Here is a 56,644-nt window from a genome sequence, read left to right as displayed (position 1 = left end):
TTAATAATTGAAAAAGTAGTTGTTTGCTTTGAATCTAATTATCTGATAGATTACTCAATTGGAGAAAGACTAAAACAGCGATTTTTGGATTTTATTAAAGTTAAAAAGGGTAGTGCGAAGAGGGGATTGCTGGCTTCGAAAGGGACGGATGTTTGTCCCTACCTGACTTTGCCCATATGTCGGTTAATCCTTTACTTCAACTAATCTCTGCAAATCGGGCCCACCCGGTTTTAGTGATGAATGATTGGACCGAACCGCTTTTTGTTTTTAAAAAATGCCATCCGAATAGTTGAACCGGTCAATCGATTAGAATAGAAAATTTCAAAATTTGTGTTCTGAGAAATATTTCAAAATTTGAAAATTTGACTCTGTCAACTTGATTGTCCTAAATCCATAGTATCTCGACTGAATCAATCAATTTTTAAAGAAGTAATTTGATTTGCAATATAAAAAGGGTTTTGTAATCAAAATGCACAGTTAATCGGAATCGTATATAACTCATTCACTTAAAAATATCAAGACTTCCATGTTTTTTTTTTTTATGTCCATTTCAAAATGGTCTTGATAATCTGACTCACTTTTCTATATTTTCTTTGAATTCTCCCTTTACATCACAATATAAAATCATAAATATATGTCTTTGTGCAACTGAAAGAAAAGGATCTACGATTATGAGTTCAAAGTGAGTCAAATTATCACGACTCATTTCAAAATACTTTTTGGCAGAATATCTATTAAAGACACTAAGGGCCTGTTTGGATACCAGGAGCAGAACTACTGTTCCAAAGAATAGGAGTTGAAGTACTTTGTGGAGGAGCTGGAAAAATAATTCTGTGCAGAAATGGCGTTTGGCAATTAACTCTGTGAAGTACTGGCAGAAGTACTTTTGTGCTGGAAGTCTGTTTGGAAACCATACTGACTTCTCATGACTTTTAGAAAAAAAGATCAGAATACCCTTATATTATATCAGTTACTGTTTTTTGTTTTTTAGTGTCATAATATGCCTTCAAACTATACTGTTTTTGACATTTTAACTATAAATTTTAATATAATATAATATAATAAATATTAATATAATGTGTTTAAATCCATTATACTAAAAAAAAATTTAAAAAAATTGACAGACTGTCTTTTAGTGTCATAATATGCATTCAAACTATATTGTTTTTGACATTTTAACTATAAATATTAATATAATATAATAATATTTTAAATATTAAATATTAATATAATGTGTTTAATTATAAATATTAATATAATATAATATAATATTTTAACTATTAAATATTAATATAATGTGTTTAAATTCATTATACTCAAAATTTTTAAAAAAATTTAAATATTAATAAAGGTTTCTTTCGTTTGATTTAAGGGCAAATGAATTAGGAATATTTTCACAAAAAATTAATAAAGTTAAGGGTATTTTGGTAAAACAAACCGTTAGATTTTGACTCCCCGCAAGATAAGTTTTGAGAAATAGGTTTTTTCGACTTCTTCACAAAAAGTAATTTCTTGCTCTTGCGCGGAGTAACTCTTCGAAGGAATTGTTCATCCAAACAACTTCTAACTCTCCGCAAGAGTCAGAAGTAGCCAAGGAGTCCTATCCAAACGCCTACTAAAGTGCTTAATTCAAACAATATTCAAGAATTTTCTTCAATTTAGGATGTATGGTTTGGGTTCCTTTTGCCCCTATTAAAAAAAATGTAAAGTTTGGGTATATATAGACTTAAAAACCTTAATTTCGGCATTTCCCTAAAAACAATGTTTGTCTCCCTCAAATTGATAGGTTGGTGGATGAGACTATTGGAAAATCACACCCTTCTCTCTTTATGTGCAACTTATTGGAGATATTCAATCTCCACTTAGAATATAAAATGCAAATAAATTATAAAGAAATTGAAAACATAATAATACAAAGTAAACATTGTGGCATCCAATGTATAACGTTACCTCGAGATCAATAACAAACATCAAATGTGATTGCATCGAGATACGAGTCAACGATACATTTTGATGAAACCATACATTTAATCTACCTTGGATGGCATTAATCAAGGGCAATCATAAGATTATACTTCCATTGAAATCGTTTTCTCAGAACACATTACTAGAGCACTTCGTCTCACCTCAGTTATATTTGTAGTTATGTGCACATGTGCCACCCGATTTAAAAGGGATTTTTTTTTTTTTTTTTTTAAAGGAATCGTCTCCATTGGATTACACGTGACATTTTTAAGGAGGTGTTTCAAATTTTTATAAAATGTAAGGGGCATGAAATTAATTCAAAGCACCATGTGTCTTGTAAGGAGTAGGTACCTTCAACATTTAAAACGGGCAACCCGCTTCAAAGTCGGGCTCCAACTTAAAGTCAGTCTCTGCTAACACGTTGATAGGTCCAATCGATTCTCAAACATGTAATATGGTGGTGTTCATGGTGATAAAATTTCACATACAACCCTGACAACATGCATACCTCCCAAATTTTGCCAATATTCGATATACCCCCCTTTTTAAAAGGGTAACATGCCTCGGCCCCTTGACCTAGGTTCTCTGTTGAGACTAATGCAAATGTCCCAAGTGCCCTCATCTTCATATTTTCAACCAAAACCATTCATCATGAAGTTGGATTTTTAACCTCATTTTAAATCTTATGATTGTATCTTCTTCAACCTTCAAGAACTAGACATAATTTTTCGTGAAATGGAGAAAGATGGATTTTTGGATAGAAAAATTATGTGTTTCACCACGACATTGAAGACAATGGGTTGAAGAAAAGGTTGAACAGTTTACAAACAGTTCATCTAAGCGTCTACTTGGTTGAAGATGTTATTGATATTTAGGTTGAACTCCTTTTCAGTCTTAAGATTCTATCTTGTGTATCCTTCAAATCTCAATAACAAGACATGATTTCGAAGGTGTAGAATGATAGAATTTGGAGAGGAAAAATCAAGGATTTTCAAAAAGACATTGAATACAATGGATTCCAAACAAGTTTAATTTGGGTAAAAAAAAATTAAAGAGGGTATGTTTGAGTGCAACATAGAAAATAAGCTAACATAGCGTAGATTTCACTTTTCCACTTATACCCGTGAAAAAATGAAATCCACCCAAAATCGCACTGCTAAATCAAAGTCCTAACCCTTTCTTCTTCTTCTTCTTCTTCCCCACCAAGCCACCCTCACCACCAGTCACACACACACACACACTCTCTCTCTCTCTCTCTCTCTCTCTCTCTCTCAAAGCTATCATATCTCTCATAGACTTCTTTTCAAAAATCTTCTATGTAACTAACCACCTACTTTAATGCAGACTGGGCTGGATGTCCCGATGATCTCTCCAGATGCAGGTTTAGGTCCTACCCTAATATCTTCGAGCTCTCATAAAATCTCAGAACAATGGGTGAAAACTGAGATTCAGCACAAGTAACCCATAAAGTAAATTGAAATCAGAACCATCACTCGGGAACTTGGGTTTAAAGAACTTGTGGGAGCTGCTCCATAAGGTCCAAAACCAAAGGGAGTTGGATGTAACTAGAATCATGAATTGTGACCAAACCAAGAAACCTCCCTAATAAATTTACTAACCGAAAGTTCTTTTCATAGATGGGAAATAAAAAAAGAAAATTATTCAAAGAAAGACGACTGAAATTAGTCAAGTGAAACATAATCAATCTGAAAAATACAGAGATAAAACCACCATCAAGAAATCTGCATACCACTCAATGGTCTGGACCTAAGAAACTGCTCTTTGTTATGCAGTCTGAAAGCTATCAAGAAGATGGTATGTAAAGCTTTCCAAAGCCTCTTAATTTTCTTTTGGCGAAAGGGCATCTTAGCCCAGCTTCCCCATCAAGAAAAATCCGCACTTCTTAATAGCCTTACATGCACAAACCCTCCAAACACTTTTGGCACAAACCTGAAAACCACTTCTGGCCATTTTATATTATGAAAATGAGAATGCGTTACATAGTTTAACCACAGATAACAGAACAAGAGACTATTAACCAAATGAACACCAATCAAGCAGATTTGTTTTTTAGTCTGAATTGTTTTTGGAGTCTAAACATACCATAAGGGCGACGCACAGATGTACTAACATTATCAAGCAAAGGCAGGACTGACATTAGACTAGAGGTGGATATTGCTTGGCTTGCTGCCTCACCCTTCTTTTGTACTCAACGGGTTCCTACAAATATCAATAACATAATTTTTCAGCAGTAATGTTTTCTACATTATCATAATTTAAGAGAGAGAGAGAGAAGAGGAAGAATACCTGGATAAAGAGATGGTATCCGTCTGTCTGAGCAGGATCTGCGGGGTTTGGCTGGTCCAGCAAATCTTGTATGCCCACAAGAATTTGCTTCACGGTAATGGCTGGTCTCCACCCCTACAAATAATATAAAAACGTGCCAACTGTTGGGCTTATTGGATCCTTTTTTCCGTTTAAAAATGAATACATGACCGTCACAAAAAGCTGTCAAGCTTAAGCATGCATAGTGATGATGGTTGGATACTTACACTGTCCTCATTGAGGATGGACAAGCATACAGTTCCAGATGGGTAGACGTTGGGGTGGAAAAAACCTTGAGGAAACTTGCACTTAGGTGGCTTGCTAGGGTAGTCTTCGCTGAAGTGGAGTGTTAGTGGGAAATAGCCACCCTCCCAGTCAGTCTGCAACATTGAATATAACAAACTTGTTGATGCCATTCAGATACCTGAATGAAGATATACATATACTACTCTTTCTTTCCTTTTTCTTCATTAATTTTCTATAGAATGATCACTTTTGGATGCAAAATTGTAGAAGTAGACTACTCGTAGGAGGATCAACCAACCATATATTCCCAATCAATGGACCAAATAAATAAAAAATATTCACATTGATAGTCCATAATTCACAATTTGTAAGGTGTGAGACTCCCTATGTCATCAACGAATTAGTAGTTCATGCTGGGAAACCGAATCGAATTAAGCTCAAGTATACAGTTAAGTCAAATCTCAAATATATGAACAAATTCGTGTGAACCTTTTTTCATTCAATATAACAGGGCTCCTCCCTTTTGCTGGAAATCCCAAGAAAAACCCATTAACAAGCTGTCCATTGAAGATGTGGTGACGAGTTTGGGTGTGAAACACGGTAATAAAAGCTTCTAGATGCCAACATGTTCTCAGAAAATGGAAAATAGTAAGGCCCAACAAAACCTCTTTCATTTTCCCAATAGAATGGGTAAAATGACTAAATGAGTATGGTGGTAAAGGCCATTTAAATTAGTTTGTAAAAACAGAGAACCACGTTTGAATTCTTACATAAGGATGGCATTCCAAATAAAGTGAGTCTTGTAATTGTGAAACAAATTAAAAAGACAGAATCACGTCATGGGCTTAGCACTTAGGATTGAGTACATACGAGGGGCAATATGGGTATAGGCATCTAGTGATAGGCGAAGGCACCTGAATGCTTATGAGTGGAATATAGATGTTATGGGAAATTTGAGTTTGAGAGATTCCATGTTCCTACCATGAGAAAATTTGGTAGTCTGGCCTCATGGCAAGCCCTATCAGAATTGAATTTCTAGTTGTAATTTTTTGATAAAAACACATCAGATCATATGCTCATAAAAGTATGATCATACTTTTATGAGAAATATGACTTTAAGGTTATCAATAAACAATAAATAAGATCAGTTGATCATAATAATACCTGTGAAAATGTTTATCGAATTTATATATGAATGCACAATGATCAAGGAATTTGATCTGCATAAACTTTCAAACTTTCAAACTTGAAGGAAATGGAAGAACAAAAAAAAAAGGGAAATCAAACAATGAAACACCAAAAATCAGATAGCTCAATCCCCTACCCCTATATAAACAAGTAGGTGGGTGGAAGTTACAAAAGAGTACCAGCTAGGGGCAGCCTAGCAATAACACATGTGACTTACGACATGAATAATACACTACTTTGATAATACCACACTTAGTTTCTTATGAAGCCCTGAAATCTAGAAATACCGTTGTCTCATCTGCATCTGCTTGTTTTCTAAGTTGTAAACAGTGAAAATTTTGACCAAAACGACTACCAAGAGAATGGTGCGGCCAGGAAGCATCGTTGAGAGCATGTTGCAACTAAGAAGCACTATCAAGAGCATATTGCAACAACTAAGGTGCAACTAGAAACTCCTGTGGTTTGTAATTGCTTCATTTCCTCAATCTTCCTTATAAGTTTTGGGAAGACTTGCATATCTTGCATCATGTGACTGTTCTGAGTTCTCACTTGAATTGCATCTTTTCAGACAGATAACTCCTGAGTCACTTTGCACCTATAAAATAAAGTGCCCTTGGTCCCAATCCAACAAAGAGCAGCTCAAGGGTGGGCACTAATAACAATATTGACTTCAATTATCCATCACATACACAACTGATGACAAGTCTCACTTGAATTGCATCTTTTCAGACAGATAACTCCTGAGTCACTTTGCACCTATAAAATAAAGTGCCCTTGGTCCCAATCCAACAAAGAGGAGCTCAAGGGTGGGCACTAATAACAATATTGACTTCAATTATCCATCACATACACAACTGATGACAAGACGTCAATTCTTGTAGCATGATAAAAACTCTGAAAAAATTCTACCTCATAAAGTGGAAAATCATTTGCTCCTCAAAGAAAACAGGAGATCAAGGCTCCAAAATAACCAACTTGGTTAACTTTTTTTTTTAATAGGTCAACTTGGTTTACTTTGCGCTTCTTGGATAGAGGTTGTAGCATTTGGGAGAAGAGAGAGGTTCCTTGTGAAAGAGAATAATCCAAGAAACGAATGGTTCTGATAAAATGGGCTCAAATAATTGTGTTGTAAGGTGTTAATTTCGTTGTGAAGTGTGGAAAGGAATCATGAAAGTCCTTAATGAGTTCTAAAAAATGGATATCCTTCAAAGTTGGGAATGGCAATAAAGTCAGTTTAAAACCAATACAACTTATATAAAAGTTAAATCATTGGCACACCTTTTCGTTGATGGGTAAGCTGGACTTGAACCCATGACCTCAAAGTTGCTTTGCAATGTGTCAAACCAACTGAGCTATGGGTCTAAGCCCAACACTGAAACACTTACATAATGTTTTACGGGAAGTTCGGCAACGCTCTTATAAGATGTTCTTTCCAATACCTCAATGACTCAACTAAATAAAACCAAATTCTATTGATGTTTTTAAACCATAGACTTAATTGTCAAAACCAAATGCTCAAAATTCAAGACCAATAATCCATCCTTATCTGCCCATGCGAGCAAAGTTGAACTCTATCAACCTTCTTTTCCTACAACAAAACAACCTCTATGAGTCTAGAGAATAAAACCAATGTTCAATTGCTATCGATAATTTAAAACAATAGTCTTAATTATAAAACCAGATCATGTTGATGCTTTAAAACCATGGTATGAAACATGAAATACAAAACCAATTGCTGAAATTCAACAGCAATAATCTATTCTTATTTTCCTACGCGAGCAAAGTTGAATTCTATCAACCCTCCCGATCATGTAACACAACCACCTCCACACAATCATTGTAACCAATTTCGGATTTGGCAATTTTTGGTGTGGGTTCAGTTAGGTCAATTCGGATAAGTTTGGGAAAGTTTCATAAAAAATTCAAGAAAACTTTAGATACCATACAAAATGATGTTTATGGGTTTCTTGGCAAAACCCATCATATTGAACCTCCAAAAAAAAATCTTATTTTGTTCTTAATATTTAAAGCTTGAATAAGATAAAATTTTAAGGTTGAAGGGTAAAAGTGTTATCATATTCGAAGATTAATCAATCAATTAAGTTAATTCATTGATTCGCCGATTTAATCAGTTGGTCCCTTATTTGGAGAATTTTGTGAATTTTTGGAAAACTAGAAGAATTTTATGACCATACACGAAATATTGATACAAAAGCACAAACTGCCATACAGAATTACTAGAAACAAAAATGCATTGAAAAAAAAAAACAACAACAATGGGCCACCAATAATGAATGGCAAGATAGAAAAATCGGAAGAAAAAAAGGATTCTCTGTTTAGATGCATGTAATTGGCTAAGCATTTAATTCAAACAAATAAATAAACCAGAATTAGTAATTGGGAACAAACAGAACTGATTATCAAAGAAAAACAGAACAAGGACTAATTCCTAATGCGAAGACAAAGTCAATTTCACAGATTTTTACTAAAGAAAACAAAACCTAACTGTACTGTGATAATAATAAAAAATAATAATAACGAAAATTGAAATTATAAAAGGAAAAAAATTCAAATAAAAGTCGAAAATTGAGGAAAAAGAGACTTACCCCAGGCTTACCAGGGATTGTGCATTGCCACACCATCAAATTAACAGAACCATCTAGAGCAGTCTCTGGTTTCGCGACAAAACCCTAAAAAATAAACAAAAAAACCACAATAAATCTCAGAAACTAAAGATTTTCAAAAGAAAAAAAAATACATTTTTTTGATTAAGGGGAAGAAGAAGAGATTGTACGGACATGAGGATGGTTCTTACGCCAGGCTTTACGTTCTTCAGCGAGACGACCACGAGCGATACCTCCTGACATTCTCTCTCTCTTTCTCTCTCTTTCTTGTGAAGATGGAAGGACAAGAATGCGAAACCCGGCGTCCGTAAAAGTCCTCTTAAATATTCGGTCTTGGAGTTGGAGCCTTTGGAGTCTGGACTCAGGAAGGGATGAAAAAGTAACTATTTCTGGAGCTACAATTCAGGACTCTTCTCAGGGGAAGCGGGATTTTCTTACATTTTCTCATATATACGTATAAAAATTCATGTATAATTACATGGCATTTTATCTTATTAAGAAGATTATCCTCAACTAGAAGGAATTCTTTTAGAGTGGCATTTAGTGATTGTTATTTTAAATAAATTAAGAGTCTTTTTAAAGAAAGAATCTTTTCTTCTATTTAAAGATGGGAACTAAAAATAAATGTCTAACTCCATAAAAAAATAAAAAATAAAATTGTATCCTTCTTGTACTTGATAATTCATGATGTAGCTTGGTTACAACATTTATTGATATATTTGCATTTAAATAATTATAAATGTATTATATTATAAATAAGTTGGTTTGGAGTTAGCACATAAAATGGGTTGGATTTTATTCGATATTCGAGTAATCTGAAATTTGAATTTAATTGATTTGGATTCTCGGAGCATATCTAAATTAAAAAACAGGTCAAATATGATTTGATGTCCCTTGATACAAGTTAGATCCAAGTCGGATACAAAAGCATCCATGTACTTTCTTAGATTTGAATGACATTACTCTGAAAATTATATTTTTAGATTTTTCAAAATAACATTTTATATTGTTTTAATAAAATATGAATATCTAAAAATTAAATGATTATAATAATGATAAAATAGACAAATATATATATATATATATAACAATCAATAAAAAGATAAATCAGAAAAAATGTTAATTGATTTGAATTTACAAAACTTAAATCAAACAATTTGGATAAAGTTGAATCGTATTTAATTTAAGTGAAAGCAAAATGATTCAGTTATATGCTTTTATGTAATAGGATACGAATCAGATCCATAAAAAATTAGAATATCTCAATCAAAAGATCATTTTTATTTAAATATTAAATATTTTAATTATTAAAAATAAATTATTTTTATCGAAATACAAAAATATAGACCATTCATCTCTCATATAATTTGGGACCTTTCATCTCAATAAGAATTTATTTATTTTGGCCAATGGAATTCACAAGGTGTGAAAGTATACAAATGTTAGGGTGTGGGTATGATTTAGACAAAGCTCACATCCACATGGGATCTTTAATGGATAAAACAGCTTGGATTTGACCAGGTCAGCAAGCCCACTATGAATTATAGTGAAGTTTCCTGTAGTGTAGCTCCAGGAAACCTTATGAGATAAATCATATATAATTAAAAAATTAATAACAATAGTCAACTTCACGTTGCGCGTAAGTATCACGCAACCTTGTGCCCACCCATTTGACGGCTGATTGGTGTGACCCCATGGTTTTAGCTTTTAAATTTTAAAACCAGGTATCTTGTCTCGACTCGGCCCATAGAAAAACTGAGTCGGCACATCCGATTTATATCGGTTTGGACGAGTCAACTCGTTTAAGTATGTTAAGTTCATTTAAAGTTGTATAATTTAAATAACTATATTTTAAAAAAAATAAAATTTATAATATTGATTACTGGAGGTTTGCCAAGTCAACTTGAATTAATTTGATGGATGATTCATATTGATCATCCTACAAGATTGCCTCTAAGATTGAGATGATTCAAATAAGGGTATGTTTGATTGCACATGGAAAATAAGGTGGAAAATCAATTTCCATGGAAAATGACATTTTTCAAGTGTTTGATTGCACATGGAAATGGAATTCATTTTCCACCCCATTCAAAAAGTTCACTAAATCATGGATTTCACTTTCCCACCCATATGGGTGGAAAATGAAATCCACCCATGTTTTCCATCATCAATTATTCCCTACCACCACCACCACCATTACACTAACCTTGCCGTCGTCGTCATCGCCGTCGCCGTCGGCTCCGTCTCCGACCACCTTCTCTCTCTCTCTTCTTATTTTTCTTCTTCTCCATCCCCCACCTCCTCCGCCACCACCACCACCAAGTTCTCCCCCCATTTTCCTCACTTACCTTCATCGTCGCCGCCGCCACCGTCGCCCTCGTCGTCGCCACATCCTCCTTCTCCTCTTCTTATTTTTTCTCATATTTTTTCCATGATTTTATCCAAGTGAAATCAAACAATGGAATTTGATTTTCCAACCCTACCTATTTTCCACAACTAATTTTCCATGGATTTCAAATTCCATGGAAAGTGACTTTCCATGCAATCAAACATACCCTAAGTGTTAAAACTATGCATAGCCAAATGAGATTTTGGATTTTGAAAAACACTTTATACAATCTAATTTTAACAAGTCATAATTGAAATCAAGAATCAAGTTCTATAATCTGAACCAAACACCCCCTTCAGGGCGGAGTTACTAAGGAATTGGTGGGTGCAATTGCCCCCACAGAACTTTGAGACACTCTTATATTTTCAACTAATTACATGCCCCGTTTGTACCCACTCACTCACCTCTCTCCTCATTTGCCCTCACACCCTCACCTCTCTCCAATCGTATTTTCCAGTAAAAATAAATTTTCCACCATTCAAGTTCTTCAACCATACAATTAACCATAGTTTGCCCCCACTACAAGAAAATCCTAACCATCATATTTAGGACTACCAATGGGTAGTTTTTCGATTTAGTCCTATCCATCGTGAACTGTTTGGATAGTGTTACTAGACCTATTTAGTTATTAGGTGAAGTCGAGTTAGGGCCAACTAATGTTCATGGAAAGACTTGGGTTGAGAGCTAGGCACATAGGTGGCCCAACATGAAAACTTATACTAAAATTAAAAAAAGTAATGCTGAAGTGACTTGAGGCTGGAATCTTATATCACATTTCATAACATGAAAGTGTATAGGAATCATAGATGCTATTCATCGAGATACGGGTGAAAAACATCTATAGTTCCTATCCACTTTCACTTCAAGAAGTGCGATATGAAATTACAGCTTGAAATAACACCTTACTGACGTGAATGTATGTACAGAACCATAAATGCTTTTCATCGAGATACAAGTAAAAAGCATCTATGGTTTTGTGTGCATCCTCACCATTGTACGAGGCTCAAAAAAAAAAAAAAAAACTTCTATAAATTCAAAAACACTTTGAAATAAGATGAGATCAATTTTCACGAGTTCTGAACTCCCATTAGGTTAAAGTAAATTTTTTTTAACACTATTGGTTTATAAGAAATTTTGTACATAAATGTTTAAAAATCATCATATATTTTCTACAGGTTTCATTTGAGGTTATTTTTTATTACGGCCAAAAGATAAAGAAAGATGATTTAACTCTTCAAAACTTTCTAATTTTCCACATAATCAAATTTATTGCCCACAAAGGTATAAATTTAGCAATAAAACTATTGAAACGTTAGACAGACAAAAGTTTCCCTTACAGACTCTTCAACTTTGAAAAAACATAAATTTGCATATAAGGCCAAAAACTATAAGAAGATATTTCAAGGTATTTGATGGGAAAAATACAAAATGGGGCTGTTCAGAATTGCAACCAACATCATAAACACAAGTTTTTCTTAGATACACAAGTCACAAGCATTATGCCATCAAATTTCCTCTTTTTAAAACACAATGCAATAATCACTAACATGCATAAAATTCAAATCAAAACCCAACGTTCCATTATGATATTTTTTTCAAATAAAAAATTCATCGATAAATGCATCAGATGGAAATAGTAAAACTAGTCTCTCATACTTCTTCTTGTCGAGGCTTCCCTTCATCGTCGAACATCTATAGAAAATCTGAAAAGATTTGAATATTCAACATGAGACATAGCTTGTAAGTGACCACAATCTAAGATTCTCCAATATATAGAAATTTAAAAAACAAAAAAAATTGAAAGACCTCGTGCATTGATTCATTGATTAAGTATAGATTCATGGATCACATGTGACCGAATTTTCCACCAGGTCGTTCGAACTCTCTCTGTCCCCCCTCGAGGACCTTCCTTGAGGTCATTCGGGTTTTTCACCAAAGGGCCAACGCCCTACTTGCTTATACAACTGTACCATGTAATCAAACGCAATATCACACTTCTAGAGTCATTCTTTAGTAAATATATATCAAACAACTATGGAATGGGTTGAGGTACCTACCTTTTTTTTCCTTGCGAATACTTGAGATACTTCTACCACCACAAGCCAAAGGAAAAAAACAAAACAAAACAAAAACTTGTAAAGAAAGATGGATTAGATAGTGGGAGAGAGAGATTATCGATTCTCAAATCCTCGCAAAAGGCAACCTAATTCTCAACTAAAAAGGAAAAGATTCTCAAGGCAACCAACGAGGAAGGAATTTTAAATTTTAAAATAAATAAATGGTGTGATGCATGGAGGGAAAAATATTCTCTTAAGGAGTTAACCCAATCTAAGCCAATTCATAATTTCATATTAATATCATATCAAAATCAGTGTGTTTGTTTCACTTAAAATATATTCTCTTAAGAAACTTATTTACAAGAAAATGATTTCCATGTTATTTGCAAGAAAAGACTAGTTCAACTCAGTGGATGTTGTTGTTGTTGTTTGTTTGTTTGTTTGTTTTTTTTTTCCCCCCTTTAAATACATGAATATAAAATTATAAATGACTTTTAGAATTCAGATGTTTGTGAAGATATAAAATGAGATTTTTTTATTTTAATTTAAAATATTAATTAAAGGATAATTTTGAAGATTACATAGTATAAAAAATGGATATTTTTGTAAATTTGAAAATTAACAGACGTGATTTTAAGATGTGTGATGGCAATTTTTCTTGATTTTTGATCAAAATGACCCTGATTATATTAAATTTCAATTTAAGGTAGAGACATTTTGGTGTCCAATCTAATAAAATAAAAATAAAAACCTTTTGAAACCATGATACGAAGATCATAGACTCACTGGAACTGTATATCAATGCTAGACATCCACTTCTTCAAAAAGTTTAAAATCTTGCCTCGAGGCAATATTTGAATATGGAGAAAAATTGAGATAGTTTCGATTGAAATATTTCGAGACATTCCCAAGAGGAGTCAATGTTTCATGCCAAAGGTGAAATTGAGATATTCCATTGGAATATTATGAAATAAAATCTTGTGTGTACCAAAGATGCCAGAGTCTCACAATTAACCTTGCTTACATTGAAAGTCACATTTATGCTTATAGGTTGGAACTTGGAAACTAGGCTAGTTCGTAAATAGGCCTGAATACTTGAGGTTTGGGTCAGGCCAGGCTTGTATACTCAGCCCAGCCCGACCATTAGATGGACTGGCTTGGTATCGGATGTTTAGGCCCAATATCACTGGACTGGCCCATTGATAGCCCTATCTGAAGCAAACAAGCATAGGGCTTTGGTAGGATTTTCAATGTCATTTTTGTGGTATATAGAACATTGATTAGGTTTTCAAAGGAATTAAGTTGAATTGAAGACCCTTACTTAAATGTTAAATTCAGTAATTTAAATTAGTAGCTTCTCATTGATTAAGGTACTAATAATGCCTCATCATAATCACAAGATTAATATGATTTTTTGTTACATGCAATTAAATAAAAATTTGCTAAAGCATTTGGGACTTTGGGTCTTCGATAGGGACCCGATCGGATAATTTATCAGATTAATTATAGATTTTTCATGCCTCAATAAAAAATTATGTGGAAAATATAAATTAACTTATAAATTTAGACCTTCCCCTCCTTGTTCTGCTGAATATTCGACATACCCGTGTTTCCAAATTGATAAACATACACCTTTTGACCTCGGTCTAGTTTGGAAGACTAATAGAACATGACTCAATGCTCACTTCAACTTCTAGCCAAAAAGATTTATTTTTGTTTTTTTGTTTTGGTCTTCAAGTTTTTGAACCTTTGGGATAAATTATTTTTAACCTACTCAATGTCGTCTTCAACTCATCCTCGTTTTTATTTTTATTTTTTATGACTAGGGTGCTCGGACCAATAGGCCTGACTAGGTAGGGGTGAGGAAATTGGCCTCTTAGAGTATCATATCTCACCCAAATCCCCCGAGTACATGGAATATCCCACAACCCTCATATACTAGGTAAATCTAGATAAATCCGAGAGGGCTTGAACTCAAGACCTCTCCCTTGATTATCTTCAACCCATCTTATTCAACCTCTATAGAAAGCCTACCCATTGTCATCTACTTCCCAAAAAATTTATTTAGTTCTTGAAGTTTGAATGTTGAAGAAGATAGAATCTTAGAGTTGAAAACGATAGGAAAAAAAAATCCTAGAGGTTGAAGATAGTGATTTGAGGGAGAAAAATCAAGAATTTTTTAGGCCAGAGGTTGAAGGTGAGAGTATTTAATTATATAATTTTTTTTTCTTGACCTTCTAGTGTAGAGCAAGATCAAGAGAGTGTATGTCATAGTCTCACAACACATGGGTAGCATAACATTCTCCAAAATGTGGAGGATCATACTGAAATTACACTTGAATATTTTGCTAAATAAGTAAGTTTAGTGATCAATAATTAATAAGTGAAGGCCGATTTTGAACCCAGGTCATGATATCAACACTTACAAATTTTAACCACCTTAACAAGCTAGCACCATCATTTTTATAGTATGTATAAGAAATTTGAATTCGATTTATACCCGATGAAATCATCATTAGATCGTTGGATCCAAATATTGAGATTTAATAACGATCCGATCCAACTTTTATTGGATTGGTTTCAAATTGACCCTTATTGGACCCCAAGTGGACCCATTTGCGGTCCTAGGCCTAGTAACTGTGGTGCACATGTTTTGTGTCCCAATTACTTACAGATAGAAAGTTGAGAAAGCTTTGCTGCCTTGCAATTCTTATCCAAGACAAGAAATAGTGGAGTAACTTTAGAATGACAGAGGCCAGCAATGATAATTGCACCACAAGAATCAATTCTACCTTACTGTAGGCCCTTGCCATGATTTCTAAACTTAAAATGGGTGCACTTGTTTAACAAAACAAAAGGTGAGGCAGATCTTGTGGTTGGACCATTACAGGGACTGAGTTAACTCAATATAATTGTTAGTCGACTCAATTCAATTTTGGTATCAAAAGTTCTAAAACATAGATATAATAACATGATTTTAAAATTCGTTTTGATGTCTCGTCTCATCCATGAACAAGACCGAGTTGTCTCAAACGAGATTTAAAAAAATGCCTTAGAATTAGAACAAACCAAGTCTTTGAGACGAGCTGTCAACTCATCTCATTGGTGGACGATACCGAGACAACTTGGATGACTCGTCTCGGTCTCGGTCTCGGATGAGATTTAAAACCATGTATAATAATGAGGATTAGTCGCATGTGAGGAGATGATATGGAAAAAAAAGAAAGAAAGATTGGTAATCATGATGAAAAGCAAGATGTGGGATAATGTTGAATGTAAAAAGGAGGTTGGCTCATGTGAGGCAAAGGAAGAGGACCACATGGGAAGAAAGCATAAGGAGAAAAGGTGGTGAGAATGAACAAAGTACAAGAAGCACTCCTATGAAAGCCAAAGAAAAAGCATATATAATCATTATTGATTAAAAATATCTTTATTTTCTTCAACATGTTACTAGTGCTCACATGGTCTAGTAACAATTCTAATGGTGATTAAAACAAGAATATCATGTGGGATGTTTTAGTCATATATTGACTTTTTGATATCTTGGTGGTATAATCGCAAGGGGTTGTTGGCCTAGTGGCAAGCCAAGCCAAGCCTTGATAAGCTCCTCACGAAGAGTAGATTAATTGTTTGAAATCCCACGAAGCTATGAATTTCTTAGGACCACCCTATATGGACCCAACTTGTTGCAAGTAAAATTTTTCGAGGGGGCGGTACGTGTGACCATGGGATTAGTCCAATCCCAAGGGTGAGGATACCCACGATATAATATATATATATATATATATATATAGGTCAGGTTCAAGGGCCATATGAGAAAACATATGTAAAAACTTTCGTTTTTCAAAAAAATTTAAAATATGGGTTAGAAATTTTGGATTGAGCTGATTTTTTGTGAGGATGATCTCTATGATGGGAAGATCATCAAAAAAAAAATAAATCAGCTCAATCTGAAACTTCTAACCCCATTAAAAGTGATTTAGAATGTGGACCGTCGATTTTTTACCAATTTTTATCACTAATTTGTAAATCACTTTTGATGGATTTAGAAGTTTCTGATTGAGCTGATTTTTTGTGAGGATGATCTTTTCATCATAGTGACCATCCTTGCAAAAAATCAGCTCAATCCAAAACCTCTAACTCTTATTTTGAAAAACGAAAGTTTTTTCGTATGTTTTCTCATATGGCCCTTGAACTGCCCCCATATATATATATATATATATATGGGTCCCGTTTAGTAACAAACATTTTTCAAAACATGGGTTAGAGGTTTTGGAATGGGCTGATTTTTGGTGAGGATGATCTCTACGGTGAGGAGATCATCCTCACCAAAAATCAGCCCATTCCAAAACTTCTAGCCCCAGTTTACACGTTGAAAAATTGTGGACCGTCCATTTTTTGTAAACCATTTTTGATGGGGTTAGAAGTTTTGGAATGGGCTGATTTTTGGTGATGATGATCTCCTCACCGTAGAGATAATTCTCACCAAAAATCAGCCCATTCCAAAACCTCTAACCCATGTTTTGAAAAATGTTTTGCCAAAATGTTTGTCAAAATGTTTGTTGCCGGACATTTCCCTATATATATATATATATATATATATATATATATATATATGGAGAGTGTTCAGAGTCCCTAAAGAGAGTCAAACATTTTTCAAAACATGAGATCATCCTCACCAAAAATCAGTGTATTCTAAAACTTCTAATCCTAATTTACAAGTTGAAGAATTGAGGACCATCTGATTTTTGTAAATCACTTTTGATGGGGTTAGGAGTTTCTGAATGGGCTAATTTTTGGTTAGGATAATCTCTTCATCATAGAGATCATCTTCACAAAAAATCAGTATGTTCCAAAACTTCTTACCCATACACTATGGGTGACATTCAGAGGCCCTAAAGGAAGTCAACCATTGTGCTAAACATTTTTTCAATATATGGGTAAAATGTATTGGAACGGGCTGACTTTTGATGGGGATGATCTCTTCACTGTAGAGATCATTCTCACAAAAAATCAACACATTTCAAAACTTGTAACCACTATTTTAAAAAAGGTTTGACACAATGTTTGACTCTCTTTAGAGCCTCCGAATGCTTCCCTGTATATATATATATATAAGGTCCCGTTCCCCACCCTAAACTTTACCCTACACTTTAACAAACGTGTTTTGTCCTACATGGGTTAGAAGTTTTGGAATGGGCTGATTTTTGATGAGGATGATCTCTATGGTGAGGAGATCATCCTCATCAAAAATCAGCTCATTCCAAAACTTCCAACCCCATCAAAAATGGTTTACAAAAAATGGACGGTCCATGATTTTTCAACTTGTAAACATGGGGTTAGAAGTTTTGAAATGAGCTGATTTTTGGTGAGGATGATCTTCTAATCATAGAGATCATTCTCACCAAAAATCAGCTTATTCCAAAACTTCTAACCCATGTAGGACAAAACACGTTTGTTCAAGTGTAAGGTAAAGCTTAGGGTGTTGAACATTTCCCACACACACGCGCACGCACACACACACACATTGCGACACACATATAGATAACGTGTTTGTCTTATATGGGCAAAAATGTTTGGAATGGGCTGATTTTTTGTGAGGATGATCTCTTTGATGAGGGGATCATTCTGGCAAAAAATCATCCCATTCCAAAACTTGTAACCCCATCAAAATTGATTTACAAAAATTGGACGGTCTATAATTTTTCAACAAAAATTGGACGGTCTAGAAGTTTCATAATGAGCTGATTTTTGGCAATGATGATCTCCTCACCACAGAGATCATCCTCACAAAAAATCAGCCCATTCCAAATATTTTTGCCCATATAAGACAAAACACGTTGTCTATATGTGTGTTGAAATGGTTGTCGTTTGAACCTGACCCATATATATATATATATATATAGTGTATCTCTTCTAAATTTTTTATCTAATCTCAACACAACTTTACATACAAGCATAACTTTTCATTGATGATGAGATACACCAAATAATATTTTGCATATCTCTTTTATTATATTATATTGGATTGTATCATCAAATTACCCTCCAAAATTGCATGGTTCTTTAAAAAAGCAATATCCAAATGATTAAATGGAATTTCAACCCTTGATCTCAGGAAGCAACTTATTGACGAATTGTTGAAAACGTTTATTGTGCTTATTAGTAGGGGTGTTACTGAGTACCCATTTTACCAAAATCGAAATTGAAATCGAAAACCCCAGTTCCGATTTTCTTTTTTACATATCCAATTAGAGATGAGTATAAAATGGAATCAAAAAATAAAATAGAGACGTAAGGCATGAGTATACGAATTAGGGAGATTTTCAGATATATAAATGAATGAATATTTTTTTATTGAAAGGAAAATAAAATAAGATTAAAACAAAAAAGTTTACGATAATTTTCAATTATGAGCTTTATCGACTTTTTGTTAATCAAGTGTTTGGTAGTATCTTGGGAAAATTCCTGCAAAATTTTGCAACTGTTTGGTTGACAAAGAAAAATGTTTGACAAAAACATGCACTTATTTCCAAAATCACCTTAATTAGTAATTTTAAATTACAAAAAAAAAAAAAAAAAACTCTTATAATAAATTAATTATTTAAATGGAAAATATGATATAGAATTATACATTTTTTGTAAAAATAACCACAAAAAATAAAATCATGCCCCCTACTAGTTACTATATATAAGAAAGAATAAATACCTCCAGAAAATCACATTTGAATGAGCCCACACAAATCCAACGTCTTAATATGATTAGGAAATCAGGTATATGTCCATTTGTGTAAATATTGAAAGATATGGATGATTCAGTAATTTTAGTAAAATACATAACTGTTTGAGTAATTTCCAAAACAGTCAAATCACAATTTTACAGCTAATTAATATAATAAAATGCACAATTTGTCTGTCCAATCGATCTATACTAATTCTCCTTTCTATAATTGGCCTTGTATCACAAAAGCTCAAATCAAAAGTAATCTATAATCATCCCTTAGTTGCTGTCGCAATATAATTGGACAATTTCCAGATCTAATCAATTTTACTTTATAGTAATATTTGAATAAGTCCACCCAAATCCAACATCTCAATCTTAATTTTTTTTTAAAAAAAAAAAGGTAAATTAGACCTCCTTCTCATCCTAGTTTTGGTGACTATTTGATATGACCTCACGTTTTCGATGACATGCACATTGACCATAGTCCTCGATTAGAGATTAATAAAAAGACCAAAATACCCATGTGTCTTCAATCTATTGACAAAAACTTTTTTTTTTTCCTGAAAACTTGTCATCTTTGATATCTTCAATCAACACGGTTAAAATTTTTGATTTATTTGGATACTGAATAATCTCTTTCAACCTCAAGTAGGTAGTTGGGTCACCATCACCAACGATCCCGATGGTGATCCGATCCTTACGGGCTAGGTTTTATATATTGTTAGCATTTGATTCTATGAGGTTAAACATTAGGTTGTTGGGTCAGTCGATCTCCTGTCAAGTGTCGATCGACCCCTGCCATCGATGTCATACTCCAAGCACCTCTCCTTTTTCTCCCTCTATGACATCTCCAGAAACCTACTTGGAACGTGACAATGGCTCCCATGTCTAGGTAATAAGGGGCCTTATGCCTTTGTTAGGTCTCCACTTGGGCCCCCAAACCTTTATCTCAACTTGACCCCCCATATAGTTAGTAGTGCCTAGTTTAATGTTGGCTTGTTAAGTGCCGACTGATGGTATGCCAGTCATTTTCTAATCAGGTAAAAAGTCCTCCAAGAGGCCATATCAACCCTGGCACATAACTATTCTTTTTTTTTTTTTTTTTCCCGAAAGATTATCTAGGTTAAGGCAGACCCAAGCCAACCACCAACCAACTACAACCTCAGGTAAGGCATACCCCTACTATCCTGATCGAGGATAGACAATAGATCAACCGACAACACCAAATGAGAAAAAACATATAAGGTTGTGACACCAATGAGATCGGATACAATCTTAAATTAATAGAAAATGTGACTTTGGACATAATTAAATAGATGGGCAAGATTTATTATGTAGAAAATACAATTTTAAAGCATAAGGTTGTGAGGATGATGTTAGTGGGGAAAAAAAATACAATTTTATCATTCATTGCAAAAGTAATACCTTAAGATATATCTATTTTTATATTTCCATAAGATGGAGCTAGAAATAAATTATTTTTAGAGCCCCGAAGATGAATAACAACATGAACTTGTTGCATAGGTTGGGACATTCTTGAATAATTACTTTCTGATATGAATAATCAATTGTCAAAAGTAGAAAATGTTTTGATGACCTAAATGTGAAAAAAACGAAACAACAAAGAGACAAAAACCGCACACAAGGATTTATGTGGTTTGACAGTATGCCTACGTAAACAAAATAAAATAGAAACAAGAACTATTTTCTCATGAGTTTTACTACTCTAGAGATCTCTATTTATAAAGTCAGGAGCTGTTAAACCACGACTATCTCCCAAAATAGAAAAATCTTAAGAAAATATTATGCGATTACCATTTTCGTAATCCTAAAAAATCTTTGGCGGCCCCTTGCACCCCTGCAATTTTGCGTAGCCCCAACAAGATATAAGACATCTCATACACAACACTAAAATCAGTCAGAATATAAAACATATCAATCATAATCACAAAAAACATGCATGATTCATTTAAATATTAGGAATCCCAAAAGAAAAAAAAAATGGAAACATGTTAAGAGATAGAGAATACAAAATCTACAAATATAAATCCATGTAGATTAATTCATATATTTTTTTTAAAAGAAAGATTGTTACTTGAGTATCAAAGTATCTTTAAAAATTATCATAAAACGAAGAATGTGAGACGGAGAAAATAAGAGATAATTTGTGGTACATATCTTGGAGTTAAAAAAAAAAAACTTCTTAAGGATATTTACCATGACCAATAGATAGGTATATTGTCGTGGTTTGTGGAGCTTGATATGTACTGGTCAATAAGGAGGTATTGTCAATTAAGCCACGTCTTTATGTTGATTGAGCCAACAGCCCCCCTAGTGGGGTTTGGGGGCAAAGCCCACGAAAGAAAATTTTTAAGGGTATTTTCATAATTTTATTAATATTATGTAAAATCTTAGTTATATTTTTTGAGGTATTTATATTTCTCATTATTTGTGAAAGATTATAATATGTAACTGTGAATTTTTTTTCATAATGGAATCGGTGTGATATGTGGACATACCTCAATCTAGAGGAAATCACATAAAATCTCTGTGTTTTTTTTGTGCGATTGCATCTTGTGTTTAATTTTTTCAATTTATTTTCTTGTGTTTAATTAAGCATGTTTTTTTTTTTTTTTTAACATATATATGGGCAATAGTGGTCAATATCTTAGCTTTCCTCGTGAACTAACGATCAAATAACAATCTAATACCTTAAAGGCGAAGCGGGGTCTCCTTGTAGTTTATGTGGTTTGCATCTATGGCATTGTGGTCCACCGGGGAGAATCCAAGGAATTTAGAGTGAGTGGGGAAAACTCTCTCTCTCTGTAAAGGAGAGCGGGGAAGGAAAAGCTGACTAGTAACAGTGTGCAGGCATTTCGCTTAGCTTGCATTCTACCGCATCTCACAGCCAAAGTTTAAAACACAAGGATATGTGGACCTTCCATTAATTAAAGACATGCAATTTTGGTGTTAGAAGGTATTTTCTTCTTTCTCTCTCTTTTTCCAATTTTTTTTTTTTTTTTGAATCGTGATAATCTGATTACCTCATGTGGCAAATTCAATCGACTATCTTGACATGACAAGATACGAATCATAGATTTGTGCTCCTTGATATGCACAATTGACTCTAGTCGAGTTTAAAATAGAAAGTTGTTGTTGGCACCCCAACTTTTACTTATTACATCCTAACTAAAAATGAAGAAAGTAAATAGATGGCTGAGAATTCATAAGCCAACATAACCACTTTCTCTCTCAGTTAATTTTATTTTTATCTGCAAGATTTCTATTTTCTTTGTGAGGACAATAATGACAGTTTTTTTATTCACCCCTAAAATCCGTCTCAATAGCTCACTAGTCCATTGCCTTTGAAAATTCTTCTGGGAGTAAGTCCGCCCCCCCCACCTCCCATTGTGAATTCGCCTCTGAACCCAATCATAATTGTAAACAACTCGTTAGAATGAGTGTTATAATTTTCAATGGGGGTGTGATAAGTAATCTATGAAATTGGGTGTAATAAGTAAAAGTTGGAGTGTCAATATCAGCTCTCTTAAAATATCATACCTATATTTAATCTTGAGTAATGAGGGCCACTGCTACATTCCTTTTTTCGCTATTATTTTATATTTGGACACGTGTCTTCAGTTCCATCAAGACCTGATTGTAATTGTTTTTAAGTTGCGTGACATTAGAAGATGAGACAAGTAACATTTGTTGTCATAGATTTTTCTACCAATTCTTTATGTGGATCTCCAAAATTTTTACTGGAATTTCCTATAAATAAAAGTTAAATTGACATTTTACCTCCAAACAATTCCCTTGTACCTTATTACCTTTTTTGTTGGTTTGCTCTTAAAATGGCAAGTTAAGGTACCATCTTTCAGCTTAATTCGGTCACAAATTTTGGTGCAAGTCATCAAAATTATAATTATAAATATTAAAAAGGGAAGAGCATACCAACCTTTAAATGCCACGTGGCACAATCTCATAGGCAGATTTAGGACTTTTAATGGATCGGGTTTGGATCAAATCGGTAATTAATCATATCAATATGATAAAATTTGAATTAGATCCGAACTAATTTGTATTTGCCATAAATCTGATCAAATTATCAAAATTGAGACGACCCAAATTGTTTTGTTACTTATACATCGATATGAATGAGATAAATAATCAAATTCCATAAAATCAATTCAATTTTTGTCCATTAGACGATAAATCTCATCCAAATTGGATTTCCAGTTCAATCCATCCATCCGTCGACCATCTCAAGAAAATAAGTCCTGATAATCTGACTCTTATTTTCGTACACTCCCTTCACATAACTGTACAAAATCATAAATATATGTCCTTGTGTATCCCAAAGCAAATGATCCACAGTTCTGTGGAGGGAGTGTATAGAAAAGAGAGTCAGATTATCGCGACTCTAAGAAAAATAACTCATTTACGATTGATCCCACAACACCGATGAACCTAAAACCCGAAATTAAATATATTGGTGATTTATAGTTGTTGGTTTAATAACTTCTACTTATGGGGTATGAAGAAGCCTATGATGAACATATTTTATTTTCAATTATTAAAAACATCTAAACATGATAATATTTTGTTGTATCATAATTTTAATCTCGATGAGATTATAGTTTTCTTCTCAGTTCTCTTGACCAAACGTAAAAAAAAAGTTTAATAAGAAGAGAAAGACAATCCAAAGAAGAAGACCGCCTCTCTCGAGTTTTTTTTCCTTGTCTTGTCCACGATTGATATCGAGATGATTTGGGCGATTCATCATCGTATTTGAAACCATGTGCTGAATAGATGTATCAACAACAAAAGGGCTCGATGTGTGCCATGTGGCATTTTAACTTATTTGTGTGTCAATTTTTCTGTCTATTAAAAGGTAGTAAAATTTTTCTCCTGCACACCTATTTTACTAGATCCAAGGAAGAATTTGACTGACAGAAAAATCTCCGAAAACCTAACGGCTCTCGACTCTTTTTCACTGGAGAAATATGTGGGACCCACACCCAGACCAACTAAGGAAAGAGCCTAAAAACCACTAAACCACATGAGTTGGGGCCCACCAGCTGCTTGTTGTTGCGGTAATGGGTGGGCTGTGGGCATCGCTTTCGGCCCCTCTCGCTTTACTTCCCTAACCTCTCGTCACTGTCTCACTGCCGTGGAGTCCCGCCTTTTTTTCTTATTTTTATTTTTCTCTTTTCTTTTGCCCCTCTTACTTACTCATTTTTACAAAATCAACCATTATTTTACGATTATTTACGAAAATACACCTATATTCGAGAGGCTGTGTGAGAAGGTACCACTGTACCATCATCAGCCTCGTGCTTTGTATCTGTCTCCTCAGTTTTAGTCTTATAGAAACCATATCTTCAAGATTCCAAGTCACGTGGTTTGTATTATTTTCATCACTTTATTTATTTTTGTTTTTATTTTTTATTTTTTTAATTTTCTTTCCTCTTGAAAGAAACAACTTATGACTTTCCGCCAAAGTTAACATTGTTTATCTTGAAACTGACAATTGAGAAACCAACTTTCTAAAGCCATTTTTATTTTTATTCATCAAGAAGGAGATCATATGTTTCTTTGATGAAGATGGCAAAAATAAGATTTACATGATAGCCCTTGTAAGAAAAATTAATTATGTATTGAGAAAATTAGGGATTATGCAAGATAATTCTAATTATTTACAAATCCAACAAAATTAAATCAATGAAGATTAGGTATTCCCAATTTTTCAATGCTAATTCTTGAATAAATAATATAATTTAATCGACGAAATAATTGATTTTAAATTGAGATTTGTGTTAGGTATGATTCATTCAAATTCTTTGGTTTGATCAAATATAAATACCAAGAAATGACAATATTGTCTTATTAACAAATATAAATAGTATGATACATTGGCCATGCTTAATAATATGAATGACTCGTTATTTATTCGATTTTTGGATAATTATCATTAGATTCCATAGGAGACGTTTGAGTGGTTCAAGGCATAGCATTGGAAACTATATCCATGACATATATGTTGGGTGGGCCTCGATGAGTACGAATACCTAATTTGAGAATAAAATGGATATTTGACATAAGGACAAATATTATATATATATTTTGTTTGTTTCGAATTGAGAAATTTACAATTACTCAAGTTATGGCATTAAGTATTATCGCGTAATACTTTTATGATACCCAACACATTTTTAGATATCAACCAACAAATTAAATTCACGACACATACATATGAATTTATATGTCTAGAATTAAAGTCGTGGTGAGTAGTATTCATCAAATACTCAAAAAGTAGTGAAACTCTCTCATTTCTAGCTGGTAGACATAGACGTATACTTGGCTGAATCATGTAAATCTTGCATTTAATATTGAATCGTGCTGGAGTAACATTGAAATTGACATTATTTGGGATATTGGTGTGCATAAAACCATATATGCTTCTCACTCATATTTCAATTAAAAAAGCGTCTATAATTCTATAGGCACATCCATGTCAGCAATGTTTAAAACGACGCCAATTTCAAAATTATATTTCATGATTATGTTTCATTACATACATCACTTGATCTTGTGAAATATATTGCAACAAATAAACTTTACCAATTAAGCTCAAGGCATCCATTGGTTCTAGGGAGTAGGAGTAGAAGTCTAAGACTAGAAGAGAGGTTAGTTGGGCTAAAGAGAGGAGTAGAAGAAATCTAGAGCTAGAAGAGAAGTTTGGAGGGGCATTTTGGGAAAGAGTGTTACAAAAGTTTGACCACCAGCAGCCAACGGCACCCGCTCCACCTAAGTCTCTGTGGATGGTGTGCAGTGAAGATGAAGGGAAAATGATAGTGGTTGTTGTTGTTGCTGTTGTCCTTCTTTGCAGTTTTATCTCTTCTTTCTTCTTCTAGTCCTCTCACTCTCTCTCTCTCTATCTCTAAAATCTTACTTTTGACCTCCAAATCACCACCGCCGCTATTCCCCAACCACCCCTTCTCTCTCTATTCTTCTTTCTCTCTCTACAAAGCTTCTCTTTTTTTTTTTCTTTCTTTCTTCTTCTTCATCGTTAATTTTCAGACAATGAGAGTGGTTTTCTAAGCAAACTACTTTCTCTCTCTTCTGTATCCCTCTATCTCTTTATCCATCTTTCTCTCTCTCTTCTGTATCTCTGTCTCTGATTTCTCTTCGCTATCTATGGAGGCAGCTGAGGATTGCTGCGTGAAAGTTGCAGTTCACATCAGACCACTAATCGGTGATGAACGTCTTCAAGGATGTAAAGATTGTGTCACTGTTGTTCCTGGAAAACCTCAGGTACTGTGTTTTTGATCCCACATTTTGTTGATATTTAGATCCGTAGTCTCTGATAGTTTCTGGAATCTAAATTTCTACTTCATTGTGGATGATTTGGTGATAGTTTCTTGTAGATATGTTTTTTTTTTACTTTATTGTGGATGATTTGGTGATTTGTGTGATGGTTTCTAGAAGATCATTTCTTACTTGATTATGGATGAATTGGTGATTTGTAATTTAGTTTTGAGATCTGGATCTGAGCCTCTCTCCTGATTAAGTAACAAATCTTATTCTTCTTCTCGAATTAAAAAACAATTCCCGTTTGATTCGGCCTAAAATCATTCCTAATTTGCTGTAAATTTCATGTTGCTTCTTTGGGAGAATGGATTTGACAAATTTCCTACTTTTTTGCCAACTTTTATATGAATATTTGGTGGTTTTAAATCAATTTATCATTGTTTTTCTGTACAATGTTAGGGATTTATTGACTATGACATGGTTTATTTCATCTTCTCTATTGTTTGTATAACTTCATTTGTAATTTCCGTCCTTAATCGCTCGGTGATCCATTTTTCTACTAATCTTGAGTTCCTGTTGGTTGATTCTCAAAACTGGTCACCATTTCCGTCCAATTTGTGAATTATCACACTGGGTTCTCTGATCGTTTTTAATATCCATTATTTTACTAATTAATTTCCATTTAAAATTTCACCAAAGTTTGCATGAAATTTAGTTTAAAATTGGAGCTTAAATCATTCTTAGAGGGCACCTTCAAATTTATTTGTGAAGGTATAAAAAAAATTGGGAAATTTGAAAAAGAATAGGAACCACTGAAATTGTAAAGTAATATTCAATTTTAGAAAATTTGTTCAATTAACGCTGTTGCTATTTATTTAGGAAAAATGCAGTTGAATGAATTAATCTTGGAACTTTACCACAAAGGAGAGATAGTTATCAGTTAGTGACCTTCTACCAGTCCAAGTAGTTGGTGGCATTCGTTGATCATAACTGAAACTTTAAACTCAATATATTACTGAAATTCTTAATATTACAAACTACAAATACACAACCAACTTACCTAAAAAATCTAATTAGAAGAATAGTGTCAAATTCATCACCAGTTCTATCTTGCAAACCACCCCCAAGAGAGTAGGTGATATTCCATTACAAACTACTAGAAGCCAATTATTGGAGCACATGCATTAATTCGTTTGTCTTTTAAGTTCTAATTTTTCTTTTTGTTGGATATTATTATTAAAGCAGAGGTGCAAGGAACATTTTGGAGATAAAGAATTAATCATGATTGAAGCTGTATGTTTTGGAAAATAAGTGCCTTTTAAAATGGATTGGATCATCTATTCCTGCATGGGTCTCGAGACATTTTTTCTGTTTATAGATTTTCATTCAATTATGAGATAATGGAGCAGTTAAAGCTATTTCATAGTGCGGGTTTGGATAGAGTGAGACGGAGAGATAGGATTGGTTGTTGTTTCGTTCCTTGAAGGAGTTCTTGTTTCTAGCAATGATGGACCCATCAGTGAAGGGATGAATGAGGAGTATGCCTCGGAGTGGTGGGTCTGTTGTAGGGGCTAAGATAGCTATTCCTAATAGTTTCTTCCTTTTTTTTTTTTTAATCCTGCTTCGATGATTAAAACAGTTCTTTGCCAGATATAGGAACACTATAGGATAAACTTGACCTACGTTGGAAAGGGAGTTCAGACTTGCCAAAGATGCTCACTTGGTTTGTTTGAACTGAAACTTTCCCAAAATTTAACCTTGAATAAACATAGAGTATATTTAAAACTTAATCTTCTTGATGTAGTTTTGGAGCCTGTTGTATAGAGGCTTAAATGCTAAATTTGAATGTTAGTAAAAGGTTTAGGATCTGAAAATAGATTTGGCCATTTGGAATATGATACTTCACAAGGACTTTCCTAGAATTAGTAGAAGGTTGGCTAGCTTTTCGTATGGGTTTTTCGGCCTTTGTGATTTGCTGGGAAATTTGGAAGGAGAGAAATCTTAGGACCTTCGAGGGAAAGGAGTCTACGCTTCAAGGAATCTTATTCTCAATCTTGGGATCCATATTTCTTTGGAGCAAGGTTTTTAAGGAATCCAATGGAGTCTTCTTTGATGATTTTGTAACAAAGTGGGGTCGGGTGTGTAGTATCGAGATGTAATCTATTTTTGCTTTTGCTTTACTGTTTCTTTGTAGCATGTTGCATGGTCCTTTCGACCATGCTTCTTAAGAAAAATCTTTCACTTATAAAAACAAAAAATGATACTTCAGCTCTGAAGGTCAACACTTGGTAAGTTGGTAAAGTCTCATGGTAATACTAATGATTTGGGTTCAAAACCCTCCATCGCTTGCCTATCAAAGAAATATGAGACTTTATCTCTTCAAAAAGGAAATATTTGCATGGAAAATAAGACATTTCAAGGCATCCAGCTTATACCATGCCAAATAAAATAATTGAGAAGGAAAATGTGAACTGCTGTTGGTCTTCATATTTATTCAGTATGTTTAAAATTTCTTTGACCAGAAGTTCCTAGTATTAGGAATGTAGTTCGGATGGTGTAATTTCTCGAAAAAAATCATTTTCATTATTATCTTCTATGCGTTGTCTTGAATATATTGGGTTTGGTAACATGAATCCATTTTTTTTTTTTCTGTTAAACTCTTTCTTGAGCCATATCTTTAATCAAGGCATGTATTTAGTATATTTTTGGCATTCCTCTTACCTTTTTACATCCCTCAATAGTGGAATTTCAAATCTTTTGTAGATTTGGTTAAAGAATGTCATTTTTATCTGTTATGCTGTTACTTTATTGGCATTTCTGGTCTCCATATGCTACTTGAATGCGTGAAAATTATATCTTAATTGCTGAAGATTTGGTGTTATGTTGTGGCTATGGTGCAGATACAAATTGGCACACATTCTTTCACTTTTGATCATGTCTATGGAAGTAGTGGTTCTCCATCATCTGGCATCTTTGAAGAATGTATTGCTCCACTTGTTGATGGTTTGTTCCAAGGATATAATGCCACTGTTCTCGCTTATGGTCAGGTGAAGTTTTACAATTTCCTATACAAATCCACTCAAATAAACAAAGATTTGATATCTCATATTGCATGTAGATTCTAGTATTTGACATTTCAATGTGATGCAGACCGGTTCTGGGAAGACATACACGATGGGAACTGGCTATAGAGATGGTTGTCAAACGGGGATTATCCCTCTAGTTATGAATGCTCTATTCAGAAAGATTGGAACTTTGAAGCATGAAGCCGAATTCCAGTTGCATGTTTCCTTCATTGAGGTTGATTGAACTCTTTTGCATTTTTATTCCAATTTTTCTGTGTATACTGCCTTCGATTCTTATAGAAAGTTTGTAACTAGAGGTTTGTATGTGAAGATTCTAAAAGAAGAAGTACGAGACTTGCTGGATCCTTCATCTTTAGGCAAACCAGAGACTGCTAATGGACATGCTGGGAAAGTAACAATCCCTGGAAAACCAGTGATACAAATTCGTGAGACATCCAATGGAGTTATAACGTTGGCTGGATCCACTGAAGTTGGTGTTGGCACTCTAAAAGAAATGGCTGCATGCCTGGAACAAGGATCATTGAACCGAGCAACAGGAAGCACAAACATGAACAACCAGTCCAGGTTAGCACCATTTCTTCTCTTAGCATTTTTTTTTTCCTAGTCAAGCAAGGTTTTTTTATATTATATATACTAGAAGGTTGCATGTGCAAACACACATGTATTTGAAGGGCTTATTTGTAATTTAAAATATTAATTAAAGGGGTACTTTTGAAGATTACATAGTGAAAATGATATTTTTGTAATTTTGAAACCTAACCAATGTGTTTTTGGAGACTTGGGATTCGATTGTTTTTTAGTTTTGACCAAAATGACCTTGATTATATTAAGTTTAAATGTTATGGTGGGGGCATTTTGGAATCCAAATTCTGGTGTTGAACCATTTCTACTCTGCCTTCTCTCGTTATAATAGTAAAGATAAGAAGAAGAAATAAGGGTACAATGTTTGAAGGGGGCATACGCCCATGAGTTACAATAAGTGAATATAAGGAAGATTGAGCAAGTCTCCACACATTGCTCTTCCCACTTGAGAGAGCTAAGTGATTCAAATCTTTCATTTGATCTAGAGTTTGAAGCGTGTCTTGCCAATGCGTCACCCACCATATTCTTCTCAAAAAATATGAAAGATGGTCCGTGACATCTTGTGAACTTTAACACCCTCCTAATTACACTTTTAGACACCAAACTCACATCGACGCTGCTGTATTTTCCTTCACTAGATCTTTTTTCTGTCTTTCCAAATTCTTTATGGTAGCTCCCACATTCTGAAAACCAAGGTGATCAACCAGATTGTTATGGTTGGAACTAAGTAGGATTTGATAATAGATGTACAGCCTCCAAAAGAAGAACAGGGATAACCATGAAAAAAGGGGAAATAAAAAAAAATGATTGTTTAGGAGACTGAAGAGTTTATGAGGTATGTATATTATATGTGTGACAATGTGGTAGGGTATTTGGTTCAGGATAAACAAAGGTTATTTTGTATCTATATCATACAATTTCTATGCTGGGATAGGACCATTTAATTTTAGTACTTAATTCTTACTGTTTAATCTGCAATTCCTACAATGATTTCTTTCCTATTTCCGTTTTTGTAATAGTCGTTCGCATGCCATCTTCACAATCACATTAGAGCAGATGCGTAGACTCGGTCCAGCTTTTCCTGGCGATTGCAGCCCAAATGAGGATATGACTGAAGAATGTCTCTGTGCAAAGCTCCATTTGGTTGATCTTGCTGGATCAGAACGAGCAAAACGAACAGGTTCTGATGGTCTTCGTTTTAAGGAAGGTGGGTAGATTGTATATCACTTAACATACTCATAGGTACTATCTAGACATAAAATAATCTAATGAAGACTGTCATTATTTATTTAAACAGGAGTTCACATTAACAAGGGACTTCTTGCGCTTGGTAATGTTATTAGTGCACTTGGGGATGAGAAAAAGAGGAAAGAAGGTGTGCATGTTCCTTATCGGGACAGTAAACTTACTCGTCTCTTACAGGTTTGATTTACTTTAGTTAAGATTGATGATCACATCTGCCCTCTTGTATAATTATTTAAAATAATGTTGGAAAACTCATAGAGTGAATTCTAAGCTTCCGAGTTTTGCTTGGCTAGGCGAAGAACCCGACTTCAGTCTTTGGACAAGATGAAGCCCAACTTTGACCTCCGCTTGTGTTTATTAAGTTGTATAATTTGTTATATTAACATTATTTTTAGTGCTAAAAAATATTACAGAAATATATGGGTTTTGTGGGCTCAAAAATTATAATTCTTGATTCTAATAGCTAAAACACTATAACACTTAATTATACTAGTTAAATATCAATTAATTTAAACTGTCAATAATGTAACTAAAGACACAAAGTATAAAGAATGGCTAGATAAACTATAGACATGTCTTTATAGAAGATATAGCTCCTGTTAAATGGCTGATAGAGATTCATATTGCTGACCCCTAGATTTGGGATAAGGTGTAGAATATGATGGTCAAACTAGTTTGAAGCATTTCTGGAATATGTACTTTTTATATGATAATTATAACAGCACCAATGAGGAATGCTTTTGCGCATGTTGAAGGCTCAATAAAGGTTTGTGGTAGTTTGAAAAGTGATGTTAATAGTAAGGAAAGATTTGAAGACACATGCCTTGATAGAAAATATAGCTCTAGATAGAGTTGAAAGGCGAAATATGATCCATGTTATCAATGCCAATATTTCGGTTAACTCATAAGTTGGCGACGATGCTCGTCCATGAATATTTCTTAGCCATGTTATTCATGTTAGTGAGTTTTGAGTTGACTATTGAGCCTGGATTTTTTAACTCTTGCATAATTTAACATTTTAGTATCGAGCCTGAATATTGGGCAATCAAGAAACATGTGCACGATTGAGCATGGTAGAGATGAGTATGTTGAGATGGATGATGGGAAAAACTTGGAATGATAGAATTAGAAGTGAATTAATTCGGGAAAATATATGAATAAAAGGTGCCACCTGGGTGAGAAGGTAAAGTATGTGCGTGGTAATACCACATTAACTGGGATCAAAACCTCACTTTCACACTTAAATCTACCAAAAAATGTAGGAGCGGCTACAATAGGTGATAAACTAACGGAAAGTGAATTCAAATGTTTGGGTCATGTGCTATGAAGACTGATTCAGCCCCAATTAGATGGAATGTACACATGGAAGGTTTTAACAGAGCGAGAGGAATACCAAAAAGAACATGGATTGAGTCAGTGAGAGCAAATATGAATACACTAGAATTAACATAAGACATAGACTTGAATTGAATTGAATGGAAGAAGAGAATTCATTCAGATGACCTCAAACTTTTGGGATAAGGATATCCTTGTTCCTTACATACAAAGAAAAAATATGACACAACTTTAACTAGTGTTTACAATGTCAGTTATAATAATATTGAACTGCTTAGAAACTAACTAAATTTTTAAAAATGCTATAATAGGATGTTTCCATTTTTAATGTCATAAGTATCTAAGTTCAATCATATATTTTTGGCAGGATTCACTTGGTGGAAACAGCAGAACGGTTATGATAGGTAATGCATTACTATTTCTATTTAATTTTAATGACTATTTAGTTGAAAGATTGTATTTCTTGTAATTGTGTTGGACAATCAACTATCTCCAAAAACTTGAGTTTGTTATGGTACGCATACACATTTTATTTAGGAAAAAAACATTTAATGCGTTTAAGATCATATTAACGAAATCTTCATATCATAACCATTAGATTTTGGGTCATCGGATTATTTTGATTCACAATTTGGCATGCCTACGTGGTCTAGGCTCCATGTTTGGTGGTGTGTAAAGTGGGGAATCTTTTATGGAGTCCTTGACACCATGTCATTGATGGTGCTTCTCACATCCATCTTTCTTGTGGTTATTAAAAGAGGACTTCTCCATTTGCAGTTCATTTACTTTGATGCAGTTAATTTGGTTCCATTACCTTTTCTAATGGGTAAACAAGAGCACAAGTCCAATTTGTTACTTCATGTTTTTGTAGTCTTGTGGGCTAGTATATTTCCCTTGTTCTTTCATTGTTTATAGTTTTGTTTTTGTTGTAATGAGTTCTATCTTTATCCTAAAAGGACACAAATTCATTAAAACATCATAGGTATGTTCATAATTTGGTGTATCTTATGCACACAATGGTTGATGCCTCAACTATTTTTTGCTTCAGCATTTAGATGCTTCTTGCCTCAACTATGTAGTGTACCAACATATTTCCATTATCAAGGCGATTGAAAGGATATACCCCTGGAATATTTTCATTTACACAATTTTTATTTATTTAATTTTGAACAATATGTGAAAGTCATAATTTGGTATTATATATAAGAGTCATGATAATCTAACACCCCCCTCTGACATACGCCCCATCACAGAACTGTAGATCATTTGCCTCGAGATACATAAGAAAAAGATTTGTGGTTCTGTGTATCCCGAGGCAAATGATCTAAGGTTCTGTGATGGGGGCATATGTCAGAGGGGGGCATCAGAAAATCATTATTCTATATATAATTTTGAATTATATATGAACGCAATAATTTGGTATCAATTACATGCATGTTCTAATTTTGTAATTAAAATGGTATTCTTTAATTAAAATACTAATTTTGTAACTTAGAATAGTAAGAAACCCATTGGTTGTAGGCTCTCTTCGTTTATTATGCCCTCAATTCATTAGGCAAATATACTATGTGATTTGAGTTGTAATCTCTTTCTTGCTTTTCTAACATCTTCCAAACTATGCCCTCTTATAGCGTGCATCAGCCCAGCGGATATCAATGCAGAGGAAACTCTCAACACTCTCAAATATGCCAATCGTGCTCGTAATATTCAGAATAAGCCCATTGTAAGTTTTTTCAGTTTACTATTTCTGTTTTTCCCAATATACTTTTTACAGGGGAGGTTATCTGGTTTTAATTCTCATATACTTCTATAGGTCAACAGAGATCCAATATCCAACGAGATGCAAAGAATGCGTCAGCAACTAGAGTACTTACAGGCAGAACTACTTTGTGCTCGTGGAGGAGGAGCTTCATCTGATGAAGTGCAGGTATCTGAGTTCTATAGACCTGTCTCTGTAGATTCAACTTATTAGTTCTTTGACCTTATGTTTTTTTTTTAGCAGGATGAATTGTATTGGGTTGAAAACATGTCATTTTTCTAACACTTAGGGTGTGTAGGTTCTCAAGGAAAGGATTACTTGGCTTGAGGCTACTAATGAGGACCTATGTAGGGAACTTCATGAGTACCGCAGCAGACGGGCAGTAGTAGAGCAATGTGAAACAGATTCTTCAGTATGTTCATAGAAATTCTCACCCCCTCCCCCACTTCAAATATGATATTTTCTTTGCTTCGTATGTCTCGCTAAAAGTTAGACTTCTTTTGTTCTGGTTTCTTGTTATTCATGATCATGGTTTAAAATATCGCATCGATTGAATGTTTCGGCTTCTGCAAAAACTGATATGGTATCGGCTGATACATTCAATACAAACCGATACATTTTGGTACATACCCAATACATTCCCTAAACATTCAATGTTTCGTATCGATCTTGGCCGATATCGATGCATATCAACTGATACATTCTGATATTTTAAACCATGCTCATGATAGACGATAATTTCATTCATGTGTCTCCATATTGTTCCATTTCTACCTATAAAAAAAACGTTCAATTTCCATTGATCACATCACTAGTTTGAGCTCTTTACGTGAATGCGAATTTTCTCTACATATCTCAGGAAGGTGGTAGCTGTTTTCTGAAGGTCGATGGTTTAAAGAGGGGCTTGCAATACATGGATACTTCTGATTATCAAATGGGTGAAACGATTTCAGGTATGCCACTTGTTTTATGTACTTATTAGTTTTTTCATTTCTTTGAACTTTTAGAGAGCTGCTATTGGCACCCCAACTTTTACTTATTACACTGACTTCTTAAATTATTTTCACACCCTCATTAAAGGTTAAAACACCCCATTCAAACATTACAAAGCATTATAACACATTCAAACAATTTCAGCAGTTGTTTACAATTGGGATTAGGCTCATATAAAATCCTAAATCTAGCAAATAAAAATCTAAACAAAAAAAATTAGAGAGTTTCTATTGGCACCCCAACTTTTACTTATTCTCAACCACTGATTTATTTATTTTTATTTTACTTGGGGTGTAACAAGTAAAAGTTGGGGTGCCAATATATACTCAAATTTAATTGGAAAATTAAAAGAATCTTATTTTTTGTTTGTTAGTTTAGTCCTTTACATGAAGATAATACTTTTGCAAATTTAAGCAGGTGACAATTCCAAGGAAATTGACGAAGAAGTAGCCAAAGAGTGGGAGCATACACTTCTTCAAAATACTATGGACAAAGAGCTCAATGAGTTAAATAAACGCCTGGAGCAGAAAGAGGTGTGGATTACAAGTTTTGCTGAATGAACTTTAATGTGATATATTTGTTTTGATATGCTTAAACGGAAATTTTTTTCAATAACTAACCAGTACATCTTAGTGAACAAAGCATGCTTTAGCCATGTGTTCTTATAATTTTGGGCCAAATTGGACTATTCTTTATGCATAACATTCTAGAATACAAAATTAATCACCATGACCAAGTCAGGAACTCTAAATTCAATGCCGTAATATGAAAATCTAATTTGATTTCTGTAAAAGCAATTATCTGTTCTGCCATTTGCATTTTATGTTGATTTTGATTTAAGGATTTAATTTCTTGTTATTCTTAGATCCTTCTTCATGCAAATTTGATCATTTTGATACCTGTATGATGAGGAGATGAGACAGAACACTTGTATCTCCATTCTTCAGTTTTAAGTTATGCTTCCTGTTTCTGCAGTCAGAGATGAAAATGTTTGGAGGGTTTGACACAATTGCACTTAAGCAGCATTTTGGGAAGAAAATCATGGAACTTGAGGATGAGAAAAGAACTGTGCAGGTTAAATATTAACATTCTTGAATCTCCATTGTTCTTTTTCTATTGTTTTCCTTTTAAAATCTGATGTCATCTTGTATATTGATATACAAATACAACTACAGAAAGAGAGGGACCATCTGTTGGTGGAAGTTGAAAGCCTTGCCGCTACTTCTGATGGGCAAACGCAGAAAATGCAAGATACTCACACCCAGAAATTAAAGGCACTTGAGGCTCAGGTAACAATACCAATTCTCTGAGATGTTCATAATGCCAGAATGATCTTTTTTCAAAATTTTAACATCTTTCATGATTTGTATACTTCAGATTTTGGATCTTAAGAAGAAACAAGAAAGCCAGGTTCAGCTTTTAAAGCAAAAACAAAGAAGTGATGATGCAGCAAAGCGGTTGCAAGATGAAATACAATTTATTAAGGCACAGAAGGTTGGCTTTGATTTTTGGGATTCGACCATTTTTTTCATTTTCATGACTTGAGAATTATAATTTATCATTTGACTTCAGGAAACATTCTGATAATAGTTTCTGAATTTTTAGGTCCAACTTCAACATAAAATAAAACAAGAGGCGGAACAATTTCGACAGTGGAAAGCTTCTCGTGAAAAGGAACTGTTGCAGGTAAACTTATGTAGTACTTTAATTATATAATACAGGTTTCTTTTATGGCATTCCTGAGGTTTACCCAGGTTGATGCACCATGGGAATCCACACTGCGCATCTGAGCTAAATCATTTGTTTATCTTCGAACTCTTTTTTTTCCACTTCTTTTATTATCTACTTACATTTTCTATTAAAGTTGCGAAAACTCTTTCCAAACCTTACTTTTTTAACTTGATTACAAATCCCCCCCCGCTGTGGTCCTAGAATACCATTTATTTTTAAATAAGCGAAATATTCCCATTTGCAACTGCTAGAGGGAGTAGAACAGTCTCTTTAAGTGATTGTTGCTCAAATGTGAATCAAAAAATTTAGAAAGATTGTTATAATGTCCAAAGGTGTTGGGCAGAAAATGTCCAACGTTAAAATGTCGTCACCATAAAGTATTTTAGAAGGATAATTATACTGTCCAACATTGTTGGGTACAAAACAACCAGTACCACTACACATCCAATAGAATTCCATTCATTGGACACAAATTGTCCAGTGCCATTAATGTTCAACAGAAATATCTCTTCAAAAATTATTTCAAAAAGATAATTATAGGGTTCTTGCTCTATTGGAAATTAAAGAAAGATTTGTTCCTGTTCTACTCTATTTATTGATAGAGTAGGGTTCATGACTGCAAATGGGAACGGAGAGGAGAAAACGAAGATCAAAGGGTTCAGGTTTTGTTTAAGGAGTAAGAGAGAATAGGAAGGGAAGGGTTTTGTTAAATCACTTGCTAATGGGTGGTATTTCAGTCATTTAAGAATAAATGGTTTTGTGGGGCCACACCGAGGGAGTGTTTGTTGCTAAGTTGAAAAAATAAGTTTTGAGAGAGTTTCTATTCTATGGACAAACAAGCCAGAGGAACTCCCGTACTGGGCTAGCTCACATACCTGGATTGTCCCCCCCCCCCCCCCCCCCCCCCCCCCTACCACACACACACACATACACTCCGAAGCTGGTTCATTAAGTAGACTTGATGCCCTAAGGATTGGTTGTTTCACTTGATAAATGTCCAAAATCACTAATCACTATTTACCTGGTTGTAGGGTGCAAAGTAGATCGCCTATCAACTTTAGGGGAGAAAATGTAATGGTACCTCGATTTGGGGTCTGCCCAGTAAAATTCTTTTGTATAAATTGCTCACAAGGTGGCATTGAGATGACTGTAGGTTGCCAATTAAACCCTTAAAACATTACTTTGTGGGAGTCTAGGTGAAAATCGTTAAGAGAGGAAAGGTGTATTCTTATGGAGGAAAATATGATAAATCTATATCATAGTTGAAAAGACTAGAGAGGGTGTCAATACAAAACTAAAATTATGATGAGAAGTGTTGGAGTCCAAGGGATTTAGAATTAGTAGAACCAAGATTGAGCATGTGCAATGTAAATTTAGTTCCAACACCCAGGAAGGGGAATGTCCAGTAAAAATTGATTGTTTAGAAGTATACCGAAGGACCCATTTTTGTTATCTTGGTCTATTATACATAAGGATGGAGAGATTTAGGAAGATGCTTCCCATAGGATCAGAGCTCGATGGTTGAAGTGGAGGTGTGCTTCTAGATTTCTATATGATTGATGTATACCAATCAAATTAGAAGAAAATTTATAAGATGGTAGTAAGATCAATTATGCTTTATGGAATTGAATATTGGGCAGTCAAGAAGAATCATGCTAAGAAAGTGAACCTAGAAAAGATGAGAATACTGAGTGGAAAGACTAGGAAAGATATAATTAAAAATAAAACAATGAAGAAAATGTAGTAGTAGTTCCAATAGGCGATAAATTAAGAGAAACTAAGATGGTTTGGATTGTTTAATCGAAGCCTAATTACAACTCCAATTAGAAGAATATTCAGGTTGAAGCTTCAACAAGAGCAAGAGGAAGGCCTAAAAAAATGGATTGAGGTAGTAAAAGTGGATATGAACACTCTTTCAAAAACAAAAGGCATCTCTTTGAACAAAGTGGAATTGAGGAAGAAGTTTTGTTTACTTGACCCAAAATCCTTGGGATATGGTTACGATGATGTTGATTAACCAAAAGTGAATATTAGCGACCTTTATGGAACTTTCAATAAAACATTATATTCCCATGTTTAGGAGTATTGAACTTATTAGCATTTCTTCGTAAGGAAAACTGTTTCTCTATCATATGTAGTTTGAATTGGATGAAAATCTATATATGGAGCAAGAAATTGCACACATCTGTGCCTTTTCTGTAAAAATGGAAAACATTAGTACCTAGAAGTTTGTTCTTTTCAGGTTTCTATATGTTTCCTGGAGAAGCGTTTTGGGAGTCAAATATAATGTGATCATTAAGTAAAAAAGGAAAAGATCTTATCGTGACTAAAGATGTATCTGAAGACATTCATGAGATCATTACCAACAGTCTTTTCTCTTTCGAAGTTCTAGAATTGTGTTCTAATGAATACATAAATTTTATTTGGGCATTCTAGGACATTTATATCATGGTACAATCAAAAAGATGGATATGTTGCTCAACCTGTATGTTTTGTGTTTTTCCATTCCTAAACTTCTGTGACTTAATTATATGGCTGATTATACATTACTTTAAACAGTTACGGAAGGAGGGAAGGAGAAATGAATATGAACGGCATAAGCTTCAAGCTATGAATCAGCGCCAGAAAATGGTGAGGGTTTCTTTTTTTCCATTTGTATTTATTCTTGTGTTATTTTTTGGAAGCATTTTTTAAAAGAAAATGATAACAAGCACGCATAATCTCTTTATGTCTATAAAGAGATATAAATGCATAGATATAGACACCCACCACAATTTCCCCCCCCACCCACATACACAAACACACACTCACACTCACACACTATTTGAGCTCACTCCTTGTTCTTATGCCCAATTTGTACTCCCACTTTTGGGGCCCATATGGAGGTTGTGTTGGATGATCACTTGCACAATGAAATTTTCTATACCTTGGGGACCATCTTCACAAAATTTCTATCCATTCTGCATTCTTAACCTCATTAAGAGTTGTCTTCAAGTTGAAATCTTGTTTTGTCAAATACAACCTATATGGCTCATCATACATCTCAAGCATTTTCAAAATCCACCTCTGGGTTATCTATATTATATAGCTGTAATAGTTTATACAGTAGAAAGATGGCAGCAGCTAATCCCTAGAGATGCTTCTCTCTTGAAGGTTCTTCAAAGAAAGACAGAAGAGGCAGCAATGGCAACCAAGAGGCTAAAAGAGTTGCTCGAAACTCGCAAGTCTTCATCACGTGATAACTCTGGTAAGTATTTTTCTCTGTATCATATTTTTCTTCACCCATATACCAATGTCATAATTATGTGCTCTATTTTTTCCAGTAACTGCTAATGGAAATGTGTCTAGTGGGCAGGTAATTGATCTATATATCTATTATTTTTTTTAAAGATTGGGTGGTTTCTTTAACACATTTTCCTTCAGAAGCTATTCTAATCTAATTGTATCTTTAGAACAATGAGAAGTCCTTACAACGATGGCTTGATCATGAGCTCGAAGTCATGGTGAATGTGCATGAAGTTCGTTTCGAGTATGAGAAGCAAAGTCAAGAGTATGTCCCAAAATCAAGTTTTTCCTGTACTTATAATCTTATACTGCCAAGTTTACTTCATTTTGTCCAAGTTTCTTAATAATGTAACTAATTTGTTCGTTCAGACGAGCCGCACTTGCTGAAGAGTTGGCCATGTTGAAACAAGAGGACGAGTTTGGTTCAAAGGGGTTTAGTCCCCCTAGTGGAAAGAATGGATCTTCTAGGTATGTAACTGGCGATGTTACTACAAAAATTCTAGGACCGATGCATATTGACTTGCTTTTGGAAGTTAATTGATTTCCTTGTTCTTGTTTGTTTAGATCGTCATCTATGTCACCAAATGCAAGAATGGCAAGAATCGCATTACTTGAAAACATGTTGAGCATTACTTCGACTACACTTGTAGCAATGGCATCACAACTTTCAGAGGCAGAAGAGAGGGAGCGTGCCTTTACTGGCCGTGGACGTTTAAACCAGTTGCGAACAATGGGAGATGCAAAGAACTTGCTTCAATACATGTTTAATGCTACTGCAGATGCAAGGTGCTGCTTCCTTAAATGGAACTAGCAATAATTTCATTGATTATATGTTTATTTGCAATTGTTTTTCCGTTTTCTATCAATTTAATTTGTCTTTAAAAATCGATATATTAATTTCTGAGTTTTCTCAGACCAGTCAACAAAAACCTAAGAAACTCAGCCAAGTTAATCAGAAATCTGGTAAAGACCAATGAGGAATGAAGTTAATGAAAAATCAATATATTAACAAAACATTTTATGGTGTTGGAAAGATAAGTTTTTAATATTTCTTTTTTATTAGTCACCATGTGAATTGTGATTTAGAATTGTTAATCTGTTTGTGGCATCAATAGGTGCCAGTTATGGGAGAAAGAAGTTGAAATCAAGGAGATGAAAGAGCAATTGAAAGAACTTGTTAGTCTTCTGCGAAAGAGTGAAGCTCGGCGAAAAGAAATTGAGAAGCAGCAAAAAGTGAGAGAACAAGCTGTTGCCATTGCCTTAGCCACATCAGCTTCGGTGAGATTATCTGTTGTACATGTGCACATTTGAATTGTTTTTTCTTTTAATTGGTTGCATGAAAAACATTGTAGCCTACTTTAAACCTGCTAACATATTTGAACATATATATATGGGGGAATGCTAACGTCCAAGACCTCGTGGGGACGTTAGCATTCTCCATCTGCACTTTCCAATTATACCTCTGCCAATTTTGCCTTTTAGTGAAAAAGACAAGGGTATGTTGATTTTTTACATTGTTAAGGGCATTTTAATCTTTGGATTTAAATGCCTTGTTTGCAGTAAATACTTTTGAAATCAATACTAACAAGCATTTATTATGTTAAAGACTAACATACCCTTGTCTTTTTACTAAAAGATGAAATGGGTAGGGGTATTATTGGAAAGTTAATGTGATGGAGAATGCTGACGTCCCCATGAGGTTTTGGATGTTAGCATTATATACTTGCAATGTGCCAAACCAACTGGGCTATGGGTGTAAAGTCTAAACCCTTGGATGTTATATTTGAAAATCAACATTAGGGTATGTTTGATTGCATGGAAAGTCACTTTCCATGGAATTTGAAATCCATGGAAAATTAGTTGTGGAAAATAGGTAGGGTTGGAAAATCAAATTCCATTGTTTGATTTCACTTGGATAAAATCATGGAAAAAATATAAGAAAAAAGAAGAGGAGAATGAGGAAGAAGATGAGAGGAAGAAGAAGATGGCGAGGAAGAGAGAGGGGGAAGGATGTGGCGACGGTGGCGAAGGCGACGGCTATGGTGACGGTGGCGGCGGCTACGGCGACGGTGGAGGCAGCGACGGCGACAGTGGAGGCGGCGATGGAGGTAAGTGAGGAAGATGATGGGGGGGGGGGGGGAGAACGTGGTGGTGGTAGTGATGGTGGTAGGGAAGAATTGAGGATGGAAAATATGTGTGGATTTCATTTTCTCACCCATATGGGTGGGAAAGTGAAATCCATGATTTAGTGGACTTTTTGAATGGGGTGGAAAATGAATTTCCATTTCCATTTGCAATCAAACACTTGAAAAATGTCATTTTCCATGGAAATTGATTTTCCACCCTATTTTCCATGTGCAATCAAACATACCCTAAAGGGACAAAATATTCTTGAGAGGGGAAAGACAGAAACCTAACAAGATCATGAATTCTGGAATGGACATGTAGAAAACTTTTCTACCTCATCAGGCACTCAACAACTTCCTAGAGTGCACTTGCTCATCAGTTGTAACACTAACACACTACTATATCTATGAATGAGACCCTGGAGAGGCTTGATTACTTCAAGCCATAAAATAGTATGTAGAAGGAAAAATTTTATATTGGTTCTTGAGTTCTTTTTGGAAGGTCAACAAAAATTGTCATGATTTTATTTATCTGACACCTAGATTTCCAAACCATGTTCCGTCATTTTTATTGTAACATTCAGAATTGCAATGATCAGGGGAATTCACACAGTTCATTGAAACACTTAGCTGACGACATGAATGGGCCCTTATCTCCAATGTCTGTGCCTGCACAAAAGCAGCTAAAATATACAGCGGGAATTGCAAATGGTTCGGTAAGAGAGTCAGCAGCATTTGTGGACCAAACACGAAAGGTTTATCTCTTACTCCATACTTTCTTTCCATCGTGATCTGTGTACCTGGTTTGATTGAGTCATAACATGTGATTTGTTGTTACTACAGATGATACCCATTGGCCAGTTGTCAATGGGGAAGAAACTGGCAGTTGTGGGTCAAGCTGGGAAGCTTTGGAGGTGGAAGAGGAGCCACCATCAATGGTTATTACAATTCAAGTGGAAATGGCAGAAGCCATGGAGACTCTCTGAATGGATAAGGCACAGTGATGAGACGATCGTGAGGTCAAGGCCTCGGCCGCACGCTCTGGCAGACATGATTTGATATCTCAGGATCACCAGCTTTCCTTTACCACATATTCAACTTTGACCAACAAAGATGGTGACCCATGGCACAGAGGGAAACTGCGAATGTTTGCATGTAAACTTCGTGCACATTTTCATAATTATTCTAGGGGTTTAGTTAATGTCAAGACGCATTAAATTCACGTTAGAAATAAGCATCTGAGGGTATTCTTGGCTGAAAATAAAAATTTTAAGGGCATTTTTGGTAGGAAAATAAAGTTTGGAGGTGTATTTACTGCACCTTAACGTGTGGGAACATGTTAACAAAACGCTTATTCTAGATTACATGAGTTTCTTTAAAAATGCAAGAACTTTGAAGTTTTATTTTAATGGCTGCAGGCATGCTGTTAAGTGGGAGATCAGTGCATTTCGCAGTCTTGGCTGAGATTAGCGGAAGTATAGTCAGGTAAGTGTGCTTTGTAATAATCGTTTTGACTGCGTCGGGCGCATCTTGTAAAGCTGTTTCGATGTCGCCTATGATTTCACAATTGGATTTGCTAGGAAAAAAAACCCAAAGAGTTTTTAAATATTGTAAGAAGGGGTGGTGGTGGTAGCATTGGTGGAAGGAGATCGGTGTGAGAGGGTTTGTCTATTGTTTTGAATTTATTAATTTTTTTTTTTCTGAATATTTTTTGACCAGTAAAACGAAAAGGGAAAATTCTTCTAGTGTGTCTTGGCCTTGTGTACCGAAAGTCTTGTGATATTGTTTTTTCAAGTGTAGCTAAAGACAGTAATGGAAGAAATCGAGCTCTGTACCATTTTCTTTTACCACGAAAAGAAACACATTAGTGAATCGTTTCTACTTATTTGCTTCAAATATTTGCACCACTGCATCATGGGTTAAGCATGAAAAGGGAAAAATTTATGACTGAATAGACTCGATTTCAATATCAACCAATGTCTCAATTCCACACACCCTTTGTAACTCCACTCTCTGAATCCACAAATTACAACTGTAGCAACGACCAATCCGAAATCCATTGATAACAGCAACACTCATGTCCATGAGTCAACTCGAACAATACATTTGGGTAATGGTTTTCTGATCTAATCTCACAAACTTTTACCAACATAGATTGGAAACCTGGGTTTGAGAGGGGTTGCTAGTGTTCTCACAGACTTATTACTCACTAAATCTCGTGCACTCTCTGATCTATAACCCTAGAGGTATATGATTAGTTCAATTTATTTGAAAAAAAATCAGAGTTTTAAAAACTCAAATTTTGTTAACTGGTTGATCGGATTCGGATATCTTACATCAATCGATCAAATGTAAAAGTCATTCCAATCAATTGTAAGAATGTATCGATCGATTTGTTTTAAGACCATTTCAATCAATCGTTTAATAATTGTAATACATCTGAATTTTTATTTTTCAATTTCAAGCTTTTGAACGTTTTTCTGTTAGAGTTAGAATAAGTCCTACTAGACCAAGTCTTTAGGGGATGTGTTAGTAGTTCTGATACCAAATGTAAGATTGAACATTTCAGTGTTTTATTCATAAGCAATCAGCTGCTTAAATAGAGAATACAAAGTAACAAACAATCCATTAAATTTGGAAAGTAACAAATTCCTAAAAACTTGGTCATCCCCTAAAGACTCGGTCTAGTAGGACTTATTTAACTCTAACATTTTCATACTTGAAAATTATTTCTAAACCACGAAAGGTAAATTGGGTCTCTAGGTCATTCTTCAAATATACCAGAATTTCCCTTATCGAATCAACACGCCACATGAGCGAAGACCTTCTACCTTGAACACCTCATCATTTATAGTTCTACAGCTTTGTTGACAAAATTCCCTAAATTAGGGAGTATATTAAGATAAGGTGTCGGGATAGGACCCACAAATCAGAGAGAATCTGATCATTTATAGTCATCTTTTACATAATAAAAAAAAAAAAAAATCTCAATATTGCTTTGCGTATTTTGTGGGATACTTTTAACTGTCTAAAGAATGCTGATTTTTTAACTCAACCCGACAGCTTGACTCAAAAAAAGTCACTGATGATGTGGCATGGGAAAAGAATCGTAGATTCTGTCCCTCGGGATACACAACCGAGCTGACAACCTCGAAGTTGCATCACCATGAGTCAACCAATTGAGCTATGGATCCAAGCCCAGGTCCAGCTCTACCTATAATCTGAAAACGTAACTCAAAAGATTAAATGGTAGCCCAGAAGGCTTAGCATGTTTTGTGTGATAGAGGGCAGCAGAAATGTTTCATTATTCTATTAAACATAGAATATCACAAGTCCTAAATTCTGGCATTGGTTGAGGTCCGATTCTATTCACATAAATATCAATTACTACTTCAAAACATAGTCATTAATCACTAAGAATACCAATATATTCATCTAGAAAGGAAATAATAATTCATTTCACAACATGAAAAAACCTATATTTGACGGCCCAAGGCCATCGAATTTTTCATTATCATTTTTTTTTCGACATCCCGAGACCGTCAAATTAATTAAGGATGGGAGAAATTTGATGACTCTAAGCTGTCGAAATTTGATTTCTAAAATTTGTGGGCTTTGGTCCGTCGAACTTTCTTGTCAAAAATTTCAGTTTTCACATAGTGTTTACTTACTCATGTAAGTAAAATTAGGTCGGATCATAACACATGTAATATATATATATACCTTACATGCTACAGTCGAAATCCTTAAAAGTTCGTCAATCTCAACACACTTTGACTTCACATCAAGCCACTTGGTCACCTTGTATGAACGGATGGCCTTAGCCTAGTGACAAACACCATATCCACATTCAACATCTCATCGTCAAAAGAGTGCATAATATGTGTCCACAACATAATGCAATATAATGACAAATCATTTATAATCATATAGAAACAAAACTAATATCTACAAGTGATAATAAATCCATAAGTCCACCACAATCACTGATGAAGGTATGGGCTTAGTCAGAGGATATGCAATCATTTGACCTAAGAAACCTATAACTTCAATTATTTTCTTCAACCAAATGGAAATCATATATTCTTGTGAAGAAAAGTTCAATAAATTATTTCTATAACAATTGTAATGTCCTTGCAAAGTCCAAAAAATAATTTTCATCATCCGATTGACTTCTGAACTTCTTCCTCATCAGGTCAACATCATTTCATCTTGTAAGTACATCTAAAAACTTTGAAACTAAGCCATACGAAACCTCAATGATCCTGGATAGATATTTTTGAAATACTTAAAACAAATAAATTATTGTGACAAAAGGAACATTCAGATCAAACATTACGACTATATCTTCAAAATTTTAAGTATGTCGTTACATTTTATTAATCACGCTCACGAATAGTTGAAATAGGTCAAAAATTACATTTTAGTCTTTAAAATGTGTTTATCATATTCCATTTAATATTCACTGTTATAAATCATTGGAATGCATCCTTAGTAGGTTCGATTGCGAACAGAGTGAAAGCATCTTGACCCATAGGAGTAGATTCGCTTTGGGTTTTCGAAAACCCTTTTTTGGGATTTAGTGGAGTCAACACCTATTTCTAGGTTTAGAAACAAAAATTGACATCGAATAATAAATTTGGATCAGTCTACAAGAAATTTTTTGAGTATGAGGATTAGATTATGGGATTGGAAGGTGTTAGACATCAATTCTGATTTGCAAAATTCAATATCTATTCTTACAAAAAAAAAAAAAAAAAAAAAAAAAAAAACTCAATCTTAATAAAAAATAGAAAAATTACCCTGCTGATTATTTGTAGTAGATTGTTGATTGTGGCAAGGAGTTCCCTCAGAAATATATGATTGATCGAACCTCTTTCAATGTTCTTGAGTTACAATTCGCCTTTGGATCTACTTTTAAACTCAATGAAAATTCCCTTGAATGATTTGCAACTATCGTCTACGATTTGATGAACTTCCTAAGTCATTTTTGGTTGAGAATTGAAACTATGAGTGTGAATATTGAATTGGGACTTTGGTTTTTGTGTTTTGGTAATGTGGATTAAGTTTTGGTGGGTTTTTTTTATTAAAGAAGTCATTCCAATTTTGGTGTGGGGAGTGTTTATTAATAATTTTTTCTTGATAAAGTTAAGTTATATTAGGATTAATTTTAGATTAGGTTTATCTCTTAGAAATTTAATTTGATTAGGATTATCTCATTGTTGTTTGATCAAAATTAGGATTGCTTTGTTTAATTTACTTAGATTAAAACTTAAAGTTTTTATAATTCTTGAGACCCACCCATGGAGGGTCTTTTAATTAATTATTTGGTGGGTTCTACAAATTTAATTAATTAAATTTATTAATAATTTAAGACTTGATTAATTTATTTCAGTTAAAATTTTATTAAGGTTTTCTTATTGTCAATTTAATGCTTTTAATGTTGATTTCAAGATTTTTTAAAGTTGTTGGATTTGTGGTAAATTACAATTTTACCTTCGAAAAGATTTTTTACTTTGAGATGTCATTTTTCGATGTTTTGAAAAGAGATATTTTAGATGTTATTCCTACGCATTTATTAGGGTGTAGGAGGAGTGTTTCAATCCTCCACCCGGGATGCATGCGACTCATTATCACGGAATAATGTTGAAGTGACTTCAAGATTGAACTTCACAACGCACACCCTGACATGAAAGTGTATCGAAAACAAAGATGTTTTCCCTCAAGATTTCAGGTCAAGATGTGAGATATGAGGTCCAAGCTTGAGGTCACTCCAGCACTTCTTTATCAAGAACCAATCGTCAAGTATAATGCTTGCACTCACACACCCCACCTTTGGTCTTATGAGTGATGGTAATATCCACAAAATGACGTGATAAGCCGACAAGGCTCTAAAAACATTAAAACGCTCCATCGTATATTTTATCTTATACGTATATTTTCTCCAACCTATTAATGTCGATAAGACTGCAATAGTAACCTAGAGAGATCACATATAACTCCTCCCACGTGTCACTCTCTTACTAGCGTTTACCAATTATAAAAGCATACTACTAAATTTGATGAAAAAACAGTCAAAATGGTATTATGCCAATTGTCATTATTTTCTAAGTGTTTGTGATTAGAATTATCAATCTGTGATAAGGAAACTACTAAAGTGACACAAGGTATTTACTACAATTCTCACAAGTATGACGTGGGATGTGTACATAATTATAAATGTGTTTTCTCGTGATATAAGTAAAAATCATCTATAATTATATATATGTTCACTTCAAAATTGTAAAAATCACAATAAATATTGTGTCACCCCACCACGACTCATCTAACATGATTTAGATATTAAAAAACAAAGAGTAATGATTTTTTAATTCCATCACATGGCATATTCAAAATACTCTCATGACGTGGTATGTGTTAAAATCATAGATTTTTTGTTTTGTTTTGAAATACACAATTGCACATATTTATAAGGATATGTAAATGTATATTTCGAGACAAATAAATCTATGATTATAGCACATGCCACGTCAGAAAAGTATAGGTGAGAGTTAGAAAATCATTATTTAAAAAAAAAAAACAAAAAACCTCTTATACCATGTGGCTTACATGAACGAAGGCTACGTTGTTATTCCCAATGTATTTATTTAAGATGGATAGTACACTAAAATTGAGAATCATTGTGACGTGGTGAATGGGGGCAAAGGAACAATTTGATAAATAGAGGTATCATTTTCATTAGTATATTATTTTGGATGATTTAGATACCTCCTTACATATTCAAATTAATAAATATTTACCACAACGTTGATGGATTTGTCTCAATCACCCTCTTATTTTTGCATTATTTAGTAGGTCAGCGGAGCCACGTTATTCGTTTTGAAATTATTTGTGAGACGGACAGTGTTCCGCTAGAGTTTATATCCAATCTACTTTTAAATTTTGGCAGCATTATATCGAAATTGTCCTTTATTATTCTTTTCTGATAATAAAGCTGACAATAATTACATCGCGGACGTATGAATATTGTATTGTGCCTGTAGACACCCGAATTTGAGCGGGCCCTCGACGTAAGATGCCCCCAAAAATCGAAATTGGGATGGGCCCCAAAGCCCAAACCTACGAAAAATACAATGCATTTTCAATTAATAAGTGTCCGGGGTCACCCACGTGGCCCATGGACCCGCACACCTCACCACTCTCATACATCTTTAAAATCAACCCAATCCAATCCAACTTAAGTCCAATCCAACATAAAACCCAACTCAACACTATTCTACAACCCAACCCAATCCATCACCTAAGCCCAAAACCCTACCCAATCTACCACTAAAGCCCAAAGCCTACTTCACTACCCAAATCCAATCCAACCCATCATCATCACATCAAACCAATCACCAAGAGATGACACATGTCATCATCTTCTTCCACCTCCCTCATCTAATCAACTCAACCCATAACCTACCCTACCTAACCTACACTATTCCCCATCCTCTCATCATCAACAACCCACAACTCACCCATAACCCTACCCTAACTAACCTAACCTATTCCCCATCCTCTCATCATCAACAACCCACAACTCAACCCATACCCTATACACCCTAACCTATCCCTCATTCTTTAAAACCACCCACATCACAACCCATATCTATCCATCACTTTCCCTTAAAACACTCCCATAAAATCACCTCAACCCATACCTCAACCTACCTCCCATACTCTTCTCTCTAATCATCTAACCACCATCACCAATCAACCAATCTCTCCATCTCTCCATTTGCCACATGTCATCATCCCTTCAATCCTCTCAAAATCAAACCAATCACCACTCATCTCTCCAATCAAACACCATACTTCTTCAACCATCTCAACACTCCTTCTCCAAACAACTCCCTTACACCACCACTCCTCCCATCAACCATCACTCATCTCATCCCACCAAACACTCTACCCAAATGGATTTGGGTAAGATCCAAACCATTTGGGTTAAAACACAACCCATTTCCATCATTACAAAAATACCCTCATTCTCATCTCAAATTTCATACCCTTTTCCTCTAACACCCATGCCATTATCCACCATTCTAAAACCCTCACCCTATTATACCCCTAAAATACATCCCAACTTCTATAAAAACCCCTCCATTCTCTTCCTACACTACCTAATGAAAATTTGAGAAAAAATCCTAAAAACACTACAACACTCTACTTTACTTTCTTCACTATACTCAACCCTCTCTCATCTCATCTCAACACCTCACTCTCAACTCAACTCAATCTTCTACAACTTCAAGCAAGTCCAAGTCAACTCAAGAGAAGACATTTGAAGATCAACTCAAGGACAAGGTGGGTTTGGACCAAGAACACCCCCCTCAACTTCCCTCCTCTACTCTCCCTTTTCCCACACATTTGCACACACCACCATGGGTTAAATCACAAAAGGGCCCCTTCTATATAAGGGTGCCCTTAATGATTGAATCCAACATTGAAAGTCCCTCATGTTTGAGGGCACACATCGATTTCCTTTCTTTTTCATTTTCATTTTCTTTTTATTTCCAAAAAACCGAATCCGAGGTTACCACATTACGTGGATGGAGTAGGGTGCCTAACACCTTCCCTACTCCATAAATGGACTCCCTTACCTTTGAATCAAAGGTTGGACCGAATGTGCTCTATCCATACGTGAGTCATCAAACGTCTAAATGACATGCTTTTCAAAGAAAAAATAATTTCGGGTGACCATTCACACCCCTTTCCGAATTTGAATGGTGGCGACTCCAAAACACCCCAAAGTGGAGGGATGTTTGAAAAATATTGAAAATCCCGTGTCCACAGCTTGGCGACTCCGCTGGGGATGCAAGACTAGTGGGTCCGACCCTCTTTTGATTCGGTCATTATTTCCAAAAAAAAAAAAAAAAAATGTGTGTTCATTTCCGTATTTGTGCTTATCTTCTAACATTTTTCATGTCTTCTTTTTTTTTTTTTTCTATTTTTATTTCCATTGGAGAATGCTTGTAATATTTATTTATTTCGCGCTTTGTATATGTGTTGGACAAGGGATGTAAGGATGGATACGATTCAAAGAATGCACGCACATGCACTTGCGATTCACACCCTTATGCATAAGCCACCCCCTCCTCTTTAAATTTCTAACCCCGGATGCCGGTACTCTCAAGCCCCCGAGATCGCTATTTTGGGTGGCTGGGAGGAGAACATCCACCCCATTCACCAACCTAAGATGTGTGCACTTTGGTGTCCATCAAGGTTTGAAGAATGGGTAGCCGGAAAACTACCTACAAGCCGCATGCATCAAAGCGCAAATAATAGACAAAGGACACTAAGGTTTCCAAAATTTAATTCCGTATCCATCCCACGTGTATGTGTTGTAATTTTATTTTATTTCTTTTCTTGTAGCCCACGATGGCAAGTTGTATAGATTTTAGGATATTTTTATTTTGTGTCTAGTTTATATGTCCCCCTAGGTAAAAGGGGGAAATCTGTTTTTTTTTATGTTATCATATGCATCATCAAAAAAAAAAAAAAAAAGTGACATTTTTTGTGGCCCAAGCCAAAAAACAGAGGCTATGTGCCTCAAAACTCAGAAATTTCGAGTCAAAATGGGATGAGGATCAAAAACAGAGCAAGGTTGGAAGGCCAGAAAAGGTTCTGGTCCGTGCTTGAAGCACGGACTCAAGAAATTTTGTCAAGTCCGTGCTTAGAACACGGACTGGGCAAATGTTCTTAGGTCCGTACATGAAGCACGGACCAGTGGAAATTTTTATGTTCTGGTCCGTACTTGAAGCACGGACCAGCCAAAAAGTGTTAGGTCCGTGCATGAAGAACGGACCCAAAAAAAAAAAAAAAAAAAAAAAAACAAAAAAATAAAAAAATAATAAAAAATAAAAAAATAAAATGAAAACTCCTGGCCCGCATGAGGATAAACTGTGAACGGCTAAAACACAAAAAAAAAAAATTCAAAAAAATTCAAAAAACTCGGACACTTGATCTGAGCTCGACCCAAATCTCCAGCCTAAACAAGTTCGAGAGACGCTGGGAGGAGACATAGATCACCTTTTCGAAACAAAAATAGACGAACCCCAAGTCTAACCCACTCTAAACGAACCTACCTTAACCTTTTTGTACCTTTCCACTACACTCAGCCTTAGCCAACACTTCGTCCCATTAAAAGTCCTTTCGGATCAGGGAATGTTCTAAGGCATCATAATGACGGTGGCAGCACCAATGATCTGGCAGCTTGATCCGGACCTCAAGTCTTATTAGTCGTTGGAAGACGCGAGAGGGGAGTCGAGGTCGGAAATTCGAAAAAAAAAAAAGAAAGTACTCGAAGTGTAGAGCAGCCGATCTTGCGGCTCAACTTGAGTTGCCGAGCCACGAATAGTCGTCAGCAAACTCGAGAGGGGAATCTAGATCTGTTACTCAAGAAAGAGTACCACTACAAGAGTAGAGTCGCCGATCTCGCAGCTCAACTTGAGTCACCAAGCCACAGAGACACAGAGGCTCCAAACAAGATTTGCAATGTAAAAAATCCAAAAAAATACAAGCATAGTCTGAAAGGGCATAGTGAAAACCCGAGAGGGCGCTATGAGTAAAAAAATCAGACTATGGCAAGATCAAAGCCACCGGCACGATGAAAACCCAAAAAGGCATCGATGCGCAAAAATGTGGAAACCGGGTCTGGTGAAAACCGTAACTGGCACCAGGGGCAATAATGGAATTAAAAAGAAAAAAAAACAAAAAAAAAAAAAAAAAAAAAAAAAAATAAAAAAATAATAAAAAATAAAAAAATAAAATGAAAACTCCTGGCCCGCATGAGTATAAACTGTGAACGGCGAAAATTTCCCAAAATCCCAAGTCCCATGCTCAATCGATATTCACCCAGTACTGGGGCACTGGGGATGACTCTAAAAAGAGCTTGAGAACTGCTGACATCTATATCCTCAGTAGTTGGCAAAAACCCGAATATCATCGAGATAACAAAGGTTTTTCGAAAAGTCTTCATATTTTGGATCTACAATATCAATTCGACAAAGACAAATCACAAAAAAATTCAAATATTTTCAAAACTACTATTTTGGGCCGATGATGAAAAATCTAGGACTTCTCCAAACATCATGTTTTCAAAGCAATAGATACACCTGAGGCCAAGTAAGTAAAAAACCTATTTTCCTTCCATTTCAAAAAGTTTTACATTACATTTTGTAAACACAAAAAAAAAAAAAAAAAAAAAAAAAAAAAAAAAAAAAAAAAACAAAAAAACAGGAAAAATAATGCCAATCACACATCTCGCCGAGAAATGAAGAAGGAATCGAGTCTCTCTTCTAAGGCGCGAATGCGGGCAGCTTGTCCCATCATTACCACCTCAGCATCGGAAGCATCACAACTCACCGGGTAGGATGCAAAGGCATCAAAACAGGGACCTTGAGTAAGTCTCTCCCGAAGATCATCAATCTTTACCCTCAGAATGGAAGACTCTTCAATCCTCAAAGACTCGAGTCGAGCTATCTGGTCCTTCAAATCATTCTCAGAACGTAGCCAAATCTTCTCAATCCGCTTATGAGACACCTTCATCTCCGCCAGTCGATCACGGTGGTCAAAAGAACGAGAACTAGAAGACCTCCTTTGAACTGAAGGCGTGGCACAAGTTCTCTCAGCAATCTGTTGTTGCATCCAAAGTTGGTAATTTTGAAAAGAATAACTCGAAAATACAGGATGATCAAGAGTCATCACGTTCTTCCAAGCTTTCTCTAACCTATTACGCAATTGCCACGAGGAGGGAGAAGAAGAAAAAGACCCGACCCACTCTCCAAAATCTCCATGAGTCACTATACCCTGTTCTTCACCAAATTGCCACAACACACGAAGAGGGATGTAGTGAGTAGCTCCAGTCAAACCAATCAATATGGCAAAACAACTCTGAGAAAAGGAAAGAACAGGTGAAGCCGAAGGTTGGAAGGTGCCTAACCAACGTATCTCTTCATCTGGTATACCTTGCAAACTTTCAAACCAACCCAACTGGCCACCAGAATGGACAGGGAGTTTTCGTTTGTTCATCAAAATCACCAAATCAACATGGACGTTGAAAGGACGACTAATGGGTGTAGTCAAAGCCAAATGATCGAAGAACCAAAGCTGCACAAAAAGGGAAGTCAACTCTAATCACAACACTTCAAAATTTAAAGGCTTAAATCATGATGATTACAAACCCAAAAAGCAAAAACAAAAAAAAAAAAAAATAATAAAAAATCAAAAATCAAAATCAAAAAAACCAAAAAATCAAAATGGTATTTTGCAAAAGCCAAATTCGATTGCTTAAAGACTAGTTTGAAAATACCCATGTCAAAATTTTCACAAAATCATCACAAATCTAAGACCTCACACGAGCTCCGCGCCACGAGGTCGAGGAAATCAATCGGCACCCTGTCAGACCCCGTGCTTGGGTAGCCATCTTTTATCCATCAAATCAAATCGGTGTTTTCAAAAACTTGTCTAAGCAAAATCCTCGGACCCGCACAAATCAGGGTTTCGTCTATTCTTTGCAGTTCTTTGCACGCAACTCCTGCAAAGAGGGGCAGCTGTAGACACCCGAATTTGAGCGGGCCCTCGACGTAAGATGCCCCCAAAAATCGAAAATTGGGATGGGCCCCAAAGCCCAAACCTACGAAAAATACAATGCATTTTCAATTAATAAGTGTCCGGGGTCACCCACGTGGCCCATGGACCCGCACACCTCACCACTCTCATACATCTTTAAAATCAACCCAATCCAATCCAACTTAAGTCCAATCCAACATAAAACCCAACTCAACACTATTCTACAACCCAACCCAAATCCATCACCTAAGCCCAAAACCCTACCCAATCTACCACTAAAGCCCAAAGCCTACTTCACTACCCAAATCCAATCCAACCCATCATCATCACATCAAACCAATCACCAAGAGATGACACATGTCATCATCTTCTTCCACCTCCCTCATCTAATCAACTCAACCCATAACCCTACCCTAACCTAACCTATTCCCCATCCTCTCATCATCAACAACCCACAACTCAACCCATAACCCTACCCTAACCTAACCTATCCCCCATCCTCTCATCATCAACAACCCACAACTCAACCCATACCCTATACACCCTAACCTATCCCTCATTCTTTAACCACCCACATCACAACCCATATCTATCCATCACTTTCCCTTAAAACACTCCATAAAATCACCTCAACCCATACCTCAACCCATACCTCCCATACTCTTCTCTCTAATCATCTAACCACCATCACCAATCAACCAATCTCTCCATCTCTCCATTTGCCACATGTCATCATCCCTTCAATCCTCTCAAAATCAAACCAATCACCACTCATCTCTCCAAATCAAACACCATACTTCTTCAACCATCTCAACACTCCTTCTCCAAACAACTCCCTTACACCACCACTCCTCCCATCAACCATCACTCATCTCATCCCACCAAACACTCTACCCAAATGGATTTGGGTAAGATCCAAACCATTTGGGTTAAAACACAACCCATTTCCATCATTACAAAAATACCCTCATTCTCATCTCAAATTTCATACCCTTTTCCTCTAACACCCATGCCATTATCCACCATTCTAAACCCTCACCCTATTATACCCCTAA

The 56,644-nt window shown here is 35.0% G+C and overlaps 2 protein-coding genes across 3 annotated transcripts; one reads left to right on the top strand and one right to left on the bottom strand.

The window, feature by feature from the left end:
- Nucleotides 1–3,912: 3,912 nt before the first annotated feature.
- LOC147403806 (SUMO-conjugating enzyme SCE1) lies at nucleotides 3,913–8,681 on the bottom strand. The gene is made up of 5 exons (XM_086439537.1): nucleotides 8,523–8,681; nucleotides 8,331–8,414; nucleotides 4,518–4,670; nucleotides 4,273–4,386; nucleotides 3,913–4,185 (listed from the first exon to the last, which is right to left on the bottom strand). Exons 1-5 carry the CDS (start codon nucleotides 8,589–8,591, stop codon nucleotides 4,123–4,125), a joined length of 483 nt encoding a protein of 160 aa, XP_086295663.1. The 5' UTR covers nucleotides 8,592–8,681; the 3' UTR covers nucleotides 3,913–4,122.
- Nucleotides 8,682–26,101: 17,420 nt separating this feature from the next.
- LOC147403805 (kinesin-like protein KIN-4A) lies at nucleotides 26,102–44,859 on the top strand. Of its 2 annotated transcripts, none has more exons than XM_086439534.1 (26): nucleotides 26,102–26,835; nucleotides 29,733–29,879; nucleotides 29,983–30,132; nucleotides 30,229–30,482; nucleotides 31,520–31,707; nucleotides 31,798–31,922; nucleotides 33,448–33,484; nucleotides 34,712–34,803; nucleotides 34,894–35,007; nucleotides 35,138–35,251; nucleotides 35,699–35,792; nucleotides 36,247–36,365; nucleotides 36,808–36,906; nucleotides 37,008–37,121; nucleotides 37,210–37,326; nucleotides 37,438–37,518; nucleotides 40,123–40,194; nucleotides 40,717–40,810; nucleotides 40,887–40,918; nucleotides 41,016–41,113; nucleotides 41,218–41,316; nucleotides 41,413–41,634; nucleotides 41,964–42,126; nucleotides 43,574–43,729; nucleotides 43,818–44,129; nucleotides 44,393–44,859. In XM_086439534.1, the coding sequence occupies exons 1-25, from the start codon at nucleotides 26,719–26,721 to the stop codon at nucleotides 44,031–44,033; spliced, it is 3,114 nt and encodes a 1,037-aa protein (XP_086295660.1). In that variant the 5' UTR covers nucleotides 26,102–26,718; the 3' UTR covers nucleotides 44,034–44,129; nucleotides 44,393–44,859. The 2 variants fall into 2 exon arrangements, with proteins under 2 accessions (XP_086295660.1, XP_086295662.1); XM_086439536.1 differs by having other exon boundaries at nucleotides 26,104–26,835; nucleotides 36,250–36,365.
- The last annotated feature ends 11,785 nt before the right edge of the window (nucleotides 44,860–56,644 follow it).

This window comes from Akebia trifoliata, chromosome 4, assembly GCF_017979445.1.
Source record: "Akebia trifoliata isolate Shusen 1 chromosome 4, ASM1797944v1, whole genome shotgun sequence".
Classification (NCBI taxonomy): Eukaryota; Viridiplantae; Streptophyta; class Magnoliopsida; order Ranunculales; family Lardizabalaceae; genus Akebia; species Akebia trifoliata.
Note: the sequence above shows the minus strand (reverse complement) of the source record. Positions and strands in the feature narration are given on the sequence as shown.

Bases quoted from the DNA above. Each gene is read 5' to 3' on its own strand.
- LOC147403805 (XM_086439534.1), top strand. From the start codon at position 26,719: ATGGAGGCAGCTGAGGATTGCTGCGTGAAAGTTGCAGTTCACATCAGA. The intron at 31,923-33,447 runs GTTTGATTTACT...TATTTTTGGCAG, and splicing joins AACTTACTCGTCTCTTACAG to GATTCACTTGGTGGAAACAG. The intron at 40,919-41,015 runs GTAATTGATCTA...TTGTATCTTTAG, and splicing joins GAAATGTGTCTAGTGGGCAG to AACAATGAGAAGTCCTTACA.
- LOC147403806 (XM_086439537.1), bottom strand. From the start codon at position 8,591: ATGTCAGGAGGTATCGCTCGTGGTCGTCTCGCTGAAGAACGTAAAGCC. The intron at 4,387-4,517 runs GTAAGTATCCAA...TATTATTTGTAG, and splicing joins CCATCCTCAATGAGGACAGT to GGGTGGAGACCAGCCATTAC. The intron at 4,186-4,272 runs GTATTCTTCCTC...TGATATTTGTAG, and splicing joins GATACCATCTCTTTATCCAG to GAACCCGTTGAGTACAAAAG.